Genomic DNA, 72,089 nt, shown 5'->3' with positions numbered 1-72,089 from the left:
GCAGAGATCAGTCTACTCACATGAATGATCACCTTGGCGTTTAAATTGCGAGCAAAATGAGACAAATGGATTACTTTGGCATTGGAAAACGAGCTAGTAAATATCTCAATATTTTTGGAGCATTTAAGATAAATTTAAAAAATGTCGCCTTAGCTTGGCTAAGATGAAACTTACAAGATTCGTATATGAGGTATTTGCACAACTTCATAAAGCCTGATTAAAGCGGAATATGAGATCTTAGGCAGATGCTAGATGAGTAACTATGTTAAGAAACTCAAGTTAGAGTGCCTTTGTGGTGACTAGACAAAAATTCCTACAACGTTTGAATGTGACAAGCCCAATTAAGTGGGAGTCTCATCGTAACATACATTTCATACTATATGTGTTGTAGATGACCATATGAGGGAGTGATTGGATGGATCCCTACTCTATCATTATGTGAGCCCTAATGGATCAATAAATGATCTATTCATATGCGCTTAAACATGGAACTATGCCATGAAATGAAAACTTGATATTGCTACTTTAACATGTTTTCTTAGAACCACGAATGATATGGTCTCACGGAACATGTTTAGGAAAGTAGTCAAGTCTAATTGAATTGAAATAAGTGTCTAGGACAGGAAGATTGTTTGGATTCTTACTTGTTATTTTATGTCCATAGCCCAGGTGATTATGTCGTTTTCCCTCGATTTAGTCGTTTTCCCTCGATTTAATCCTGAGCATATTATATAATATGAGGTCAAGAATTGCTTTGAGTTATAAGCTCGTGAGGGATTAAGGACACTTGATCTAATGATATCAAATAATCTGGGGAATAAATGAGATGTAATAAGTGATGTACTATGTTAGTATGATGGTGACTTAATATAGTAATCCTACTCTTTGTCTTCTCATCAGGTCGCACGCTTCATCTTCTATATAAGGGATAATTGATTGAGAGAATAAGAGGAGATTGTTAACGGACATAACACCCATAATGGACAAGTGGGAGATGTTGGTAATGGGTAAGTCCCATGACTCATGTTATGTCCACATGGGTGGGAAGTTATTAATTAACTCCCCACCTCTACCACATCTTCTGGGGAAGTTAATTAACTACACATATTGATCCTGTACAAGATGACACAAAATGATAAATCATAGTACAAACATCAAACGACACATATTTTGAGCTAATGTTTTTGTTGGACTTTTTTTAAATTTATCGCAGTCAGCTTTGCTAAAATTATCGATGCTACAAAAATGTATTGGATTGTATGCTATTTTGAACTAATGTTTTTATCTTCTCCACTATGCCTTAAATTATTAAGTGAAATCAATATTTTTTTATAAAATATATATTATATTTTACAAATAACTATTTCATAAATTAGATCTAATTGTTGGAGGGTAGGAAATGCTAATTGTTTTTTCTTTCAATATTTTCTCATATTTCAACAATTAGAGAAATGCTACTTTTTTATCTTAAATTTTAAGGACAACAATAATCCTTTGTCAGTAGATAAATCGAGATCACTCCTTACTTCATAAACACACACGTTGCATGCATTTTTTTAATAATTAATTAAAATAATCAGAAGAACATAAATAAGCGGGTCGAGTACTTGACCTTTTCTCTTAGCTAGTAGTAACTTGGTTTGTATGAGAAAGATTATTCCTCCTATCCCACCACCTTCACCTCAAGAAAAAGATGATTCCTCTCCTCGCACTTCCACTCTCTCGTAACCGAAATATATTAAAAAAATGAAGCAACCAATCACATTAATGAAGTGTCCAAAAAATATGCAAAAATAACTACACATAAAATTTTTGATACATTAATAACTAAAACAGTTTTCCAAAAAATGTGTTTGTTTTCATGAAACACAAAAATAAATGATTAAAGAGGTTTGGTAATTTGGTGTTTAATGAACATTAATTTGTGCTAATCCATAATTTAAATATGGTGCTTGTTAGGGGGAGTTTTCGTTTGGGGCCTAAAGCCCATGCGAACGGCCCCAAGCCCATTGGGCCTCATGAGTCAAGTTGTCCCACCCCAAGCCCGGGAGGGATCTGCCTAAGAACCTCAGGGTGGACCCATGACCCGTATGGGTCGGAGGCAAGTACCCGTGGTGTAATTGGACGTTGCAAGAACAGAGTGGAAAATCTCAGTCGGAGGAAAGGGAGAGAAACATGCCAAGAAGAATGGACGGAACTGAACAATAACACTAGGAGACTACGTCGTGTTTAATGAACACACCAGAAAACGACACCACATTAAATAATTGACACCAGAAGACCATGCCACATTAAAGACAATATGGCATGGCCTCCTGACTTGAGGAGTTGAGTATAAAGAGAGGCCCAGAATTACGAGGTAAGCGGATCGATTCTTAAGAGCAAATTTTTATTAGACTTCTATATCTTCTTTTGGAACATTTATGAGAGAAAAAGATTGACTTAGGCATCAGAGACTTCTCGAGTTACCAAGAGCAGGACACAGATCGAGCGAAGGCTCAAACTGCGGAGTATCCCGGCCCAAAGGCGTACGAAACACAAAGTTAACAATTGGTGCTGTCTATGAAATTCGACAAATTTAAGTAGAGCGTGTCCTTCTTATGCCTGCGAGGACCTGTTCTCAGTCGATGCGGGATTAAGACGAAGAGATGACGAACGATATGGAAGCGAGGGTGGCTATTATGGAGTAGCTCATTAAAAGGACTACTTCCGCGACTCGATGAGTCAGGAAGGCCCCAGTGCCAGCAAGCACAAGGAATCCAAAAGGGAAGAGAAGGGTGACAATGCCCTAGAAGAAAAAAAGTGCATGCAAGATGAGCTGCATAACCTCCAAAACAAATATTATGAGGTAATGAGATAAATAGGGAGCTCGTCCATAGTAGATCAGCTAGTCAGCACTAGCTTGCCGTACAGCACAAAGGTGATGGCACCCTTATTACCATTGAAGTTCTGGGTCCCACCTATAGAAATGTACGATGGGACCCTAGACCTGGCTGAGCACTTTGAGAACGTTGCATAGGCTTCCCGGAGAAATGGCATGCAGAGCCTTCCCGCTGAGGGGACCTGCAAGAACCTAGTTTGGTTCCTTAGCGCATGGTTCCATTGAGAACTTTGATGAATCGACGTGCCTATTCCTCACCCATTTCATGGCCAGCCAGAGGAGGAAAGTGGCTGGAATGAGATGCCCAGCTGCTTTCCTCCTCACCATCAAGCAAAGAGAAGATGAGAACTTGAAAGCTTATCTAGCCAGGTTTAATTAGGAGCGAATGACCACAGAGGACTAGGACGAGAAAATTATGTTGGCAAACAACTCAAAAGAGTCTGGCCCCGATCAGCATTCATGGCAGAGTTGGCAAAGAAGAACCCCGCGACTCTTCGAGAATTCATGGATCAAGCGGATAACTTCATCAATGCCGAGGATACCCTTCATGCCCTGACTGAGCCCAAACGATGGGAGATAGAGGGGGGGCAAAAGAAGGGAAAGGCCTTGACCAAAGGTCACACACAGGAGAAGATGGAGCGTAAAGAGCAAGAATCAGGGAGTGAAGAGCCCACCACAAGAGGCGTACCGCACAAGCACAGTCGGATGTTCACCGTCACAAAAGAGGAGAAGTGGCCAACCTCGGAGAACAAATTTACTGCACCCACCACCGAATGAATTCTCATAATACTAAATAGTTTCGGTCACCTCGAAAAGGCTACGCTCCACAGCAGTATCTCTCGCTTCAACGGCGAGAGCGGCTGTGGAGCGGATGCTCCCGGTAAAAAAGCCTTACCAGAGAGTATTAGCAGAGGAGCTAGGAGAGCTCGAGGTGAAGGGACGGCGAGCGTGAACTGCCACTCCCTCCCCCTCAACAGATGCCAGCAAGGAAGATTCGCACCATCACAGTAGGGTTCGTCAATGGAAGGGCAACCTCGTCCTAGAGGAAAGTCCATGCTAGAGAAGCCCAGGACCGTGAAGTCTACGCAGCCTCCTACCACCCCCCAAGAAGTACTTTCCCCCACTCCTGTGATCTCCTTTGAAGAAGTCGATGAGGAACGAGTGCTTTATTCGCATGATGGCGCACCGGTAGTCACCATGCAGATCGCCAACTTCACAACCTGAAGGATCCTCATTGGCAACGGCAATTCCATGGACATCTTGTTCTGGGAGGTGTTCACTCTTATGGGGATAAACGAGACTCAACTCTAGCCGGCCCTAATGCCGCTCAAAGGTTTCTCTTGGGAAACAGTCCAACCGACAGGGACAATCACCCTGTCAGTCTTAGTGGGCAACCCACCCTGCATCGCCTTGGTCATGGTTGACTTTCTGGTACTAAAATCTCCCTCCTCCTATAATGCCATCATCGGCCGTCCAACGCTCAACAAGTTTAAGGCCATCACCTCCACGTATCACCTGAAGGTTAAGTTCGCAACGGTCCAGGAAATCAAGGAGATCCGAGGAGAGCAAACCTCGGCACGAGAGTACTACATGCTAAAGCTAAAATCCACTGCGAGAAGAGCGACACCTAGCACAAGCATGTGCCACTTATGAAGTCGCAAAGAGCTCCCTTCGGGACGCGAGCCATCTTAACTAGGAGGGGGGAGGAGGGGCACATGCTAAGAAGAAAGAACAGCCGAGGCATACCACGTGTCTTCTTTGTTTCTGTAAATCTGGTTTTCCCTATTGGTTAATGAGAATGCTAAGGTACTGTTTGGCCACACAAAATTTTCATCTCAAAAATAAAATTATCATCTCATCATTACAACTTTCCTAAATTTCCATACAAAATATAATAAATAATTTAACTTTTTTCCTACTTTTTCAAATCCTAAAATAATAATATTTAATCTTAAAACTCAAAATTCTCATCTGAAAATTTTCAGTGGCCAAACAAAACCTAAGTCTCTTTCAGGAAGCTTGCGAAACTAGTCTCCAAATGTAGTCAATTCAAAACTCCCCTGAGGAAATACACCTCATGCTGGAAAGCTCCCCGGATGAGGGAATGACGAACCTCTCCCAAGAAAGCACACCTCACTAGGGAATGCTCTCATAAGGGAATAAGCGAATCTCCCCAGACGAAGTGCACCTCGTGTGGGAAAATTCCCCAGCGTGGGAATGCTCCCCTGAGGGAATGACGAACCTCTCCCGAGGAAATACATCTCACGTGGGTAAGCTCTCCAACATAGGAATGCTCCCATGAGGGAATGACAAACCTCCAACGTGGAAATATACCTCGTGCGGGAAATCTTCCCGATGTGAAAATGCTCCCCAAAGGGAATGACGAACCTCCCCTAAGGAAGCACACCTTTTGCAGGAATGCAACCCTAAGGGAATGAACGAACCTTCCCTAAGGAAGTGTGCCTTGCATGGAAAAACTCCCTGGCGTGGGAATACTCCCCTGAGAGAATGATGAACCTCCCCTTATAAAATACACCTCGCGCAGGTAAGCCCCCCGATGTGGGAATGCCCTCCTAAGGGAATGACAAACCTCCCCCAAGGAAATATACCTAACGCGAGAAAGCTCCTTGTTGTGGGAATACTCCCCAGTGGGAATGACGAACCTCTCTCGAGGAAATACGCCTGGCATGAGAAAGCTCCCTGGCATGGGAATGCTCCCCTGAGGAAATGATGAATCTCCCCTGAGGAAGTACACCTTGCATGGGAATGCTCTCGTAAGGAAATGACCAAACCTCATCCGAGGAAGTGCACCTCTCACGGGAAAGTTTCCTGGTTTGGGAATGCTCTTCTGAGGGAATGACGAACCTCCTTCGATGGAATACACCTTGTGCGAGAAAGCTCCTCGGCTTGGCAATGCTTCCTTGAAGGAATGATGAATCTTTCCTAAGGAAATACACCTCGCGCGAGAAAGCTTCCCTGCGTGGGAATGCTCTCCTGAGAAAATGACAAACCTCCCCCTTGGAAGCACACCTTGTGCAAGAATGCTTCCGTAAAAGAATGAACGAACCTCCCCTGAGGAAGTGCACCTCTAGCGTGAAAGCTCCCCGGCATGAGAATGCTCCCCTTAGGAAATGACAAACCTCCCCCGAAGAAATTCACCTCACGCAGGAATGCTCCCCTGAGGTAATGCTTCCCTAAGGGGATGAACGAGACAGCAAAGACCTCAGAGTCTCACTACAGTAAATCAATGAAGAAGGTTGGTAATTATCAAGTAAAGTATGCATGTCTAGGTTTTGATTTTGTAGAATGTACGTGAAGAATTTGGGCGAGTTGGCTTACACACCGCTCGACCCCTTCCATAGAGTGCCAAGATCGACTAAGCCTTGCGGGTTTTACATATCAGAAGGATTTCTATTGCGGCTTTGACTATGCGGCATGCTCAAGCAAAATGAGGGCTTTGCGTACAAGATCGCGGGCCAGTTATACTATAAGGGGTCTCCTATATCTCTAAGTGTAAAGAGTCAATCATACTCGACGGGGTGCCATCAAAAAAATTATCAATTTGCCATAGTACCAACAAGCGGCCGCGCATCGTTGCTCGTGAAAGGCATACACAATATAAGCAAGCATCGCAAAGAAAGACGACAGAATAGGAAAACATAAAAAGAAGAGTATTTTTTTCATCAACTACTAGAACAATTACAATGAAAGGGCTATAGTGTAATAGTGAGAAACCATGAAATAGATACAAAATCAAACACAATTCAAAGGTCCAAGTCGGACTAGACGGGTTACAACACCATTGGAAGTAGGGCTCAGCGGGGTACGATACCATTGGTAGAAAAACACAACGATTCCGAGGGTCCAAATAGCAACTCCAGAGAGGCACCATTCCAGAGCTACCGAAGGGAAGCATGACAGAAGTTGACTCGAATGGGGGATCTGATAAACCCAAACTCTACGGACTCCCCTGAAGAACAGGGATCGGTGAAGAGCTTGAGTTGAAGGTAAGACCCATCGCGGTCCCCATAAAGTGGCATGGGTCTCCTCTCCCACTCTTCCTCAGGCTGAAGAGGAAGTGTCTGGGCCTAAGTAGACTTAGAACGCCTGAAATCTCCTTCAATAATCTAGCTGAAGAGGGAAGCCCCACTTTCTTGAGGTGCGGAGGCAACCATGGATGTAATGAGGAACCATGAACTGCACGAGGAGTTCTAAGGTATAGAAACCCATCGAACGGCCCACCCGTGGGGCTGGGGGCAAGCATTCTTTTCAGAGCATCTCCTAGTAATGAAGAATGACACGAACAATGGCAGTAAAGGGGGTCAAAATTGGGAGGTTCTCGGCTCCTTTATAGGGTTCGAAGAACCTGTCTCGGTGGAGTTTAGCTCACGACCTAGGCCAACAAGGTGATCTTCAGGACTCCATCCCCTCAAGCCAGTGACAGCATTCCCCCTATGAGGGAGACTGGCGGGATCGTCATCTTTCGAGAGGAAAGTATCTGGAATCATCTCCAGCCCTAACTCGCCGGGGTGGTTGAGGGTTGCAGCGTCAAGCTCAAGGTCCTTGAAATCCACTGCCTACAGAAGCACCTCTAACTCCTCTGAGCTATCCTGAGGATTGAGGATGATGTAGTCGCATCCTCTCCAGACCCTCCAAGTACCCGTGAGACCACGCTTTGTCACTGATGTAGAGAGTCTTATCCAATTGCTGACTTGACCGCGTGGCCACCTCTTGCACCTGCAATAAGTCGCTGCACAAGTCCCCGATGACCACATCTTGACTGACAGTTCTCTTCTGGGCCGCCCCTAGGTCAGCCAGTACTTCCTCTTTGCTGATCCTGACAGTAGGAAACAATGCCAAACAGTCCTTTGCAATGGCTGATAGGGTGGAGTGATCCTCCTTCAGCTTCTTAATCTGGCGGGAGTGGAAGTCTCGGAGCACCCTCAACTCCTCATTCTCTGCCTAGAGAAGATCATGAGACTCTTGGAGCTTACTCAGTGACTCCTAAGCCTTCAGGGACCAATCTCTAGCCACGGTCAGCTCTGCCTTTATCTCTGCTCCTCCCTCTCCTGCTTCACCGCAAACCAAAGGCTCCATACCTCATCTTTGGCGGGCTTCCAGCCACTAGCAAACACTTGGCCAACACTCTAACTCTTTGCGAGGGTTCCGAGGTCAAAAAGAAAAGATAGCATATTAAAAAAAAAGAGTAAAAAGTGTAGAGATGAAATGCAGGATGCAAGGAAGATAAAGAAAGAGAAACCTCAGTAAGGAGCTTCTGCAGCTGCTCCAACTTGCGGTCTATAGCATGGTCCTCCTGCAAGGCCTCACCCACCCATTCGGGAGAAATAGCTTCACTCATGATCCCCAAAGGATGCCCTTCTCCTCTTGAGGGATAGGCCAACACATCCTTGTCAAGCCCACAATCGGGGGAAGCAAAGGTGTCCTCGTTCACCGATAAGATAGGGTGGGCTACGGCGGATGGGCCACCCTTGTTCTCATGTCTGCCATTGTCCTTCTCTGGGAGACTCACAACCCCCACCACCGCTTTGCCAGGGCTCTATGGGGTATGGGCTGAAGGTGCAACTGGCGTACCTTTTCTAGGACATAGCGGGGTGGAAAAGCCATGCTCATCCCTCAGCCGCCCTTCTCCAGATTTGTCAGCATCTTCAACGGCCTCCAACCTAGTCTAAATGGCAATGGGTGGACCCTCACATGCCGTGGAAACGCATCAAAAATTGGAGGCGCATTCATCAGCAGGCTTAAGATCCACCCTAAGGTGGCCCGAAACTCTTTCAGGATCATAGGCTTCCACCAGGGATTGGGCAGTGAACCACCGGGAGGGGAACATTTCTACATTCAGCTCTAGAGGAGGCTCCACAACCCGAGTTTGGAAGGGTGCCATGTCTAGAAGGGCACCCCAAAAGTGCATACTCACCGCGTTCGCCTTTCGTGAGATTCCCATGGCCTCTACTGAAGAACATGGGCCCCTGTGGCTAGGATCCCTCATGGGGACAACAAGAGGAAGGGACGTAGAGGTTTTACTTAAGCCCGACAACTCCCCAACCTCCGGCGTTGGGCTGGCATCACGGAAGAAAAAGGGCCAACCGTTTCTCCACGGTCGGGATGAGCTACACTTGTAGTCCGAGAAGCCAAGGCCTTTGGAGACATCAGGATATCCCCCATTGGCTCTGAGTGGACTCTCTTCCCCTTATCTTCTGGAGAGGAATCTACAAGCTACTTCTTCGAAGAGTATAGCAAAGAGTCGATGGCAACACCCCGGGTAGGGGGGGCAACATGACTCAGTGGAAGTAGGAAAGTGGCCAAATTGTCTACCCTAAGGAGAACCTCGAAATGGACTAGGAGTGGGTGCCTGGTTGCCCAATCCTGCACAATCATGATGTAGCTATCTCGGCTAGTGTAGTAGTGGGGCTCATTGCCTTATCACTCAGCACTGCACCCTAGGACGCTCTTATCAGGAAATCTGCCCAACCTGGAATTCCCACCCTTGACATGCCAAGAAAAAGAATTTACCAGTCCAATTTGAGACCTTATGATATCTCAACTCTAACACCACCAGCGCAAGCGCCATTTCCCTAAAACTGTAAATCTCTCTCGTGCCCCTTTTTACATGGTGAGTTAGAAGGAACTCACAATAAGTGAGGTCGGCACCCTCTGGGTCTAACTTTGACAAGGCCTGCCGCCACAATGCACAGCAGCACATCAAAATTCACCAAGCGTTTGAATGAAGCTGGGCAAGCACCAACACCAAGCGGGACATAATTTCACAGACAGGGTGAGGAAAGGGTTGGGGAAGAGGGCGACCCACGCTATAGAGACATCAGCATTCACGACCCTAACCTCCAAGATCACTAAGTCTGGAATGTAGCAGGTCAAGGCCAACGACTGAAGAAAGGCCGAACTAGCCTTAGAATGCCAGAAACGACCAGCAAACCCAGGCTCGAACGAGCCAGCCTTGGGGATTTCTGGGAAGCCATCAGGGTGATGAAGACTAAGGTACGCAACGAAAGCATAAAATTAAGGGGAGAGAACATGATGAGGACAACGAAGATACAAGGGCAGCAGGAAATACTCACACGCCGTGGATGAGAAAGGGGGTCAGATTTAAAGGCACAGTATGGTCACACAGTCACCGAAGGGAGGTAGCGTTTGACAACCTACCTTGTAGGGTATGTGAAGCGATGAGCACATCATTAACATCCTAGGAATAACAATGGTAGAATCAGCATCAAACATGTGAAATGACCAACCTGCCCACAGCGAGGAAGGTTACTGACAGTAGTGAATAAGAGACTAGAAATTCCAATTGGGTTAGTCCGATGAGAATTGGCTGGGTAATTGTTAGGAGAAATTTTCTTTAGGGGCCTAAAGCCCATGGGAATGACCCCAAGCCCATCACCTACCCTAGGCCCCATGAGTCAAGCTGTCACCGGCCAAGCCCGAGAGGGATCCCCCGCCCCCCTCAAAAAAAAAAATGGGCTTGGGGTGGACCCCTGACCCGTATAGGTTAGAGCAACCACTCGTGGTGAGATGGGATGTTGCAGGAACAGCATGAGAAATCTCAGTCAGAAGAAATGGAGAGAAACATGCCAAGAAGAAGGGACGAAATTGAGCAGTAAAACCAGAAGACCATGTTGCATCTAATGAAGACACCAGACTACCACGCCGTATTAAATGACTGACACTAGAAGATCACGCCGCATTAAAGACATCATGGTGGTGGAGTCTCCGGTGAGGCCTCCCTCTTCCCCAGAATGCAAGGCATGGCCTCCTGACTTGAGGAGCCGAGTTTAAAAAGAGGCCTAGAATTACGAGGTAAGGGGATCGATCCTTAAGAGCAAATTGTTATTAGACTTCTATATCTTCCTTTGGAGCATTTCTGAGAGAAAAAAAATTGATTTAGGCTTCGGAGGCTTCTTGGGCTACCGAGGGCCACCCCTTTCCCCATTACAGGACACCGATCGAGCAAAGGCCTGGACCACTGAGTAGCCCGGCTCAGAGGCATACGAAACACGACGTTATAATGCTAATTTTACATAATAGCCATATTTCTTTTTATTTCTTTATATATATTTAAAAAAAAAAAAAAAGAAGAAAAAGAAGAAAAGGAAGAAGAAAGAAAGGATTGGTACTCCAATAATTTGTAGCTTTTGTTGTTATATGGCCCTAATGAATTAATATCACTTTGATAATAAACATGTGATGAATGGATGTTGATATCCGTGGGGCATTATGCAAACCCTGTGATTGAAGACCGTTCAACAACCAGATCATCATAGTTGTATTATTGAAACGGATTAAGAAATGAGTTTTGCTACATACAAGTAAAGTCGCGTACTAATCTGCGTATCAATATTGATTCATTCATACTTAAATTTTAAATTAGTACTGTTTTTAATAAAATCTACTTTTTGTCTAATCACAATTGATTGGTGCACATATTAGTGCATAATTATGCTTGCAACTAGATTTTTTCTTAAGGAATATCCTACTAACCTCGCTAAAGGTAATTACTTTTTCGATTAATCTTGCTTTCCTCAAGAAGCAACAAAAGACTGATTACAAAAAAACAAAAGAAAAAGATTGATTTACAGTGGAAAGCCTTTCACGCATATAAATTGTTTCCAACTTTTCAAACGCTGGCAAAAGAAGCCATAATTTTTTTTTTTTTTATGGAAATATGCTTCATGCATTCATTCATTCAATAACGAAGTTACAACTGCGACTTATTAGTACAGAGAACTAGACTATATAAGTCAACCAATGCATATGCTCAGGAGCTTCCCCGCACATGGCAGACATCGTCTAAACTTCTAAAATGCTCACAAATACCAGAGCTAGGATGACCCCTCCAACCTCTAGGAAGGTGGATTACGGGAGAAAACATCCACTAACAGACAGACCAAAGCAAAAACGACACAAAACCAAAAAACCAACAAACCACAATAAAAACAACAACGAACTACACAACCCACAAACAGACAGCAAACCAAGCACCAGCAAGAGCTTGACGGAAACACCACCCCAGGCGACGGCATCCGGAGTCCAAGAACAGCACGAGCACCCAGCTCGCGTACAGACCACAAAACCTCCACCGCAGAGGTCGACCGTACGTCCACCAGCCGTAGCATTGTCCGCCATACCCCACTCGCACAAACCCCCGGTTGTGTCCAATCAAAAACTCAACACTCCGCTCGGTTTAAAACAAGGATAACAGAACGAGACCACAAACAAAACGGAAAACAGACGATCAAAAAACACCACGGGCAGAGCAAACCACACTAAGTGGAGGTTTGACGGGCAGTCGATGAACACCAGGAGTCGAAGGACCCAGAAAAGCCATGTTTGAACCGGCAGGTGGCTCCACGGTGGCTCGTGATATCCACGCGCTGAAGCGGGCCGAGACACCGTCCCGCGTGTTTGGGCTGCGCGCCCCTCCGTTTGGCACCGCGTTCGGTGGTCCTGAAGATCGGCGGCTGGCCAACGTCCTGGTGGAGCGCTTGTTGTAGAACGGCGACTGGATCCGACCCCATCGGATATGCCCTTTATTTGCCTGAGAACACAAAAACACACGAAAAAAAATGGAAACACAGAAAAAAGAAAAGAGGGGGGGGGGGGGGGGAGAGCCGAAGCTCCCACCCCCGTCGATCGCTCAGGGGGTTGGGGAGTTTTGAGAGAGAACGGGGTTGGAAAGTTTAGAGAGAGAGAAGCTCTAAAAGAAGCCATAATTTGATTCGACATTACCTTTCTTTTTAGTGCATATATGTTCGCACACTAATCATGTTTTTTCTTTAATCTAATTTTATGAATTCTATCTATTTATGTACTAATTTCTTATAAAATAATTTAAATTTTATTTTTTCAAAAATTTTAATATTTGAAAATTTTTTCATAATTTTAAATTTTGTAACTATTTAAATCCAGCTTAAAATCAAATATTTACTAACAAGATAAGAATGTGCATAAATATATAATTTAAAAGAAAATAACTGATATTATTCTAAATAATTTTTTAGAAAGTAATTAATATTCCATCTCAATTTAAAATTTATATTTCAAATCAATTTATTCTACATAGATGCTATGTAGTGGAAAAGCCTTTAAATAGAATTTTTTTTCAATTAATCATATGATAAGACATATATTATTCTAATTGAATAATACTAAATACAAGTCTCAAATAAACAAATCTCTTATAACTCCTTTACAAAAAAGTGGCCAGATCCTACTAATAAAGAATAAATGTTTTTACATTTTTTAAAGTAGGGATAAACTTTTTTATAAAGATTTACGCTACACTTATCTATTTGATGTTTAAACTTTTGATTGTACAAATCATTTCTCTTTTTAACTGTCCTATTTAGTTGACATTTTCAGAGGGATGAGTTATATATAATATAATTTTCATGGGTTAGTATCTTAACCCTATCGCTACTCATTTATTATTTATAAAAGATTCGAAATTTTTTTTATTTATTTATCATTCTCTTTTAAGTATTTTTTTAACATCTTTATTCATTAAAAAATATATAATTTTATCAATAATCACTTCCTTAATCATTAAATAAAAAGAAAATTTTTAAAAATAAATACAAAAAAAATAGTAAATGAGTAATAAAAGGGTTGTATCCCTATCATTTTCTTAAAGGTAATACATTTAGTCCGTTTGGATAGTGAAAGTATTTTATCTCATTTTGTCATTACAATTTTTTCAAATTCTTATACAAAATATAATAAATTATTCAACTTTTTTAAATCTCAAAACAGTAATAATTAAAAAATAATAATCTAATAATATTTTATTCAACTTTCATTTACAATTATCTCATCTTATCTCACTATTCAAAGTATACCTTACTCGTGTTCTGCATCTCTTGTCTTTATTGTATATGCATGCTATATTTAGAAACACAAATATAAAATATATCATTTGGAGTAATTACTTGTATGGGTTTAAATATACAAGTTTTGTATAGTCTTTTTGTAAAAAAAAAATAGACTCTATAGTAAAAAAATTATTTTTTAATATTATTTTTTACAAAATGTCAGCAAAACTTAAAATCATACCTACCATGATTATTGGTACAACGTAGGTGAAAACGCTTCGAGGTATATATTGTATTTAATCACAATTGGGGAATTGATATTTCGAATTTATTTTATCAATTTAACTAAATAAAACTCATAACTTATATTCAATCGCAAATGGAAGAAAAATAGAAAAGACGAGAAATTTAACCTTTTTTACAGATCACCATAACTTCATGGACATGCATGCAGCCTAAAGAACCTTCTATAACAAAGGAATGGCTTTTTCTCCTTTGGTGATTTGAAAGGTTGGTGCGTCTTGGGTTTTATGAACGAGACACAAAGAAAAAATTTAGTTGTAAGTGATTATGTATATTAATATATGCATTCATCTAATCTGATTAGTTAAAAGTAAATTTTATTGAAAATAGTATCAATTTAAATTTTGAATATGAAAACATCAATATTGATACATAAATTCGTATGTAAATCCGTTTGCATGTAATAAAATTTGGATACAAAATCATACGATGTTTTCTGCGCATACACATGAATGATCGTTGGTGGTATCTTGGAATTTTTTTTAAAACAAGTGAATCTTAAACCCGCATGTGATTGCATTGAAACACAAAGCTGGCTAGCCCATTTTATGCCCAAATTTAATTAATTAATTAATTGGCTAAAAATTTATTAAGGGGTGATACTAATTACAGCTATTAGAAACTATGCTATCGGAAATTGTACACATTTCATACTTGGATGGACATCTCTATATCCCAAGACTTGAGATCACCAAACTCGAAATAATTTAATGTTGATATAAAATTGGTTTCCCTTTAGAATAAAACAATCTACGTTTTGATGTTTAGTTAAGTTCAGTTGAACTAAGTTTATTATCAAAAGTAGTGAGTTGAGTAGGTGAAGTGAGTTATGTGAGATCCATCTAAAATAAATTTAATTGTGTTTGAATGATAATATGAGTTTCGTACAATTTATAAAAAATTAAAAAATATTATGAATCTTACGTATAAGGAGTTTTAAGTTAAGATGAGTTTAGTAATTTAAGAATTAAGTATTTAAATATTATACTCAACTTAAAATTAAACTAAACTGAATTGATTTTAACTAAATCTTGCAACCAAATAGGACACGAATGCATCCAAAAGACTAAAATAAGAAAGATTTTATTTACCATCGATTTCTTAATCATCATTCTCTCACTATCCTTTATGAGATATTAGTGATAGATAATAATCATATGACGCGAAGATGATGGGATGATGATCGGAAAAAAAAAATGATGAATACCACTTCGATCTGTTAAAACAGTACAATAATATTGTAAAACAAAAATCGTCATATTATATACAGACTAAAATCATGCACAGCTTTCTTGTACATATCAATCAATAAAGTTTTTTCATTGACATTTGTAAAATAGACATAGGCACCTATTATCTTAGGAGACTTTTAACTTGTTGGCGGCTTCTTTAGCTGCCTCTCCTTTCATAGCGCTGTGCCTTAGTTGATATGCAGAGCAATAGTAGCAAATGGAGAGACCATCAACAAATTTAAAAATAAAAAAGGGTAATAATTTTGGAAAACAAGTTTTCTTCCAAATTAGATTAGGGAAAGTTTCATTGGATTCATTTATAAATATCATAAACGTCCATTAAACATATCATAAGCACATTTTAAAAGTTTTATTAAAAATGTTGACATGTGTCTATTCATTAAAATTAAAAAGAAATATTCTAGACATAAAATGATTACAAAAAGTAATCAAACAAACTGATTTGACTTGATATATTTTGTTAAATTATAAAATTAGTTTTATTATAAAGCAGATATGATGGATCTCATGAAACCATGTGCTATATTATGTTTTTGCTATTGTTGACTTAAAAGGAAATATTCAAAATAGAGAAATGGTATTTGCAGTCATGAAATGCGCAAACGTCACACAATTTCTTTAAAAAAAGTGAGTAAATATGAGACTCATATGAAAAAAGAACTAACTTTTTAATAGTGAAATCCACTTTTTTTCAAAAGAATTGCGTGGCCCTTGCATACTCCACGACTGTATCAAGTATTACTAATTAAAATAATAATCTAGAGCTAGCTTTGTAGGGAAAAAATAATGGCAACAACAATTGAAAGCTGCAGAACAATTTGTTACCATGCTGGAGAAGTGATAAATCACCTTTTTTCTTCATTTTTATTTTATTATATATTGTCTATGTAATTAAGAATAATGTTATATATAATTATGATTTATGTAAATATCGTAAAATTAGTTTACAAAATAGTGAGTCCATCATTAAGTATTAACGTTTTCACGTGAATCACATGTCTATTAACTTTTTTCAAAAAGAACATATAGAAGGCGCACTCTATATATGATTGTGTAACATAAAAAAGTGGGAGGATCATCATGATCAATACAATTCGCTACAAAAATCATGCATATACTCTCTCTGTTCTTTGGGCACAATCATGGCTTATCCCAAATCATGACTCACTCAATGAGGAAAAAGTGCACAAACTTTGTGGCCTAAAGCAAGCATGCAATCGAAGTGGAAGGAGCATTTGGCATTTGCAATCTACGCTTTGATTTTTCAAGTACCACTTCCCTGGTTCCCTCGCTCCCACTACGAGACAAATAGATGGTAAAAACACAAATAATTGGGCTGCATGTGACTCACGTTTAATTGAAATGTAATCTCATATACAGTTTTTTAAGTATGTATGTCTCGTATACATTTTTTTTTTAAAAGTAGAATATATTATTAAAAAATTAATTAATTAATTATTTATTTTTTTGTTTTATTTTTATGTAGAACTCATATTTACACATTTTTTTTTAAAAAAATATGTAAGATTTGCACTCTCTTAAACTATAAATATTATTTCTCAACAATCAATAAAACACTATACACACCATTTATTGAGATCTATATATATGTTAAGAGTTATATCTCGTTATATATTATGAGTCATCTTTATGGTAAGATATCAGTAGAGGGGAGCCGACTCCAAGGGTGTATAGGACATTAAGGCAGTTGTCATAGGCACCTAAAGAGCAAGGCCCTAAACATATAAGAGCATTGCTACTCATAAGCCCTATACACCACACACCTCATATTTTTTATTTTTTAAAATTTAAAAAAAAAAAATTAGATTTTTTTTAAACTAATTTAATTTTTCTATTCATTATTCATATAACAAAATTTGATAAAATAAAAAAATAAAAAAATTTTAAAAAATGGATGGTATGTGGTGTATAGGCTTATGTTTAGAATTTTTCAACATATAAATGCCTTGATATATTTTGAAAATAAAATAAAATATACATGGTATAAATCTTCTACAACAATTGGTGATAGATAATAGTATTGGTGAATAATGGAAAATGGATATTCAACCAATTCATGCGCTTAATAAAATAGAAAATATGGGATGGTTGTCACTTAATTACTCCATTGCTTGAGATATAAATTGTAATCTGTCCCATATTCTTCGACCAATATTTGTGAGAATAAAGTGTAATTTTTTATTTAAAATATATTTCGGACCCATATATTTGTACAAGATTTTTTATTTTTTATTTATTTATTTATTTTCTGTAGTAGAACAAACAAAAAGAGTCATGCTACACTCACCGAGGTATGGCCCGACAAATTATCCTGAGTAGGTTAAATGCTTTTTTTGATACAATATATTCTTAATTTTTTTTTTCAAAAAATTAAAATATTATTAAAAAATACTTCTTTAATTGCTAAATTTAAAAAAAAAAAAAATCAAGACCCATGTCGAGACCAATCATGGGGAGAAGTAGCATTACTCAAAAAGGACATCACCAAAATCTTGGATTTTTCTTAAAAGAAAAGAAGACTCGAACTGGACCTAGAACATGCAATTAAAACACAGAAATTGATGACACTATTTTTTTTTTAAAAAAAAATTCAAAATGTATTTGAAGCTCCCATAAGTACAAGTACGTAAGGATTCCCCAAAGTGCTTTATTAAATTATTAAAAAAAAAAAACTTCTAACTTCTTTTTAATAAAAAAGTTTATCCTTTATGTGTGTGTAAGAAAGGTATTTAAGACTGTTCATCCGGACCGGATTTTACCTGGTCTGGACCGGAACCCGGATAACCGGATTTCCAATTATGGTTTTCGGCCCGGATCAAAATCCGGGCCAAAACCTGAATGTCTAAACCTAGGTGTACCCGGGCTGAGTACCGATTTTTAAACTCGGAACCCGGGTTTAAAACCCGGTACCCGTGTTTCCTCCTCTTTGAAGTCGACGACGTTTTCAGCCCTAGAGCCTTCTTCACCCGGCTGGCCGCGGACAAAGTCAGCAACCTCTGCAGCGAAGCCGATTGCGAGATCGCAGGAGCCCGTTCGGTTTTCTCCGACTGCGGGATGTAGGTCAACGGCCGCGTACCGGTGCTCCGACACGCGGCGACGAGGATCTCATAAGCAGTTTCTCGTAGCTCGGAGTCAGAAAGATTCGAGCCCAGGTCGTCAAATGGGGAGGGCAGGCCTTCGACTGGGTATACGGGCTGCTGCTGCGGCATGGGGCACTGATACTGGCTATGTCTTTTGGAGGATCCCAAAGCCATGTCCCTGAAAATACTGGACATTGTTGGCACGCCCCGTGGGTCTCACTCTTGTGCGCAGAGGGTGGAGACTGGAATTTTACATAAAGGGAACAAAAGGGTGACAACCATATTCGTGTTTGCACTTTTGCTTTGAGATTTGAGAAGAGAAGGAATTTCTGTGCGAGAGAGAGAGAGAGAGAGAGAGAGAGAGAGAGAGATAAGAGAGCGGGGGGGCCCGGGGGGAACTTGGGATTGAAAGAAAAAGTCGGTTGGGTACTGAAGATGCAGTGAGAGAGAGAGAGAGAGAGAGAGAGAGAGAGAGAGAGAGAGAGAGAGAGAGAGAGAAGTTGAAGTTTGTAGAAACCGGGTTCAACCCAGAATCAGGAATCCGATTTTTTCAAAACCCGGATATATCCGGGTTCTGAACCGGGTCTGATTCGAATTAACCCGGGCTAGGTTTCGGTCCGGGTTTGAGACCCGGTTCCCGGCCCTGGTGTACCCAGGGTTCCCGGGTTGGAACCCGGTTGAACAGGCCTAGAGGTATCTATCTCAGCCACTAATTTTAAATAATTCGGATTTTATCATCTCAGTGTTTACTACATTTAGAAAGTACGAAAATTTTCTTAATTGGAAAAAATCTGAGCAATTATACTTAAAAACAAAAGTTCATATTTTATTTTAAACGATACATGCAAAGCTTATAAATTATAGGTCTACAAAGATCCATATCCAAAAAGGAAATTGGATATTAGATTACTACTATTAAATGTTGTCTCTAAAGTGAAGGAAGAGACCCTGATAAGAAATAATGAGTAACAATCTCATTGTAATGTTTTTAAGTTCACTTACAAACACTCTAGCCATAAATTGATGTAGTTTAAATTGGGTGTCAAATTATGTTGACAGATCGTGCTCATGTCGTATTAAAACATGTATATTATATTATTTAGGTCAATCATAACCCGATCCATTAAACTTATCATGTCAAAATCTCAAATCCTAACACGATTCGTTAACATAACGGGTCGTGTCGTGTCAATCCATTTTGATACATTAATAAATATTAAGAAATAGGTTAACATGACACAATATATATATCTTATTAAAAAGGATCAAGGATTTCCTATATGATGCGGATGATATGTCAACTTAAATTTTAAAACAAAATGTGAGTATTCAAAATAGTGAAATTCATGTAGTAAAAAAATGTACCATGGCACTTCCAAGATCATCCCAAAGCTGAAGAATCGTTGCTGGAAAAGATATAATGCCTGGCATGTTCTCAACAAGATCTTCAGTTTCCTCAGTTATTCGTTGACCCAAAAGGAAGAAAGTGTGAACTAGTACCACGTGTATTACAATTGCATTCTCCAAATTAGGGCTGTTCATCCGGGTTCCGACCCGGGAATCCGGATATATCCGGACCGGAACCCGGGTGTTAAATCCGGGCCGGAACCCGGCCCGGGTTAAGCCAGATCAGATCCGGTCCGAAACCCGGATGTATCCGGGTTTTGAAAAACCCGGATTCCGGTTTCCGGGTTGAGCCCGGTTTTTTTTTTTTTTTATTACAAAAACCTATATTTACCTACATTATTAAATTTCTTTTAAAAGCAGTTTTTTTTACCTTAAAGCCTATATTCTATTACAAATTTTTCAAGAAAAAAATGGTTGAAAAGGATATTCTTTTATATATAAAACTAATTATTATTTTTAACTAAATGCATCTGAAAAAAATAAATTTAATATCAATCATGTAAATGCATGCAAAAAAATAAAAATGCAATCACTACATATTATATTATTTGATATTTATACATATTACATTACAAATGATATTGACACTTCTTCTCCCAAGCAAATGATGAACCACATTGACTAAGTACTATTGTTTACTTTCTTTCTTTCTTTCTTTTTTGTTCCCTAGACATATTGACAAAGAAGTCTATACTATATAGCATCACTGGCTCATAAATCGACCAAACAGGACCAAAATCTAGTGCCAATGCCAAAATATCTAAATAGCAAAGAGACAGACGTGTCTTTGGCAGCCAAAGACAATGGCTCTTTCCTGTCCTAAACCCATACATAAACCTCCACTCAAAAAAATAAAAACAGTCTTACTATTAATACCATTTATTAATAGTAAATTGTAGGTAGGCAGGGCTTCCACGATCATGCTTGTTGAACTCGTACACGTGAAGTTACTGGACTTTAGCTGCAAAAGAGAGACAAAAAACCAAAAGGGTCAGATAGAATCCAACCAAAATTTCTGGACAAGTGAGTGCGTTGGTGGGCGAAGAGGTGTTCTGTGATCTTAGATTGGCTAGTTTGGCCGATGAAGAGATTGCCATGCAGTAAACAAAACACTATATTATATGCTCAAACAGGGCAATGCAGAAAGTCATTGAATTAATATTAAGAACATTGACAATTAGAAATTAACTGCTGCTACAAATCCTATATATATATGTTCATCACAATCCTAATGCAAATTCTATGAATGTGCACAATCATGAGGAACACAACTGCTGCTACAATGTTTTACAACTTCCTATCTAGAAATATTAATTATTAATCATAACCACCAAACCCAAATGACAGTCACTAGCAAAAATAGAACAAATAAATAAAGAATTCAATGTTAGTTCCAGCAAAAAAATTGAACAAAAAAGAGCTTTGACAAAACATAAAAATATTTTATGGGAAGATGCCCTGTGAAGAGAGATTCACTGAGTTCTGACTCATCTAGTCAATCTGAGTGGGATTAGTAATGAATTTAAATACAATACATTAATTCTTCGCTTTTCTATTGCTTTATTTAGTTTCTTCTTTTTATATCTCATAGAATAATAGTGGGTTTAGTCGGTATGGGCTTACTCTTTGTACAAGTGATTGTAGTTGGTAATGGTAGTTGGGCTGAACTTTATAGGGCTCTGTGTTATTCGTGCTCTACCATTTTAATCTTGACCAGTTTTTATGGAAAACATGCAGAATTTATGACATTTGAGAAGTTTTTCCCCAAGTTAATTATAAAAGGAGTTGAAAAATGTCTGGAGAATTCGTATTTCAAGCCTTAAAATATGGACTGACTTCAAATTATAATGTTTTAGAGCATAAAAAAAGAACCAAGCAGCTACCATGGACACTTCTCCATGTCCCCCGAAGGACCATTTTCTTTCAAACCAAACAGGCAGAATAATGCTAACAACACAGACAAATCGTGGGAGCACATCACTAATCAGGTACTTAAACCGAAAAAAAAAACCAACCGAGAGAGAGGCAGAGACAAATCAAACACAAACCCAAAAAGAAGGAAAAATCAAACACAAACCCAGATCTATCAAACTAACAGCATATACTTTATACCCATGTTTAACAAAATAACCTAGATCTAGCACAAAATGTCGTAGCCGTAGCACAGATCTTACCTGAATGTCGTAGCACAGATCTTACCTGAACAAAACCTACACAAGTCGTACCATTTCATCATCTCATTCCAAGGTATCTAACGATGCAAGATAGAGAGGGTGAGAAGAGAGAGAGATCGAGGGTGAGAAAAAATGAACGAGATGAGCAGCGGCTAGGGTTTCTGAATTTTGACTCTGAGATGAACGAGAGAAAGAGAGAGAGAGGGGGGGGGATATTTAGCCGGGGCTCGGGGGGGGGGGGGGGGGGGGGGGGGGGGGGGAAGCGATACCCGGATTTTAAACCCGTATCCGGACCGCTTGAGTCCGGATTTTACAATCCGGATTTCGGCCCGGAAAACCCGGAACTGGAATCCGGTAAAACCGGATTCCGGACCGGGCCGGATAAAATCCGGCCCGTATGAACAGTCCTACTCCAAATAGTCTCTCGACTTTGGTGATTGCCCTAAAGCAAACCATTGTGCCTCAACTAGAAAAGCATTGCACAAACTAGCCCACTGCAAAGATTATATATAGAGTTGTCATTTTTATCATTTTCACCGAGATGTTGCGAGTGTAGAGAAGGAACATGTGGGAATTAGCAAAGTATTGTCATGATTCATGGACATTTACCATTTTTCTTAGAGAGTCTAGTGGGTTCGAGCCATGATTTTGATCTATCTTTTGGCTAATTTCCTCAGTGATATCATACAGAGCCTTGAAGCATATCTTCATGTATTTGGGTAACTGATCGAGAGCGCCAAAATCCCATCTGTGTGCAACAATTTATTTTGCAATGAATAATCGTTATATGGAAAGGAAACATTAGTTCTGTAAAAAGTAATGCTCTTCATTTTTATTTTATCATTTTCAATCACACTTTTTATGTGGCACATTTTAAGTGATTGTCATTTTAAGTGGTTGATAAAAGAAACTAATGTGTCACACAAATAATTGTCATTTGATGTCCAAGATGATAACCATCATGTTCTACATATATATGATAAGCACTGCTATTTATTGTTGTGCAATTTATGTAATTGGATTACATGTTAATATGTCAAGTTTTTGTCTATAACAAGGCATACGCTTCAGAAATTTGCCGTAAAGAATATCAAGCTTTGGGAATGTCAATTGTAAGGAATTTTCCCCCTCCTTTGTAGGGTTTTGGACTATGAAGCATAATAGTGAAGGAGTTTTCTTTTTCCTTTTAACAGATTAGCACATCATGGGGCATTGGATTAGTCCTCGGTCCAGCCGTTGGAGGTTTTCTTGCTCAGGTACTTTATTTCATTATTTATTTATTTTATTGATCATCCTTTTGATTATCATCATTTTATTATCACGTGATATGACATCAAATGATTGGCAGGTAATAAAATATAACCAATAGTATTTTCTAATCATTTGATGCCACGTCAAGGAACGATAATAGGGTGATTACTAAAAGGATGTTCAATTGCATTTCTCATCAGGTATTGCCATAGTTATGACTAACAGCAAATAAGTTTCCAGAATTTGTGCTGTAGCAAGAAACTAACAAAAATTATATGTTGAGTTGAAGGACAAATTGCATTAAATGGTCAGGGATTGATTTAAAATTTCAGAATTATATATGTGTGTCCTGGTAAAATTGCCCAGCCATTTGGAGTGTTTTGTCCTATCAATGAATCCTGGTGGATGCAATTATGCCCAGCCATTTGGATCTATATCATTACAGTTCAAAGCACTGGAAAGTGAGGCATATCTTATAAGCTGTTGTCCTTCAGCTGTTCTCATTTTGTCTTGGCAAGTTATTCGAAAAGCATATGCTGGTTAAAAACATAGAAGTTTGTCATTAATACATTTTTTATGGAAATTGGGATTCATAGATCTAGTATTTGATATTTTTTTGGGTAACTAAAATGGAATCCATATAATAATTTGAAAATTTAAATTCAAAAGTAGTTTAACTTCTGGTTATGTAGAGGTGGGGATAAAGAAATGAGTTGGGCAGGTATGATCAGTTAGGGGAATGCCATGGTGCATTGCAGGAGATTTCAACATTACCCATTTTTCAGCAAAAGCCCATTGCTCTTTCTTTTGCCCTGGGTACCTATTCATGGTCTATAACCAAAATGTGCCTTCTTTTGTCCCCAGTCGATAGAATCCTCCTTTCCCCTGGCTGGGAGGCGAAGTCCGCTGAAGTGGCCTAATGCAGACTTCCAAAACTTTGTGTGGATCACTTTCCCGTTCTCCATGGTTGCAAGCATTTTCAAAAGATTAAAAGGTACTTTAAGTTAGAGAACATATGGCTGAAATCCAAGGGCTTCATGGAAAGGGTGAAAGGGTGGTGGGCTTCATAATGCTTTTAAGGTTGACCAAGTTGTGTCCTGGATTGCAAACTCAAAACTCTGAAAGCCAATATTGAAAGATTAGAACGAGCAAGTGTTTGGCCATTTGGGGAGACAAAAGGAAGATCCTTATGAATTCATTGAGCACTTTTGAATCTATTGAGGAGAGAAATGCATTAGATGTTGAAAAACTTAGAATGGCTTCACTAGTAGTGAGATGAAGAGGCTTACACTTGCAGAAGAGATTAGCTGGGGACAAAAATTAAGGGCCTTATGGTTAAATGAGGGTGATAGGTGCACAAAGATTTTCTACCAGGTGGCTAATTTGCATTGATGAAGCAATTTTATTGAGTTCTTGAGTGGAAATGACGTAGAACTATCCAACCATCATCAGATAATTGATCACATAGTGCAGTTTACTAGAGATTATATACTTAACAGTTCAACTGGAGACCCAAGTTGGATGGCTTGGATTTTAAGGAACTAGAAGCAGAGGCGGCGGTTTAATAGAAAATGCCATTTGAGGAAAAAAAATTCATGAGGTAGTAAAAGAACTGAATTAAGATAAAGCCCCAGAACCGATGTATATTCTATAGCTTTTTTCCAAGATTGTTGGGAGGTGGTGAAAGAAGACTTTATGAGAGTTTTCCATGATTTGCATTCTAAGGGACGATTTTCTAAAAAGCATGATGCAATATTTATAATCCCATATCCCAAAGAAGGCAGGGGCAGTTTATATTAAATACTTAAGACATGCAAGTCTTAATGCGCGGGGCTCTACAAAATCATCAGTAAAGTCCTTGCTAATTGGTTGAAACTGATGGTGGAAAAGATTATCTCCCTATCTCATAATGATTTCATTAGGGTGAGGCAAATTTTAGACTCATCTCTTATTGCAAAGAAAGCTTGGATAGCAGAATAAGATCAGGGGAATTGGGTGTTCTCTGTAAGTTGAACATATGAAAGGTGTATTATCAAGCCAATTGTGAGTTTCTGTTGTATTATTTGGCTTTGAGAGAAGTGGTGCGGTGGGATCGTTTGATGCATCTCCACAATTTGCATTTTTTGGACAGCCGTCCAAACCCTATAGAGTACTTTCATCACCTTTTTTATGACACAGCTTTGTCACTTTTTTGGTTTCAAGAGGGACATTGACGAAAATTGTTGGAATTCTTATTCAAGGGTGCAGCAAATCTGAAGAAGAAAACTCCTTTCTTGGAATTTGGGTTTTCAGAAACAATAACGAGTCTGGGCAGATTGATACGGAAGATATTCTGCTCTGTTTTTTAAGGAATTTAGAAGAGAAAATTGACGAAATTCCTTCGGAATTCTGCTTAGGGTTTGAGAGCAACAGAGGGGCAGCAGATCTAGGCATAGGCTAGGGTTTAATTTTATCACAAAACCTGACTGAAGAAATGCCTAGGCTAGTAGCAGTTTTTGGGATTTCTTTTTGGCTCTATGAACCATTCAATAAATGGCAGAACTTACAAAAATAAGGATCTGTCTGCTGGATTATGTGTTTATGTCTTCTACAGCTCCCAACTGTTCTTCATAGATCTGAATATTTTTGGAAATATTTACGTCCTTTTTTAACTTCTCCACAATCCAAGGCAGGCCAAATCTCTCCCATAATTATCTCCCTCCTTTGTAATTATTCAAACACATCCGTAATAAATAAATCAGCAAATAACTAATGAGAAGATAAAAAATTCAGACATACGCGCATATCACAAAAGGTTCTTACTTAAGGTAGCACATAACCTAATTCTACAAGCCAGAAAGGAAACCCTAATTTTCTGGGCGTGATACCCTCCAAAAATCCCTTCTCTTCTATATCCCTGTACTTTTATACCTAAATCTAGTCGCTTATATAGTTTGGATTGCCATTTATTATTTGTTTATTTCTATTTGCAAAGTATTATCTTCAAGTTGCTTTTTTAATGTGTTATTTTATGCCCAAGATTCAATAATATGTTTTTAACTTTTCAAATAGTAGCAAGTTTATAAAAGAGTGTATATGTAGGTGGAGAGATAAGGATGGGGACAAGGACCTTGGGGGAGGGGCGCAGATTAGATATCCCTGTAAATTCCTAACTTGGGGGATGGGGGAAATTTTGCTTTGTTGGGAAAGGGTTGGGGGAAATTTTGTGGCGAAAATTTCATTGCCTTCTTTTATTTATTTTTCGCCACGAAATCAAACGTACTGAATTTTTTGTGGATCATTGATGTTTCAGCCTGCTGAGAAATTTCCAGAGATATTTTCTGAAGAATCTCTGATTAAATTTAATCTATTATGACCTGATTAAATTTAACAAAATTTTATATAAATATTAAAATCACAATATCTACAAAAATTATAAAACTAACTACAAATCTAAAATTACGATCTAGATAATAAAAATATCGAAATTGAAATTCTAACAATTTTACTTTTAGGTATAAGGGTATAATTGTAACTTTAACTTTCTTAATGTGTCATAACAGATTATAATGTGTCAAATTGGATTGACTTATTATCAACCCGTTAAGCAATCGTGTCTTAACGGGTCAACCCTTTTGACCCGAACCCGTTAAAACCAAACCTTAACCTACTATTATCGTGTCATGTTCGTGTTAGGTTAACAGGTCGTGTAACATATTGCCACCCCCTAAATTTAATATAGTTTGTCAGATTATAAAATTACTTTTATTATAAAGTGTTATGTTTTTGCTAACATTGACATAAGAAACATTCAAAATAAAGAAATGATATTTGCAGTCGTGGAGTGAGCAAGTGTCGTACAATCCCTTTGAAAAAAGTGAGTAAATACGAAATTTATATGAAAAAGAACTAACTTTTTAATAATGGGTATCACTCTTTTTCAAAAAAAAATGCATAGCGTTTGCGCATTATATGACTGTATCTAACATTATTCTATAAAATAATAATCTAGAGCTAACTTGGTAGGAAAAATGTAATGATGACAACAGTTAGAAAGCTGTAGAATAATTTGTTAAATATAATTATGAGTTGTGTAAATACCGTACAATTATTTTAAAAAATAATAGATCCATTATTAAGAATTAATTTTTCCATATAAATTTTATATCTACTAACTTTTTTTCCAAAAAAAAAATATGACAAACGCAATTTATGACTATAAATATCTATCCCGTAATATAAAAAGTGACAGGATCATCATGAACACAGTTCGCTACAAAAATCATATATTTTCTCTGATCTTTTGGCATAATCATGCCTTATCCCAAATCACTCACGCAATGGGGGAAAAAACGCACAAACTTTGTGGCCAAAAGCAGGAGCGAGGTGGAAAGGAGCATTTGGCATTTGCAATCTACGCTTTCGTTCATTATTAATGCTGCTGGTTCATGTTTGGGTTTTGGGTCCCAATTAAAATTATAATAATAGAATGAGATATAATATTTTTACTGTCAAAACCATATGTAATTACTTGCAGATTAAAAATATTCGACCAAATTCGTACAAACACATCGAGAAAAACCATCTAATTATAATTTTACACATTGTGACCTTAATTTTACGAGACAACAAACATTAACATGATTAGATTAATAGTTAATTAGTACGTGCATGCCAGCGTACGGCTCACATTTTTTCAAAAAGCCAAGAATTAATTCTCGTCTAGTGTAGGAAACTTGTTCACCCACTCTAAACCAGTACATGATCCTAATTCAGTAAGTTCAACGGCGGCCTTCCAATTTTCTTTGGCATGACCTGCTGTCTCGATGCCCCCTCATCAATGCTGGCACGAGATTCTTAAAGCATAGTTATTTTAGTACGATCTCGTACTGTTGAAACCTCCAACGTCTGCTTCACTTGATTTTCTTTAGAATTCCAATAAATTTTTTATCTCATTGTCGGTTCTTCCCGGAAGTCTCCCAGCAATCAAAGACCATTGCATGTATGTATCTATTATATATATATATATAAATAATATTTACAATCATAGTTATATAAACACGTGTAGTTATTTTAAAAAATAAATAAATTAATATAAGACCCACATGAAAAAAAGATTAACTTTTTAATTGTAGACTCTATTCTTTTTCAAAGCGATTGTGCGTCATTTGCAATTCTACGACTGTATGTAACATTTCTGATATATATATAATGTAGTTATCTAATAAAATTTTATTAATTTTATGATTTTTATTATGTTATCATTAAAATTAATACCATTAATTGCATGAATCATAATAAAGTTAATTATATTTCTGCGTAATTTCGATAATCACTGATCCACCCATCTCTTTTTCTCTCTTCTTAAAAGTTTTTATTTGTTTAATCTCTCTTCCCAATCACTTCTAAATAAATTCATAATTATTAAATATCATGGAGCGTGCATCAATCTTATAATTCATGAATTGGTAATCATCTATTTATGAGATATATTAAATACGTATATATATATATATGTATGTATATATATTCTATATTCTATTATATATATATATATATATGATATTTTATATAAATTATGATTTATATAAATTCATATATGTGATTTAAAATTTCTATTCATTCTTTATATAAATAAAGAGAAATGTAAAATAATTAAATTTAAATTTTTTTTACCAACTATATTTATGAATATAATTATTCTGATAAAATTATTTATTTATCAATTTAAATTCATTATAAAACCTTATATTTTATAAAAATCTTAATATGTTATTTCTTTATAAAAATTATATCACTTTTTAAAAATAATCGTTTTATTAAATTAAGAAAACGTACTTTATATGTTACTTTACTGTTAACGGTTTGTTTTCTGCACTGCATAGTTTTGGTTCAAGGTTTTTATTTTTTATTTTTTTTATTTCACATATTTGTTGTTTCTAGCCGACTTAGGAGTATATGCAGTAGTAAATAATAAGATTTTAATTCTAAATATTTTAAAATCTATTGAAATTTATCTTACTAATTGATGATAGAAATTATATTTTTTTTTTCTTAAAACATTATATTACTAATCAAAATTTTTTGCTTGATAAAAATAATATTAATTTTTAAAAGGACGTTGTCCAATTACGTGTATATATATATATATATGTTGCTATAATTAATTCTAGCAGTGGTATTGAACGCGAAAACAATCATGTTTAACTTCTTCCAGCAGCTTTAAGCTGTTAATCCAGAAATAATTACCCGTTCCCTAGTAGTTTATGAAGCCTAAGTATCAAGTCCTCTTCTGCATCTGAAATGTTGCCTCTTTCGATGTTGGGCCTCAGATAATTTGGCCATCTCAGTCTGCAACTCTTCCCGCATCGAATCAAACCTGCAACAAAGCATGGAAACCCTTTAGGCGTACGTACGATCGATCAAATAAGGCACTGAAAAATGTAGAAATGGAGCAGCTAGCACTCCAGGTTTAAGCTTTAATTTCTTTCTTTGCCCCTTAACCTTACTTTCTTTTTTTTGTTCCTTTCTTGTGGACTGATCAGATTATGTATTATCTCAAGAGATATGACGTTATTATAACCTGCTGCAGCGGCAACTGTTTCCCACCTCTTGGCTCCATGGATTTCAATGTACTGAGACAGTTTTTGATCTTCCTCTGCTGTCCATGCTCCTTTGTTCCTTACTTTCTTTGCCGATGATCCATCACTCTTTGGTGCCATTTGAGAGACCACACTCGTTATCATGTCTGCTGATGATCAAGCTAGAGAGAGATCACAGAGAGAGATCAGAAGTTAGAATTTAAAAACATGGAAGCTGATTTCTTAATTAATACTGTTGAGTGTTGACTGAGAAATTAAATAGTCAATTAATCCTTCCAGCTACCCTTCCTAGGGAGGGAAAGAAAACTAGAGAAACCCCGCATCCCCAACTACCAGTTACAGTATACAATGATCTTTCGGTGTTATAATAAAGGTGTCTCGATCGGACCACATACCGAGGATTAATATGCATGCATTATGTCATGAGTAATGAGTATTACACAGGACACATTTTCACAACATATTTTACAATAATATTATAAGATAGAATATTTTTATAAAATAATATTATTTTCTAAGGTATTTTATAAAAATACTTCTCATTTAACACATTATTGTAAAATATTTTATATAAAATATTGAGTAAATCATTTTCCTTATGTCATTAACATGATTCATATCTATTTTATTAGAGAAATACTATTTCCACATAATCTTTTTACCGAAATGGATATTATTTTTTTTTAATTTTTTTACTTAACGGTAAGGAAGGAAAATGCTATGTCCATCGCTTAATGCTTCCGTTGCCTGCAACTGCTTGATGTGGCACCCCCGTGGCATCAATTTTAAATATTAAAAATAAAATTTTCAACCAGCATCTTCCTTTCTTTTGTTCTCTCCCTCCCAAAAACACTCTCCACTTCGTAGCTTATTCCACTGCCCTTCCATCCCCAAGTCTTCCATCCCAACTCAAAATTTTATTTTGGTCAGTCGGCTTCCTTTTCTTTTGTTATTCTCTCCCAAAAAATAAACCCTAACTCCATTCTCCACTTCGTAGCATTTTCCCCTGCATTGGGCGAACACCAGCTTCGAGCTTTCCATCCCCGAATCTTCCATTCCAACTCAAATAATCAATCTCGGCCGTGTATTCCAACTCAAATGCCCAGGTTCTCAACTTGACAACCAAGAGCAACAAAACTCAGGAACAACAAATATTAGAAGTTCATAACATTGCAACGTAAAACCCAAAAAACAAAATTAAAAATAATAATAATAGAGAAAGAAAGAATAGAAGCAAAAAAATATTAAAAAGAAAAAAGAAAACTCACTGAGGAGCAAGAGGCGCTATGATTGGAGGCTTTATGGATGAAGGAGATCTGACCGGAGAGGAAGAACTACAAATGTATATGGATATATATTTTAGAAGGAAAGAATCTAACTTTACGTTCTTTTCCAATATTTTTCATCAGACCTTTTCTAAAATATGTTTCGTATATTTTGATTATTTATCTGATTTTTTTACGATCTTCTCTGGTTGAGTTCCGTCTTAGAGGTTATTGAAGCCCTGTCTGCGACTGGCAGTCTGCGGATACAAAGAGATGGCGAATGAGTAGCTGGACGGATGAGAAAAAGTTTGATTGTTCGGATCAAGCGGAAGGAAAAACAATATATTTGAGCGGTAATTATAGCATTACCATTTTCAAATAGAGAAATGCTACATATCATTCTACATCATATATTTTATATATTAAAATAATATTTTTTATTTTTTTTATTTTTTATTTTATTTTATTCTTATTAAATTAATTAAATTATTCTATTTATCATCTATATATTATATATTTATTATAAAAAAAATAAAAAAAATTAAAATAAATATAATTCATGAAATTTAAAGATAATAAAAAAAGTTTTCCTTTCAAATATTCTGCCTGTCTATTCCGGCCACTGCAGCAAATAAATAATAAACTATTGTCCTTCTGTGCACGGTTCGTGCATGTGTTTATTTTTTATCCTTTTACTTTATTCTTGTGTCAAAGTGTGTTGTCCTTTGTCTCAGCCGCCCGTTGTGTTAGTAATGAGTCTTGCTAGGAGTGTGTCAGTGGCTTTGTGGCTACCGCCGGTCGTGTCAGTGTAAAGGTACGAGTCTTTTGTCCTCTTTCTCCATTTTTAAGTATCTATGAAAAAATCTGAAAAGAAATAAAAAAATGACAAAAACGTTAAAATAATATTTTTAATCAGTGGATAAAAAACATCCGTACCCATTATTGAAGAAAAAAATATTAAAAATAAAATATAAGAATTTATAAAATAAATTCAAAGAAATTATAAAAATTTAGATTTATTTTATATAATAAGCTTTTTTCTTTCTTTTTTTAATTTGTAACTTTGTCAATTTATATCATAAATAAGTATACAACAGCTTTTTTTTCTTTAACTTTTTACCTTTAAATTTTTTTTTTAAACTCTGGTTTTAGGGTCCTGTGGACAGCATGTTAGTAGCTTTTTTTTAATTTTTAATATTTTTTTCTTTAGTAATATTAAAATTAATTACTGTCAATTGTTAGTAGCAAAACTTTTTTTTAATAGAACAAAATGATAAAAATGCTAACTATGGTAAAAATTAAATACTTTCGCCGGTTGTGTCAGTCGGTTTCACTACAAAAGTCTGATGAGTTCGTACTGTTCAGGCGGTTTATCTAAATTTAAATTATTTCATCTGATTTTTAAATTTTTGTATAAAATATTATTAATTAATTAAATTTTTTTAATTTTAAGATAAAATTAATATTAAAATATTATATTATAATAATATTTTATTTAATTTTTAATAAAATATTCCATTTCACCTTATTATAATCAAACAAAAACGTGCAACACGTTGTCTCAGTGATACGTGTAGATATAAATGTCTTTTTAAGTTTTGTTTTCACGCGTCAGTCTGTTTATTTTTTATCATTATTATCACTGATCCGTCAAAATCTTATCCGATTTAGTTTGATTTCTTCTGCAGTGTGATCGGTGATGGGACGGTGCAGGAGGACGAAGCACTTAAAAGGTCTTCACGAGTTATTTTCCTTTCAGAGCATTCACATTGATTTAAGCATATGCATATGTAAAATTATATTTTTTAGAGATTCAATTTATCACACAAACAAAATTTTTACATTGATTTATACAAATTTAAGATAAAATAATAATAAAATATTATCATTTTATTTTTTTTTTGCTTTTTTTTTAATAGGATTTGATATTCAAATATGTAAAATATTTAAGTAAAATATTTTTTAGGGAGTGAATGAATAAAATATGTAGTAAAATATTTAAAGATAAAATATGTAGAAAGAGAGTGGGAGGAGAGAAAAAGAATGAATAAAATATGTTTTGGAGAGTGAATAGTAGATCTTTAAACATGTAAAGGTACTGTTCATAGTTATGCAAATATTTAAAGATGCATAATCCAATGTAGATAAATTTAGGCTCATATTATGCAAATATGACTTTGCATATGCATATGCATAGATCAATGTGAATGCTCTCAGTACTACTAGCTTCATGGGTTATTTTCTTTCAGACCTGCGTTTTTTATTTTTATGTTTGTAAGTATTTTGTTATCTCGTTGGTGATATTCTTTTTATGAAAAATTTTAATTATAAATATAATTATGTATTAATATATACATCTATTTAATATAATTAATCAAAAAATTAATTTTATTTAAAATAGTAATAATTTAAATTTTAAATATAAAAAAATTAATATTAATATATAAATTAATACGCAATTTTACTTGTACGTAACAAAATTTTTCTTTCATTTACTTTGTTAAGAATATTTATACTGTTTTCTAATTGATGTTGTATTTTTAAGGACACTACTGTGTTCAAATAGACTACAATAAAAGAATGTACAATATATTCAAAGATTTAAAATAAAAAGATTAAAATTAAGATATTGAAGCATTAACACAATTTACCACATAATACTGTTTATGCAACTGTAGCAGGTAAATGATACGGTTATGCATGAAGCCACGCCACGTAGAAGCATGAGGGCTACTAAACCGAACGTACAGCTGGCCGACTACGTAGCATGAATTGGCAAGCTGACTTTCCAATATTTCTTTCCATGCAGAGCTGTTATTTTATTTCTCTTCCTTACGTTAAGGTCGTTTACTTTCTTTGTTGGTATTGTTTCTTTATTCAACCATTGTTTCCTTTTGATGTAATTGGTTTATAACCAACGCTGGGAATAGGCAATGGTTTTTATGCCAAAAGTTATCAATAAAATGTGGTCTTCTCAATACCGTGAATTGAGTATTGGTCTCTCTGCACCGTGAGCAGAGAACTTTGGTGTTTGTACCTATCAATTGGTATCAAGAGCTGGTCGATTTTTTTTTTTCCTTCCCACTGTCCATGACTGATCCCACAAAGACGAATAAGGTTCGCTTTGAGCACCTCGAAGAAGCTGTGTTGGAATTGTGCCGCAGCATGCAAGCTATGCAGGAGACGAGTGTGACCACCCAAACTCTTCTTCAAGAGTTGGCCTCCCGCTCTTCTAGTCGGGATTCGGATCGTCGCTGCAAGGCTTCGAAACAACATCCGCCCAAGGATAGTCCACCATCATCACCACATTCTACTAGTTCCAGGAGTTCCGACATGGATGCATCTGCTGAAAGCGAGAACGATGGCTCTCGTTCCTCTCAAGCGTCTGATACGGAAACCAATGAGGGTCGCACCACAGCTACAGACAAGACTTTACGCATGCATTCTCGCGTAAAGCTCGACTTCCCTCGTTTTGTAGGTGAAGATCCAACTGTTTGGCTTGACCATGTTAAACAATATTTTGCTACTCAGGAAATTCAAGGGAAAAAGAAAGTGACGCTTGCTGCCTACCATCTTGAGGGCGAAACCAACCAATTGTGGCAATGGTACAACCGTTCCCATGACGGAAAGACCATCTCCTGGCACAAATTTGAGAAGGGAATCTTGCGCCATTTTGGACCGACAGATTTCGAAGACTATGACAAGGCGCTTAGTAAGATTAAACAGATGGGCACTTTTCGGGAGTATCAACATGAATTTGAGAAGCTGGCTAACCGAGTGACTGGTTGGCCAAAGAAAGCATTATTAGGTGCTTTTATGGGAGGATTAAAGGAAGATATTGCAATTGAGGTTTGTATGTTTCGGCCTAAGGGACTGAAGAATGCTATAGACCTGGCCAAACGCCAGGATGAGAAGCTACAAAGGGGTCGCAAGCCGTCTGGCAGTGTTTCTTCCAACACTCGCCGTATGGGCAATGCTATTCCCACCAACACCACTACTCCGCTACTCACTACCAAGCTTGCACCCGTGAATGCAATGAAACGTTTATCATTTGACGAGATGTGACTTCGATGTGACAAAAATCTCTGTTTTAACTGTGACGAGAAATTTGTTCCAGGACATCGTTGTCAAGCTCAGTCATGTTTCATTGAAGCTGAAAAGTCCATTTGATGAAAAAAAGGATGATAAAGAAGAATTGTCGCCTACGGATATACCAACAGACCCACTTATTTCACTCCATGCATTGTCGGGGAGTATTGGTAATCATACTATGCTGGTACGTGCTTTGGTCAACCGGCAAGAAATTAATGCACTGATCGACGGAGGATCCAGCCATAATTGTATTAACCAAATGATGGTTAATCAATTGAATCTCGCAGTTACACCTATCACTCCATTTTACGTTCGAGTTGCTAGTGGGGAGAAATTCGCCTGTCAAGTTAAGTATGAGAAGGTACCTATTTGCATCCAAGGATTTTTCTTTGAGACGACGCTATTTGCCTTACCAATTCGGGGCCTGGACCTTGTTCTGGGCTATCAGTGGCTTGAAGGATTGGGTTGTGTGGTACATGATTATGCTCGTCGCTCTATGGAATTTGTTATTGGCAATCAAAAATTTATAATTCAGGCCAAACCCGTGGGTCCCTCTATGGATGTAGACGTTAATGCACTGCTGTTGGAATGGAAGCACGGCACTGAGCTGTTTTGCTTGGCTGCGATTGAGAGTGAGCCAGCACTTCCAGTGGATTCCACTCCAAATTTGAATCCAAAAATTCAGGCTATTTTATTGGAGCACCAGCAGGTATTGAACACTCCACAGTAATTGCCACCCTCGCGAATGTTTGACCATCGCATCTTGCTTAAAAATGAAGCCGCGCCCGTCAATGTAGCACCATATCGGTATGCCCACTTTCAGAAAAATGAAATTGAATGCCAAGTGGAAGAGATGCTATCTACGGGCTTGATCCGTCCCAATACTAGCCCCTTTTTGTCCCCCGTCCTGTTGGTTAAAAAAAAAGATGGAACTTGGCGCTTTTGCACTGACTACCGAGCCTTGAATAAGGCGACTATCAAAGACCGTTTCCCAATTTCCACTATTGAGGATATGCTAGATGAGTTATTTGGCGCGACTTATTTTTCTAAACTAGATCTCCGAGCGGGCTACCATCAAATTCGGGTTCAACCGGACGATGTCCATAAAACAACTTTTTTGTAATATCCGCTCCTTCTTTCTTCTTCTTTACGTACGAGCCTTGATCCACATGTCAAACTTTGGTGTATGTGCTGAGCCTTGCTCTACGTGTCGAGAGTCAGTCTATCTGACTAGCCTCGATCTACATGTTGAATCTTATCCTACGTGTTGTATCTCGATGGCGTGTTCTGAAAGTTATTATGCGGATTTCAAAGTAAGATAGATATTTTAATGCTTATGAATATTTTAAATATTATGAAAATATCTATAGAAAATATCTATGGAAGATATCTATAGAAAATATCTATGGAAGATATTTTCAGAAAATATCTATAGAAGATATTTTCAGTATTATTAGATAAACTTGCTTTTAATGTAGCACAATTATAATATTTTAATGAGCTCTGAAAATATTATAATTGTGGATAATATCTTATATTAGATATTTTAGTTGTTTTAAAATATTAAGAGGTTTAACTTTACGTTGAAAACTCTTATTTAAATTAAATGGTTTTATCCTCTTTGAGTGATTAATGATACATTATCAATTTAGATAATGATAAAGAAATATTATTTTATAAACTTCAGTTTATAAGATAATATTCTATCTTAATTCCTCTCAGTGTTTTGTTTAAGTGTTTTATGCACTTTGATTAATTAATGATACTTTATCATTTTATATAATGATGAAGAAAATCTTATTTTATAAACCTTAGTTTATAAAATAATATTCTTTCTTAATTTCTCTCAGTGTTTTATCTAAGTGTTTTATTTTAAATAAAACACTTACGCGTTTTCAAATCAGTATTTTAAACTCATCGTTAGATCCTTTTGAGGATCCCGAAGCGTAGAACTGAGATTAAATACCCAAACCTCTATCTTTTCTTCCTCACTTTTTCTCTTTTTCTTTTTTTTTTCTTTCTCTCTTTTCTCTCTCCCTCGTGCACGTCCAGCCGTTCCTCTTCATCACTGTGCATGCATTTCATCTTCACGGTTTGAAGCTCCCAGCCGGCGCCACCTTCGGCCACCGTGCCCCACCTCCCACACCGGCATGACCCTCCATCACCGGCAACCACAACCTCACCGGTGGTGAGTTAAATCGGCAACCCGATCTCTCTCTTTTCTCTTTCAAAGAAATGGGTCTTCAACCATTTTTCACCTCTTTGGACCACCATACACGGTTGAAACGGCCACCAAGCACCACCAACAGATTCACCACATCAAGAGCTTCCTCCCCATGTCTTTCTTTTCCCCTAACTCTCACTCTTTCTCCGATGGGTCTTCACACACACACGTTCGGTTGCACCACCGTGCACCACCGTACACGGCCACCCATGGTGTTTCACCACCACCACCTTGTTCCTCTCATCACCACGAACTTCCCCAAGAAATTCCATGGCCAACGGAGCTATGTAGAGCTCTCACTGTCCCTCACTCTCCAAGGCCGAAAATGGCTTCAAACGGCCGATCCGCCGTCGTGAGCCACCGTATGGCCACCACCTCGCCACCACAGCTCTACCACATGTTCCTCTACCTTTCCCTAGCTTGCCATGAAGTTCTATGGTCTTCCACCACCTCAAGCAAACACCCACCATTCGGATTCACTGTTCACGGCATGATGCCTCCGTGCTCCGCCACCCTTGACCACCACGAGGCCACCATGAGCCTTCCAAGGCCACGCCTAGCTTTTCTCAAGCTCAAACTACCACTTTATGTGGTGGACAGCCACCGTACGCGGTGTTACCGCCACGTACGCTCCTCCGACGCTTAATCATGACGCGCAGCGAGCGACGCACGGGTTAGCCCGTCGATGGTATAATCTTCTATCTCTAGTTATTTATGTTTAAAGTAGTTGATTGGTTGGATTGTAGACTGCGTAATTAGTAATTGTGGAGTTCGCTGCGTAGTTGTGAAGCGAAGTGTAGTTGTGAAGTGTTGGGCTTGATTGTGTAGCATTGTGGACTATGTTGTGAAGTATGGGCGTGAGATGGATGCCACAGATGTGATACGGCGTGTAGTGTGAAGAGAGTACGCGTGAAGCGTACTCTGTGTAATGCAGCGACGCGTCGTGTGACGTGTGCTGTAGTGATGTGTGGCGTAGAAGAAAGGGAGTGCACGTGGAGTGTACTCCGTGTTGTATGACGATGCACCGTATGATGTGCATCGTGATGATGAGTGTTGTAACGAAAGGAGTACGCGTGGCGCATACTCCGTGTCGCGTAGCGATGCACCGTGAGGCGTGTATCGTAGTGATGTTGTCATAGTGTGGATGGAAGAGAGTTCACGTAAGTGTACTCTATACGAGGTCGTGATACACTGGATGGCGTGTCACGAAGGGTTGGATGACGTAGCAGAGAAGTGTGGAGTGTATGGTCTAGTGTCGGGAACTGTGTAACAGTATCCCGAAACAATGGTGACATAGCCTGTAGTCCAGGGTGACGAGATTTACCTTGTGGTTGACTATGGCTAAAGGTATATGGAAGTGGTGAAAAGGTATCAGAGAGTGCAACAGAAGCACAATGGGCCCCGTATTGTAACTCGAGATTCTGTCTTGAGCTGCATAATGTGACAGAGGCACATTTGTGGATGCAGTCCTCTTGTCAAGTGGCGGGAACTGTGTAACAGTGTCCCGAAGCAGTAGTGATGTGTCCTGTAGTCCAAGGTAACGGGTATTGCCTTGAGACTGACTTGTGACTAAGAGTATAAGGAAGTGATGGAGAAGTATCAGAGCGTACAGCGGAAGCATGATGGGTATCGTGATGTGACTCAGGATTTATCTCGAATTACGTAACGTGACAGAGGTACATTTATGGATGCAATTCTCTCCCATTAAGTGTTGGGATGAACTTATAAAGAGCCGGGAAGTAGGAAAAGTCCTATCGACCGGGTCTTAATAAGTTGGTATTGGAGTTTGGAGCTTGTTTATACAAGCAGGCGTTTATTGGAATTATAAGTTGCTCTTAGGTGATAAAAGGGGATGAGATACATGTGTCTCTAGCAAGACAAGTGTATCAGACAGATTTATCATATGTAATGAGTAATTTGTCCTGATCATGGTTACATGGTATTTTAGCCAGAGAATTGGCTGACTTCATGTAGCTTGAATGGATGGAAATAAGGATGTAGCGTGGGCTAGGATACATGAAAGTAGTGAAGAGTATATAGTTTAAGGTTGGGACGCATGGCTCTGTATGTCAGAATCATGCGTTGGATTGTGTAAATAGAAGAACGAGACAGAGATCTTAGTGTCTTAACCTAAGGTGAATCACAGAGATTCACTTTAAGGAATAAGACCCCGAAAGTTTTAGCATAGTAAATAGTACGTAAGAGCCCAGGGATGGATAGAGAATGTTTCAAGCAAAGCATAGTTCTATTTTCTAGAATAGTTACTTATGCATTAGATAGATGATGACATAAAGTTATGTGTATGCATGTAGGTTGCCATCTGACACGCACATGAATGGACTGCATGAATTGAGTATGGCATGAAGTCCAGGTAAGTGTTACGTTCATACTCTTCTAGAGTTTTCTCTATAAAAATGAAGAATAAGACGAAAGCTTTTCTGTAAAAAGGAAAATAAAACGTAAGTTTTCAAGTATAAGTACGTAGCAGCCTTCCTTGGCAGCCCCTTTTTATGCACCCAAAGTATGTACGTGTATGCATGTGAATGGATGCTATAAGTAGTACGTATTGTATGTATATTGATGAAAAGAAACGAAATGAAGCTTTAAAAGACGTTATAACTGTTAAGGATTGTAAGGATTGATAAAGAGAGAAAACTATCTTTTCTAAAATAAAATAACTCTTTTTAAAACAACTTTAATGGAAAAGAAAGAAAATCAGTTTCCTCTTAAAGAAACTTTTAGGAAAAATAAAGAAAATTATGCTTTAAACGATACGAATAAAAAGGAAAGGACTGTAAAGAAATGAACGGATTGAATGTATGATGTATGAAAATACGTAATGGCCACATGGACTGGACTGGAAATGATATCAAAGAAATGGGCAGATTGCAATGCCGGGTAAGTAGAATTGGTAGTGCACCCAGTGCTGCACCCTGACTGAATGGATTCCCAACCCGCGGCCACGGGCGGAATCAGGTCCAAAAGACCGCTAACCCCAGCGCACGGGGCGTAACAGTGTGCAACGGCCATATGAAAGTGATAAGAATGAACGAATGCATGTTAAGAATGGATGCATGTATGTATGTATGAATGAATGGACCGAATGCATGAATGTACGTAAGTAAAAAAAGATGATTTAATGAACGTATGTATGCATGAATGTATGTAGAAATATAAATACATGAAAAGATTCTTTAAGTAACGAAGGCAGCGATGCGTGGGGAACTGTTTTAAAGAAGAAATCATGTTTTAAATAAAAACCCCACCTCGAAACGTTTTCAAACGAAAAGAAAGACGTATGCATGCTACGTAAGATATGTATGTATGGAATGATAACTGCATGACTGAAAAACTATGTTATTATATTATGACTGTATGAAGTAATGCTTACGAGTCATCAACTCATTTTAGTTTTTATGTGTGCCCTCCCAGGCATAAGATGAGCATGACAGGTCAGAACAGGCACATCCCAAGGGGAAGAGCACGAAGGCCTAGGCAAGATGTTTCACATTAAAAGCTTTAATTATGTAATGTAATGTTTTCCGCTGAAAGTTTTAATCAAGAAAAAAATGAGATTTTATTTATAACATGGAGTCTTTTGTATCTTGGTATGTATGGAAAAGAGATTGAAAAGGAATCGTAATTCCCGTCGGTTTTTATCAAAATCGATATGAAAAAGGACCCACCACAAGGACGGGCGTTACATTTTCGCACCCATCATGGTCACTTTGAATATTTGGTGATGCCATTTGGGCTTTGCAATGCGCATTCGATGTTTCAAGCCGCCATGAATTCAATTTTTAAGGTTCATTTACGACATTTTATTCTTGTATTTTTTGATGATATTTTGATTTACAGTAAAACTTGGCCAGATCATTTACGTCATCTTCGGACTACTCTTGGAATATTGGTCGAGCATTTCTTTTACATCAAACCTTCCAAGTGTATTTTCGGCCAACAGGAGGTAGAATACCTCGGTCACATTATTACACCAGCAGGTGTAACGGTGGATTCTCGCAAGATTGATGCTATGCTCTGCTGGCCTTAGCCCAAAAATATTACTGCACTATGGGGATTTCTCGGTCTCACCGGATACTACCGAAAATTTGTGCGAAACTATGGTCTCCTCGCAAGACCATTGACCCAGTTATTACGGAAAGGGCAGTTCGCATGGAGTGAAGAGGCTAACCTTGCCTTTGCTTCCTTGAAGACCGCCATGACAACTACCCCTGTTTTGGCACTTCCTAATTTCTCGAAAGACTTCATGATTGAAATGGATGCTTCTGGTTTAGGCGTGGGTGCAGTACTTTCCCAAAACGGTCGACCAATTGCTTTCCTTGGTAAGGCCATTGGACCGGCAAAGAAGTCTTGGTCCACCTATGAAAAGGAGATGCTTGCAGTATTGGAGGATATAAAATCTTGGCGACCTTACTTACTGGGCAGACGGTTCAAAATCTGTACAGACCAAAAAAGTCTTCGTCATCTCCTAGAACAGCGTATCACCACCCCAGAGCAACAAAAGTGGGTTGCTAAACTCTTAGGATTTGATTATGAGATCGTTTACAAACCTAGGAGGGAAAACGGCGTAGCCGATGTGCTTTCACGAAGTGGTTTAAATTATGAGTTGGTTGCCATCTCTGGACCGATATGGGAGATTTGGGATGACTTACGGAAGGCTACAAAAGAGGATGCCATTTTGGGCCCTTTGGAACGTCAACTACAGGCAGACCCCCTCTCTGTTGCGGGTCATAATATGAAAAATTGGTGCATCATGCGAGAAGGTCGTATCCTTGTTCTTGAGGTTCCGGCCATTAAAGAAGCTCTTTTACATGAATTTCATGACAGTGCAGTGGGTGGGCACTCAGGCATTCTTCATACGTACAAGTGGCTTTCTTTGCTTTTTCACTGGCGAGGCATGAAAAAAGATGTTCGGCTCCACATCCAGCAGTGCGACACTTGCCAACGGAACAAGTATGATACACGACAACCAGCCGGCTTGCTTGAGCCATTACAAATTCCATCTGGGGTATGGACCGATGTGTCCATGGATTTTATCGGTGGTCTTCCGAAATCAGCCGGTAAAAATTCCATTTTTGTGGTCGTCGATCGGCTTACTAAATTTGCCCACTTTATTGCATTGGCCCAACCATATACAGCTCGAGATGTTGCGGATGCATTCGTTCGGAATGTGGTCAAACTTCATGGACTTCCATCGTCCATCGTCAGTGACCGGGATTGCATTTTCATGAGCCATTTCTGGCGTGAGCTCTTCCGTTTACAGGGCACTACGATGCGCACTAGTTCCGCATATCATTCGGAAACTGACGGACAAACCGAAGTCGTAAACCGTTGCTTGGAGCAGTACCTTCGCTGCTTTGTACACACGACGCCAAAACGATGGGAAGCTTTTCTCAGCTGGGCCAAATTCTCCTATAACACCTCCTTTCACAGCTCCATACAGATGACCCCATTTGAAGCGCTTTATGGTCGCCCTCCTCCAGTTCTAAATGCTTACATACCGGGGTCCACAGCAGTCTCATAAGTCGAGAGTGCTCTTGTTGCTCGCGACGACATTTTATGCCAACTCAAGACTAATTTAGCGATCGCATGAAACAACAAGCTGACAAAGACCGTCGGGATGAAGTTTTTGCTATAGGTGACTAGGTCTATTTAAAGTTACAGCCCTATCGACAACACTCTGTTCTTAAGCGTCCATATCAGAAATTGGCAAGCAAATTTTTTGGGCCCTATCAAGTTTTGGAGCGCATCGGCAACGTGGCTTATCGCCTCCAGTTACCTCCTGATGCTAAAATCCACTCTAACTTTCATGTGTCCCTCTTGAAGTGACGCCTTGGGACTTCCACAGTTGTACAACCCACTCTACCCCCTTATACTGATGATGGATTGCCCCTGCTATAGCCTAAAGAAATCTTGGGGTCACGTTGGGTCCAGAGTGCGAGTGGTCGTGTGAAGGAAATTATGGTTCGCTGGAATATTTTACCCGCCGAAGATGCCACCTGGGAACCACTTTCGACTATTAAGGAGCAGTTTCCTACTTTCAACCTTGAGGACATGTTCGTCTCGTAGGGGGGGTGAATGATACGGTTACGCATGAAGCCACGCCACGTAGAAGCATGAGGGCTACTAAACCGAACGTACAGCTGGCCGACTACGTAGCTTGAATTGGCAAGCTTACTTTCCAATATTTCTTTCATTGCAGAGCTGTTATTTTGTTTCTCTTCCTTACGTTAAGGTCGTTTACTTTCTTTGTTGGTATTGTTTCTTTATTCAACCATTGTTTCCTTTTGATGTAATTGGTTTATAACCAACACTGCGAATGGGCAATGGTTTTTATGCCAGAAGTTATCAATAAAACGTGCTCTTCTCAATACTGTGAATTGAGTATTGGTCTCTCTGCACCATGAGCAGAGAACTTTGGTGCTTGTACCTATCAATAAAACCCTTCATGTTTTTATAGGTTTTTTATTCGAACTTCTAAAGCACATTACTAATGAAGAGAAGGTATTCTAGATTTTAAAAAAAGAAAAATTCTTCTTGCAACGGCTAGAGAAATCTCCGAGTAACCGCATCCACGTGGAAAAATAAAACTGTACATTTCATATATAGTGTTCCATCATATTTTTGGTTCAATCTCAGCTTATAGGTAGTTTCTCATTTCTTTTGGTAAATTCCTTTCGCTTTCTCATTCTTGAACATTTTTTTGTTTTTAATTTTTTGGAACATGTTTCTGTGCCATTTTCTTGTCATTTCCAAATTTTCAATCACTCGAAAGCATTGGTTTAAGCATTTTTCAGTCACTCGTACTAATTTGAAAAATTTTCAGTCACTCGAAATACTCTATAGAAATGGGTTTGGCCAACAAAAATAGGGACTTCTCAGTGTCTTCGTTCTTCTTTCTTCCTTCTACGTTTCACTCATTCTCTTTTGTTTCTTTCACTCTAGTTTTCAGTCACTGGGTGAAGTGTTGTTAGGTTCAATCCGCTTTTTTCTTCTCTCCGTTTTCATTTCATTTTTTTTTTTAGTCAAATGATAACGTGACAACTTACCACATCATCCGGTTATACGACAATTCCGCAAGCCGGTCGTACGTAGCGGTTCTATTGAAAAAAAGGATCCGTTGCTTGCTCCTGGCTAATTCCTCAGCTCATCTTATTACCACTCAAAATAAAATGGCAGTACGGCTTTATACGGAGTTTAGCCAAAAATTCTAACATAAATGCTTGGTTTTCATTGATTTGAATCGCTTTAAGTGACCACACAGTAGATACCACCATATTAAATATTTAATTTTCAAGCACCATGTTACGTTCACCGCTCTCAGCTATTGTTGACAGCTATCGTTAGGTACAAGTGAGGATTTTTTTGGTATTTTTTACATGTATTTTTTTAACATTTTTAACTATATTTTTTTAAAAAAATTCATAAAATCATTAAAAAATACTTTTTTAATCACAAAATAAATAAATAATTAATTAATTAATTCAAAAATGTGAGCACTAGCTACCATTTTCCAATTTTCATACATGCGTACACAAACAAGATACCTAAACACACAATAACACAATCCAGATTAGCAACATCCCCCGAACCCATAAATTTGTTTTTTCTTAAAAACAAAACACATAACAAATAATAGCCAAGAAAAAAGACCCAACCCACCCCAAATCACAATATCACCCAAAACAAAATAGTCATCGACGAGTTCTTAGTTCTTAGAACAAACCATAACCGTGGGAATTACAAAAATGCAAAACCAACAATTCAAGCAAAAATATAAATGCACAACCTCTTCTACTATGTCCTACCCTTCTTCAACACCACTTAAATTCCATGATGGGCTTTATACACTTTATAACACTTTTATATATAAGGCTTGTCCCTAACATATGAACCATACACTTTTTTAATTACCTATCAAAAAAACAAATATATGAACCATACACTAAAACCAATAGTTTTGTGACCTTCTAATAGGAGAAGTATATCAGAGACAAAATGTGTTGATCTCTCCTACCCCTCCTATAGACTATTTCTACTTTTTCTGAAGAAAAAAATTATCTTTCCTCCAAGGTGCTTAAACCATTCTCACAAATCCACAAATCACATAATTAAAAAAATGCTAAAACTTGAAAAAAAAAAATCAACTTCAACTAAAAGAAAGGAAAAAAAAAACAAACTAAGTAAACAAATAGGGTTTCTTGTGCTCCTACATTATTAATCTAACCACATGAACAAATAACAGTCAAACTAGATGAACTAATCAGAGTCAAACTAAATGGCAAATTTAATGTATAATTGTTATCAATTATAACTTAAAATGATATTTTCATCGCATTTATAGTGTTCAAGCATATGTTGAACTTGATGATGATCCTGGAAAACTAACTGATGTTATGTTTGGTGAATTTGCAGAAGAAGCATTAGGTTGTTCAGTAGTTAAACTTATGAATCGTGTTAGTGAGGTATGTTTTTTTTTTTTTTTTTAAATTAGTAAATTGACTTTCAGTATATAAGTTGTTTGGGTTTTTATTAATCATGCAAACCCATTCAAAATTTATTTTGTAGGTAGCTAGTGAAGAAGCAAAATCATGTTGAAGCCAAGAGGCTGGCTAGCTAGCTAGTACTTCACATGATGCATGTATTATATAATTAACAAGGCTAACTAGCTAGCTTAAGCTTTTGCGTCGACTCCACATGCAGAAACCAATTAGCATGCATATAATTTACTGGTTAAAATTAAGGAACTTATATATACACGTACATACGTACTTATGTGTAGGGGTGGACAGTAAGGCCCTGCTACCCGTTTCTGTTCAAGACTATTTGTTAATTTTTATTTATAAACTTATAATCTAATTTCACATTATGTGATGATGAAAAAATAAATAATGAATAGATTTTTTCATTTTAATCCATTAAGCTTAAAGGATCTAATCTTTTGCTAGCTAGCTTTTGGCTCGATCACTTTGATCGTTTTTAGCCTGTTTAATTTCCTTGATGAAAGTGATCGAATGGCACACATATAAATTAAGTAAGCTGCTTTTGGCTTTAGATGATCATCCCCACCAATGATGATGAGTACTTTTAACCAGACCACAAAATATTTGACCAAATTTCATAACACGCTGAGGAGAAAAGTTTAAAATCATACGTTTTTTCACAAGAGAAACCACATTTTATTTGAATAATGGAGTTTCTTTTCAAGGAGAAAAACATTAATTTATTACATAAACTGCTCAACTTTTCTCAGTGAGCCACGAATCCTCATCGAGTTCAAGGAACTTGTTCACCCATTCCAATTTATAGGATCCTAAATCAGTGGTGAAGTCAAAGAACTCGTTGACATCAAAATTGTCTTCAGAATTTCCAGTACTTCCTTTAACACCTTCCACGTTTATATGAGGGATGACACATGGTTCCTTAGACACAATCTCTTGTTTCGTTGAAGTTTCTAATTTTTTCTCCTTATTGATTTTCTTGCTCAAATGAGAATTCCAATAATTCTTTATCTCGTTGTCCGTTCGTCCCGGAAGTCTACCAGCAATGAGAGACCACCTGCAAAAATAAATATGAAAATTAATATCACGTTGTTTGTTGTGCTGATTCTCTCATTAATGCAATAGCATTAATCTTTTGATGATCTATATTTAAATTAATAAGAGAACTGGCCTGTTTCCCAGTAGCTTATGCAGCCTAAGTATCAAGTCCTCTTCTGCATCCGAGATGTTGCCTCTTTTGATGTTGGGCCTCAGATAATTCAGCCATCTCAGTCTGCAACTCTTCCCGCATCGATTCAAACCTACAAAAGAACATCATGAAAACCCTTTAGGCGTACGATCGAATAAAGCAATGGAAAATTTAGAGATGGCGAAGTACTGGGTTTAACCTTTTTATTTCTCTCTCTTCAATATATATATATATATATATAATACTACTTCCTTTAATTTGTTGTTCTTTTTCCTTCGTTCTTGCAGAGTACTAATTAATAGTGTTTAAGACACATAGGTAATAACCTGCTTTGAATGCCACTGTTTTCCACCTCTTTGCACCATGGATTTCAATGTACTGTGACAGTTTTTGATCTTCCTCTGCCGTCCATGCTCCTTTGTTCATTACTACTTTCTTGGCTGATCCATCATTTTTTGGTGCCATTTGAGAGAGAGAGATGGCCGTACTCTTGCTAGCTGCTAGGGAGAGTGAGCAATTAGTACGTTTGGCGCTGATGACGAGAGCGAGAGATCATGAGAGAGATCGTCAGAAGTGATGGGGATTTAAAAAGATGGAAGATCGGTGATTGTTGGCTAAGGAATTTGGGAGTCAAAGAGCCTTCTAATCTCCCTAGCTACCCTTCCTGCTGGGGAGGGAAAGAAAACTAGAGTATTGAACTTCCCCCAACTACCAGTTAAAACAGTTGGTGTCCGTACGTATGAATGGGAGGTAAAAAAATATTATTTTTTTAATACCTTTTTACTTATGTTTTCATTGACAAATTAAATATATAATTGCCTTCAATAATTTAATTATAAGCCGTACGTAAAGTCATAGAAAATGATGTAACTTTTCCAGCTTTCCCCTTCGTTTTTCCTTTTCAGATTAAGAATATTAATAGCAACTTCAACAAATTTTAATTAAAATTTAATTAAAAAATTTATTTTTATAAATTTTAATTAGTCATTTTTTATAACATCAAATAATATATTTAATAAATTTTTCATTATTCTATTAAAATATTAGTTTTAAATTTTGATTAGTCTCTTTCACTCAATAAATTTAGTTAATCATATAGTCAAACATTCAAAGGTTAAATTTACTATTTATTTGTTGAGCCTATTGTAGCATTTTATTTTACATTTTAGTTATTCTTTAACTAAAATTTAATTTTGTTGAGCTCACTATTAGTGCTCTAATGCATGCCATTTGTTTCTGATCAACACGATCATGAGTCCTTATTAATTTATGTAATAATATTATATTTTTTATTTTTTAACATTTTCTATGCAAGATTTTCAATACAAATTATTTTTCTACAGTATACTTCCTTAGAAAAGGGAAATCCAATTGGGAATTGTACAATGTAAATAAAGGTAATACACAGCTTAGTCCCGTATAGTAAAAGTGTTTCTCCTCGTCTTTTCATTACAATTGTTTTAAATTTTTATATAAAATATAATAAATAGTTTAATTTTTTTAAATATCAAAACAATAATAATATTAAAAAATAATATTCTAACAATATTTTATTTAATTTTTAACTTTCATTTAAAATCATCTCATATCATCTTACTATCCAAACTACACCTTACTCATGTCAATCTGCATCTCTTGTCTCTATCGTATATGCATGTGCTATATTCAGAAACACAAGAAATTTAACCTTTTTGACAGATCACCATGACTTCATGGACATGCATGCAGCCTAAAGAACTTTCTATGACAAAGGAATGGTTTTTTCCTCTTCGGCTATTTGAAAGGTTGGTAGGTGTTGGGGGGCGATGAATGGGGCACAAAATCGTACGTTGTTTTCTGAGCAAACATATGGATGGTCGTTGGTGGTACCTTGGAATTTTTTAAAACAAGTGACGCTTAAACACCCGCATGTGATTGCATTGAAAGGCAAAGGTGGCTGGCCAATTTTATGCCCAAATTTAATTAATTAATTAATTGGCTAAGAATTTATTAAGTGGTGATACCAATGACAGCTATTAGAAACTATGCTATCGAAAATTGTCCACATAATATTATACATTTCGTATTTGGATGGACATCTCTATATCCCAAGGATTGAGACCAAACTCAAAATAATTTAATCTTGATATATATAAAGTTGATTTCCCTTTGGAATAAGTCCTGCCCTTGGATATTAAGTTAAGTTGAACTGATCTGAATTCATTATGAATAATAGTCAATTGAGTATGTGAAGTAAGTTATGTAAAGTCCATCTAAAATAAATTTAAATGTATTTAGATATTAAGATGAGTTTAATATTATTTATAAAAAATTAAAAAATATTATAGGTATCATGTATAAGAAAATTTTGAATTAAGATGAATTTAGTAATTTAATAGTTAGATATTTAAATATTAAACTCAATTTAAAATTAAATTAAACTAAATTAATTAATTGAGTACTCTTACAACCAAACATAGCACGAATTAATCCAGAAGACTAAAACAAGAAATATTTTATTTATCAAAGATTTTTTAATCATCATTCTCTCACTATCTTTTATGAGATTTTAATGAAAAATAATAATCATTAGACGCAAAAATGATGAGATGATAATAAAAAAAAAAATGATGAAAATCAATTCGATCTGTTAAAACTATACAATTTTGTAAAACAAAAATCCTCATATTAAATACAAACTAAAATCATTCTCAGCTTTCTTGTACGTATCAATCAATAAAGTTTTTGCATTGACATTTGTAAAATAGACATAGGCACCTATTATCTTAGGAGACTTTTAACTTGTAGGCGGCTTCTTTAACTGCCTCTCCTTTCATGGCGCTGTGCCTTAGTTGAAACGCAGAGCAACAGTAGCAAGTGGGAGATCATCAAGAAATTTAAAAATGAAAAAGGGTAATAAATTTGGAAAACAAGTTTTCTTCAAAATTAGATTAGGGAAAGTTTCATTGGATTCATTTATAAATATCATAAACGTCCATTAAACATATCATAAGCACATTTAAAAAAGTTTTATTTAAAATGTTGACATGTGTCTATTCATTAAAAATAAAAAGAAATACTCTAAACATAAAGTAAGTAATCAAACAAATTGATTTGACTTGACGTAGTTTGTTAAATTATAAAATTACTTTTATTATAAAGCAGATTTGACAGATTACATAAAGCCACGTGCTATGTTGTGTTTTTGCTATTGTTAACTTAAAAAAATATATTTAAAATAGAGAAATAGTATTTATAGTCGTGAAATGCGCAAACGTCACTCAATTCTTTTGAAAAAAATGAGTAAACATGAGATTTACATAAAAAAAGAACTAACTTTTTAATAGTAAACTTCATCCTTTTTCAAAAAGATTGTTCGACCCTTGCACGCTCCACAACTGTATCAAGTATTACTCTTCAAAATAATAATCTAGAGCTAGCTTTGTAAGAAACGAGTAATGATAACAACATTTAGAAAGCTACATAACAATTTGTTATTGTGCTGGAGAAGTGATAAATCACCTTTTTTATACATTGTTATTTTATTATATATATTGTCCATATAATTATGAATTGTATAAGTATCGTGTAATCTTTTTTAAAAATAGTGAATTTATTATTAAAAATTATTATTATTTTAATGAAAATCACATATCTACTAATTTTTTTCAAAAAAAATGTATAGTAGACGCACTTAATATTGTGCAACATAAAAAAGTGGGAGGATCATCATGATCAATATAGTTCGCTACAAAAATCATATGTTCCGTCTGTTCTTTGGGCACAATCATGGTCCCAAATCACTTACTCAATGGGGAAAAAGCTCAAAAACTTTGTGGCTAAAAGCAAGCTAGGTGGAAAGGAGAATTTAAATGCAATCCACGCTTTCGTTCATTAATGCTGCTGGTTCATGTTTGGGTTTTGGGTCCCCACGAGGGAGCCTTTGATTTTTCAAGTACCACTTCCCCTTCGCTCCCACTACGAGACAAATAGATGGTAAAAACACAAATAATTGGGCTGCATGTGACTCACGTTTAATTGAAATGTAATCTTATATACAGTTTTTAATGTATGTATGTCTCGTACACATATTTTAAAAAATATATATATATATTATTAAAAAATTATTATTATTATTATTATTATTATTTTACGTAGAACTCATATTTACATTTTTTTTTATTTTTAAAAATACGTGAAGTTTGCACACTCTCAACTTATGAATATTATTTCTCAACAAGTAATAAAACACTATACACACCATGTATTGAGATCTATATATATGTTAAGAGTTATATCTCGTCATCTATTATGAGTCATCTTTATGGTAAGATATCAATAGAGGGGAGCCGACTCCAAGGGTATATAAGACATTAAGGTAGTTGTCATAGGTACCCAAAGAGCAAGGCCCTAAACATATAAATGCCTTGGTATATTTTGAAAATAAAATAACATAAAATAAAATATAGATGGTATAAATCTTCTACAACAATTGGTGATAGATAATAGTATTGGTGAAGAATAGAAAATGGATATTCAACCAATTCATGCTCTTAATAAAATAGAAAATATGGGAGGGTTGTCACTTAACTACTCCATTGCTTGAGATATAAATTGTAATCTGTCCCATATTCTTGGACCAATATTTGTGAGAATAAAATGTAATTTTTGATATAAAATATATTTCTGACCCATATTTTTGTACAAGATGTTTTATTTTATTTATTTATTTTATGTATTAAAATAAACAAAAATAAAATAAAAAGAATTGTGCTACACTTACCGGGGTGTGGCCCGACAAATTATCCCGAGTAGGTCAAATATTTTTTTTTGATACAATTTTTTCTATTTTTTAAAAAAATTATAATATTATTAAAAAATACTTCTTTAATTACTAAATTAAAAAATAAATAAATAAAGATCCAGGTCGAGACCCATCGTGGGAGAAGTGGCATTACCAAAAAGGACATCACCAAAATCTTGGATTTTTCTTAAAAGAAAAGAAGACTCGTAGATGACCCAGAACATGCAATTAAAACACAGAGATTGATGCCACTATATATATATATATATATATTTTTTTTTAAGTCAAAAAGTATTTGAAGCTCCCATAAAGTACAAGTACATAAGGATTCCCCAAAGTGCTTTATTAAATTATTAAAAAAAGAAAAACTTCTAACTTCTTTTTAATAAAAACAGTTTATCCTTTATGTGTGTGTGAGAGAGGTATCTATCTCAGCCACTAATTTTAAATAATTCGGATTTTATCATCTCAGTGTTTACTACATTTAAAAAGTACAAAAATTTTCTTAATTGGAAAAAATCTGAACAATTATACTTAAAAACAATAGTTCATATTTTATTTTAAAAGATACATGCAAAGCTTATAAATTATAGGTCTAAAAAGATCCATATCCAAATACGAAATTGGATATTCAATAACTACTATTAAATACTGTCTGAAGGAAGAGGCCCCTGATAAGAAATAATAAGTAACAATCTGATGGTAATGTTTACAAGTTCATTTATAACCACTCTAGTCACAAATTGATATAGTTTGTCGGATTATAAAATTATTTTTATTATAAAGTATATCTGATGGATCACATCAAATTAGATGATATATTATATTTTTGTTATTATTAATTTAAAAAGAAACATTCAAAATAGATAAATGATATTTGTAGTTATGAAATGCGTAAATGTTGTACAATTTTTTTTAAAAAAAGTGAATAAATATTTAACTTTCATGAAAAAGACCTAATTTTTTAATAGTGAATCTCACTATTTTTCAAAATGATTGCACGATATTTACGTACTCCATGACTGTATCTAATATTACTATGCAAAATAATAATCTAGAGCTAGCTTGGTAGGAAAAAAGTAACGACAAGAACGATTAAAAAGCTGCAGAATAATTTATTAGATACAATTATGGGTTGTTTAAGCTCCGTGTAATTCTTTTAAAAAATAGTGGATTTATTATTAAGAATTAATTTTTTCATAGAAATTCCATATCTACTAACTTCTTTTCAAAAAAAAAAAAAAAAAATGGAGTTTGGCAAACACGCTCTATCTATTACTATAAACATCATTTCCGTAGAGTAAAAAGTGGTAGGATCATCGTGAATACAGCTCGCTACAAAAATCATATATTATCTCTGTTCTTTGGGCACAATCATGGCTTATCCCAAATCACTCACTGATCAATGGGGAAAAAGCGCACAAACTTTGTGGCCAAAAGCAAGCAAGCAAGCGAGGTGGAAAGGAGCATTTGGCATTTACAATCTACGCTTTCGTTCATTAATGCTGCCGGTTCATGTTCGGGTTTTGGTTCCCCATCAGAGAGCCTTTGATTTTTCAAATACCACTTCCCTTCTTTACCTCGCTGCCCATGCGAGACAAATAGAGGTAAAAACACAAGTAATTGGGCTGCATGTGACTCACGTTCAATTGAAATGCAAAGTTGAAAAAATTCATGGATCTAACTTATTTTATAAAATTGGTTCAACATAATAAGATTGTTCATTACTTATAAGTATGTCCAAAACCTTGTCTACAGGTAATATAAGATTTATTTCTCAACATTCTCACTCACGTGCAAGCTAATATTTTTTATAATCTTTGTCACAGAGTAAGTAGTGTGGGCCCTTATTCGCCCTGTGGCAAGTCCTGATACTATGAAAAAATTTACGAGCCTGACTCTTCTCATAAAATTTTCAACAAAAAAGACTTGCACATTGCTTATAAATATGTCCAAGTTTTTGTCTATAGACAATATGTAATTTATTTCTCAATACTATCTCTCACGTGCAGGCCAATATTTTTCTTGGTTTTTGTCACGGGATAAGTAGTGTAGACTCTCATTCGTTCTGTGGCAGCTTTTGATATCATTAAGAAATTCATGGGTCTAACTCATTTTATAAAACCGGTTTAATAAGAGATGATTGCGAGTTACTTATAAACATACTCAAGACCTTGTCTACAGGTAATATGAAATTTATTCCTCAATACATAAAGTTTTAAGGTATGCAAATTCTATATATTTTTTTTTAAAAAAATAGAATATATTATTAAAAAATTAATTTTTTAAGTAGATTTCATATTTATCAATTTTTAAAAAAAATACATAAAGATTATACACTTTAAAACTATAAATATTATTTCTCAGCAATCAATAATTTATAACCATACACCATTTATATGTTGAGAGTTATATCTCGTCATCTATTACGAGTCATCTTTATGGTAAGATATCAATAGAGGAGAGCCGACTCAAGGGTATGTACGACATTGAGGCAGTTGTCATAGACACCTAAAGAGCAAGGCCCTAAACATATAAATGCCTTGATATATTTTGAAAATAAAATATAGATGGTATAAATCTTCTACAACAATTGGTGATAGATAATAGTATTGGTGAAGAATGGAAAATGGATATTCAATCAATTCATGCGCTTAATAAAATAGAAAATATGGGAGACTTAACTACTCCATTGCTTTAGACATAAATTGTAATCTGCCCCACATTCTTGGACCAATATTTGTGACAATAAAGTGTAATTTTCGATATAAAATGTATCTCTGACCCATATTTTTGTACAAGTATTTCTTATTTTTTTTAATTTTTTTTTATGTATTAGAACAAACAAAAATAAAGACTCGTGCTACACATACCAAAATATTCCTAGACAAATTGTTCCAAGAAGGTTAAATGTTTTTTTCCATACATTTTTTTTATATTCTGAAAATTTTTTTAATAAAAAATTAAAATATTATTAAAAATTACATCATTAATTACTAAATAAAAAAAATTTACTATATATAAATAAAATCGCATACTAATCTACATATAAATATTGATTCATTTATACTTAAAATTTAAATTAATATTATTTTTAATAAAATTTATTTTTTAACTAATTATATTATATTAATATATAAATTAATATATAATTATATTTGTAATTATATTTTTTTATAAAAAAAAATTGTCAGTACCATATAGATATCCAATGGGAGAAGTAGCAGTCAATTGCAACCTGTCAAAATCAATGAATCACTCTGATGATGTCGGAGGAAAAGACAGAATAAAGACCAAGAGAAGGGTCCACACATCAACAGAACTTTTAAGAGACATGTCTCGGGTTTAGATTTGAGGGTTTTTTTTTTTCCCCGGCAGATTTGATGGTATTAAGTAGGAGAGAGAGTGATACGTAAAATGGGTTTTGTAATATTTATTATTAATTTATCATTAACATATATCATTCTGTCTCCCACGTAGAGCCTTCAAATTTGAACAAAAAGACCTTTATTCCACGAGAATGATACATGAACATTGCTAATTTTTTGCCTCCCTTTCTTTCCTTTTATCATGGTACTTACACATAATAACAACTTCAGATTGAATCATTGAATCAAGTACTTCTACAATTAGCATTTTTACCAAAATATCACCAATATTACCAAGAAAAATGATAAACATAGAATACTTTTCACTATACATTACACAATCATATTTTAAAATAAGGGTATTATTGTAAAATACTTTATTAAAATAATATTTTTTTATAAAAGTATCGTCATTTTATAATGATATATTGTAAAAAATATTGTAAAGAATTTGTGTGGATATCATTACTCTATTACCGAACACGTTTTTTATGTATCCATACACAAAGGATTATACATTCATGCGAGTTGGTAAGTTGAAAAGAACGAATGATTCAAAATGGTACCAAACCGCAGCTAAAGTTTTGGAGTCAAATGAACGTCATGATGAGGGTACAAGCATGAATTGGTGAATGTTAGTTGGCATGCATTATGTGATCTCTCCGGCGCTAATTCTCAGCTTTTCTATTAACTTCCATTGATGTGGCTGATCACCATTATAAAAACTTGGAAAACTCTATTAAGCAGCTGGTCTAATTAGTTTCCTAGTCACGGTTTGAAGGGAAACCATTTCCTTCTGAATTTCAGTATTGATATATTCGAAAGAATCAGTTGCTTGATTACAGTAGTGATTTTGGAATCTGAAAACCATCAATTTAATATAATTCTAGTAAGCTAAATTTTAAGAAGTTGAAAACCATCATTTGATTTTAAAAAGAGTGATGCTAGATATGTGTGTGTATATATATATATATATAGTTATGAAATGGGTAAGTATTGCGCATTCTTTTTTAAAATAAATAGGGTCTACCCTTAAAAATTATTTTTTTACGTGGATTTTATATTTACTAAACTTCTTTCAAAATGAATATGTGTCACTTACACATTCTATGATTTTAGATATTATTTCTGTTTAAAAAAACTCCACATTTCATATTCCTAACCTTTTTAAGCAGCCAAACACACACATGCATACACACAAAAAAGGAGAGTTAAACCACGTATGTTCTTAATATTTCATCTACGTCACTTTACAGAAAAGCTATGAGCATGATTAGGTGATAGAGAAGAAGTTGATATCAAGGGTTTTGAGTTTGAGAAGCTCTGTGCAAAATCGCAGAAGCAGAGGAGAATGTGGGGAAGAGGAGGTTTTTGGTTAGGATTTTAACAGAAAAATCGAAAAGTGAGTTATTTTCTTTCAAAATTCTAGTGGCAGCGGTGGACGAGATCTATGGCCAGAAAACGATCTCCTCCTCTAGAGAAACTTGATGGAAAGATTAATCATTGTTCTGGGTCAGCAAAAGATGAGAAGGAGAAGCCAAATAGATCTTGTAATCATCTTGATTCTGCTAATCAAGCACACTCAAAACAGGAAGCTGGGCCATAGATCTTGGTAACACTCAGATGATGACCTTGCAATGAAAGGGAGTCGGGACAACACTCTCACAAGACCCAAGAAAAGAGCCAAGAACATTGAGAAATACGGGCTGCTGTTTCAAAACGAGCGGTTAGGAAAAAATAAATTAAAACTGACACGGCAGAGGTGTGTGATGTCGGTAGTTGAGTAGAACAACTCTCAAAACATATACATACCACTAATTCCTTCTCCCGAATTTACATAAAAAGACATAAAAATCTCACGATCCATAGATATTTTCTAAAAATTAAAAAAAAAAAAAAAAAGGACATACCGCTAAAAATTTAAGGGTGACTCTACACCTACCGCTGGGACTTCAGATGGTACATTTTATTTATATTTATATATTTTAAAAAAATTAACAACATCATTAAAAATCACATCTTTAACTCTTAAAAAAACGTGGGGGAAATAATTGAGTTGACGATGGCACGGTACAAAAAGACTCGTAGGGCTGCACGCATATCCAAATGAAATCACATGCATGCTTTTTAGTTGGGAAAAGGAATCGGAGATGGTGCAGATGACTATTAGCTTCGATGCATCCAAGTTTGAAATATGGTTCGTAATGCATTACGACCTTTAGTTTAGAGAGGGGGCCAATATATTTAATGCAACCTCCTTTGATTCTTTCGAGAATCGCACCAAACAAAGATTTTGTGTTTTCCGTCCTAGTGGTGGGAGAATCCACCGAATAACGTAAAAATAAAAAAATAAATTCTTTTTTATAATTTTAAATATTTTTTAAAAATAAAAAATATAATATTATTAAAAAATACTTCTTTAATCACTAAATAAATAAATAAAACATTCAGAACACAAATTCGAAACCTAAATTCAGTTCCACAGCATTTCTGTTTCCTTTAAGAACTGCGTCGCCGCAGCAGCAGGCCTGTAAGTTGTAACCCATTCAAGTTGTAACCCATTCCTTCAATTAGTAAGGTTAAAACGTGCCCTTGGAGGTATTCAGCCCAAAAGCCGAAACAATTATATATTTAAGACAAATACTATTCATCATACCATTTTTTTTTCTAATCACGTTTTAAGTAATTATACTCCTATAAAATTATTTAAAATATATCACATAAAAGTCCAAAAAAAAAATGTATATATATATATATTACATAAGATTCTGAACCAAAAAAAAAAACCTAAATTAAAAAATAACTTATACCACGTACCAATAAAAAACTATCATGTGACCTCCATTAAAAGAAAATACAGCTCTTTTGGATTCCTAACGCTTTTCACCTTATATAATCTCATCATTATAATTTTTTTTTTAAATTTTTACATAAAATATGATAAATAATATAATTTTTTCAAATTTCAAAATAATAATAATATTAAAAAATAATATTCTAACAATATTTTATTTATCTTTCATCTAAAAATATCTTATCTTATTTCTGAATCTAAACCAATCCCAGCTAGTAGGCCTGCACACTGACCTGTCCAAACCAGAATTTGGACCCGATCCGACCCAACCGATACGCCAGCACACAACAACTCGACTTGACTTGACCCCTAACGTTCGGATTGGGAACGGACCTGTTCTCCTTATTTTGCTTTCGATCCTCCCCTCCCCCTTCAGTAAGCTTCGAGTTCTAATAAATCGCAAGCATAATCCAACTAATATGACAACCAAGGTGGATGCTATAACACAAAACAGAACAACTTTACCTACAAATATCCCTCTTTGACTATGATTTACAGTATAGATATCTATCCTATAACTTATGAGCATTGTAGGTTCTTGGTCAACACAGAGTCCCTTGTTTCCAAGAAATGCTTTTTCTCCAACCATGGTCAAAAGATCAGATGGAACTCTTCCTGACAGCTGGTTTTGAGACAAATCGATGGAGCTTAGCTTCAACTTCCCTAAATTTTCCGAAATCAAACCCGTAAGTTTATTACTAGCGAGAATCAGAGAGTTCAACGAGGTCATCGAAGAAAATGTTTGTGGGATGTTACCGATCAGAGAATTCAAGGCGAGATTCAAGTCGACTAGACTCACACAGTTACCTAGTTCAGGTGGCATTGATCCTGCCAAAGAATTCTTTTCCAGGTGCAAAGAAGACAGTTTCAGAGCACCAATTTCAGAAGGTATTTCAACAACAACAACTCTATGGCTGTCGTAATTGCCATGATGCTCCAGCAGGAGCTCTTGATCATGTCCAGTGGTGTGGCCAGAGCAAGAGATTTTGGGCTGATTTCGAGAGATGTTAGGGATTTTGAGGATGAGACAGAAATGGAGAATAGTGAGGCGTTAATTCTTTTTCTTCATGACCTCATGTCACGGGTTCAACGGTTTCAAAGTGTATTAACCCGGTAAAGGGTTGGATCCGCTGAACTTGACTAAAGTTGGGTGGGCCCATGTCGGGCCTTTTGAATTGATCGGGCTAGGCCCTTTTATGCACAGCCCTACCAGATAGCTCATTGACAATGTGCAAGTAACTTGACCTAGTTAATATTTTCCATTTATAATTTAAGTCATCTTACCCACTTGAAAAGTTATAAGTAGTGGTACGGTACACATATTCCTTAAAGTAAAATGCTAGTGGAGCCACTTAACGTTACCGCTCATGAATTTTAATTAATTAAATAATTTATTTATTTTCATAGTTAAGGAAGTGATTATTAGTGAAATTCTATAATTTGTTATTTTTTTTCTTAATAATTAAGGATGTTAAAAAAATGATAACAAAATTAATCCCTACATTTATGCTAGCGGTACGTCTAGTGGTAAGTGCTGAGTGGGCTGCTAGCACCATTCCTTTATTTTTTACTTCCCTAGAAACCCAACAAAGTAACTATAAGATACACCAGAAACTTGCACTCAAAACTGTTGATTTCCTTAATCTTCATAGACATTACAACAATTTGCCACTTTAGAACTTCCTTTCAAAGTACCCTTTTCCCTTTATCAGAGGTAGAAACAAGTTGTAACTTTACAACCACCTACTCAAGCAACAATCAAAATAACACATAATTGGCATAGAATCAATTCCAATTATTCTCATTTGGGGAGAAAATAAAAGAAAACCACTAGTTCTAAAAATTAAATACAAATTAATATGGTAAGTAAAATAAATGTTTTGCTTCCTTAAGAATTTTGGGGGATCTCGATCTTCACACAGTGCTTTCCAATCCTCTTCAAGAAAGCACTTTAGACTGCAAAGCTAATTCCTAATAGTAGAAGTATTTTGCAAATTAAGATGCACATCTTGTGATAGTTTGAAGCACAAGAAACTATAGAACACGGAAAGTCTAATGCATAAATAAACTTATTAACAATGTTTAAATAATTTCTTTGTTGCCCTCGACTTCTTGCTAGAATCTCTGGTGATAGAGTTTATGGGGCTTAATCCTATTGACCCTGTTTCCTTTGGCAAATAATTGGGCCTTTTGGTGGTTCTTTTGCTTCTCTTTTCTTCGTTGGTCTTTTAACTTTTTTTCTTCTCACCACCTATTCGTTTTAGGAGTTTCTCTCCAATTTACTCTGAAGATTCAACCTGTGAGCTAGATATGATGGTAGTTGGATTAGTTGATATGGGTTTAGTGGTTATGTCACGCCCTTAAATCAAACATCAATGACCTCTTCCTTGAAGAACTTAAAATCAATTTTATGGGTTGATTTTTCTTCCCTAAATTTCTTGTAGGCAGTGCATTTAGTATGTGCATTTATGTTAGTTAAATATTAAACCTTGATTTTCAATTCTATGTGAGAAAGGGTTTTGAGAAGTCAGTACAAGATTCTTGATTAAAAAAAATTAGTTGCATGCAGCATGGTCACGTTTCTGATTATTGATTATTCTAATTAATTAATAAGTTCATATTAATACTTTATAGTTAATATTTGCTTTCTTATGTTACAGGCTTTGCAGCAGCTTAGGAAAAGAGTTTTGAAGCATGCTAAGTTTACAGAATACCAAGGAGTATGAAAAAACAGACGACCAAGCTTTGCAATTTATTGTTATGTATTGGAGTTTGATTAAATCAATGTACGTGTTTTGTAACGATCTTAACAAATTAGGTCAAATAATGTAATATGTAGTGGATTGCATTGTGTATGTTGTATGCATTTTACATGATGAATATTGTTTTTTTTTTTTTTTTGTTTTACATGCATTTAGTTGTTTATATTTTTAATTTTCTATATTTAGCTATTTTTTACATAAATTTAATTTTCCATTTTAATATATTTTAGGCTTTTTGATTAAAAAAAATGCTTCTCAATAATATTTTTTCTTGAAAAAAAATAACATATAAGTTTTTTAAAAGAAAAAAAAAATCCGAGTACAGCACAAAATTACCCGGATTTCAGGGTTTCAAAAACCCACTCATCCGGGTTCTAGCCCGGGTTTGCAACCCAGATTCCGGGCTGGGTATATCCAGGTATGTGGTCCGAAATCTGGTTGATCAACAGTTCTAGACTGGTACCAACCTGGAACTAGCGATGGGCATAGTTCAGCGTCCCTTTATTTCAGCCATTGGAAGTTTATGGGAGGGGCAGAAGAACCATTTCTGCTGCACAACAAAAACTGATAGTATATGATCTACACCAATGACCGCACAATAGAAAGAAAATTAACCGCAGCATCAGAAAGAAAATAAAAAATAAATAAAGAAATATAAGTTTAGAAATAAAAGCAAGGCATTGATGGTTACTATAGGCCAAGAACACAGGTAACAAAGCCTGTGGAATTTGTCACTCTGCACATCTCATACAAAATTACAAAGGGATGAGAGAGAAGTACCTTGCGAGAAAAAGAAACTGTACAATTTTCATTCCATATATTTTTATACCTTTTCCATTCTGCATTTTTGCTGTTTTGTTCTCATCTACACTATACCCTATGCGACAGTCCAAAACTTTCTTCAGTGTGCTAAATACAGCACACAAAAGCAAAACCATCATAATCTGTTTTGAAGCTAACATCCTAAGGTTCACCCTCAGACCATGTTTCCTCATTAGACTCCCCACCGACGAACCCAAAACGAGAAGCCTAGACCCAATAGCACACACCACAGTTTTCATCGTATCTGTAGGCCCGCACACATTGCCCACATCGCTTGACACCTCCACATAAGACCACACGGTGCTCTCCTGGCTGCTTACTGCTTGGTTCATTCCAAGACTGACATTTAGCCAAGCAGAAAACCTGACTAGCAGTTTTGCTAGCCATGCAACCTCATCGTCAGAGATTGGGCGCTTCATCCAGTCACCCTTGTATTTGATTTATGAGAATGCATGGTTTCCCACTCTTCTGGGCTTGAATTTGTCATCACGGGAATTTGAATAACGATTCGCTTCTGGAGAAAATGACAGCGTCCTAATAGCATGCCCACCAAACAAGCAGCTCATCCGTTCCTTCGATGAATCTATGCACTTCAGGCTGTCAACCAGGTTATCACGGGAAATTGCTTGTAACTCAGCTTCTGCTCTCAGTATAAACAGTTACAAATAAAATCATGAAAAATTCAATGAGATCTTCTAGTGCAGATAGTTAATGATTATTGTAGTGATTACTAGGCTTAAACACACATGGCAATAATAAACTGTAGAACCTGAAGTAGGTGTTTGTTGAGGTCCACCCATGTGTTGATGTCCACCCATGTATTAAAAACCACCCATATGCACTGGAAGGCATTTAGCATCTCCAGCATGTCTCTAGCGCATGTTATGTGAAGAGAGGAGCTCAACCTCTCCTATAAATAGAAGAGGATAGCTAAAGCAAAGATAATCCAATAAAGGAGTTCTGAGAGTGTGAGTTTGTAGTGCCATTTGAGATAGAGAGTTGTTTTGAGAGAGTGTTTGTAATCGTGTACAAACACATTCAATAGCAAGTTTCCGCTCCAGTAGACGTTAGCAAATTGCCAAACCACTTAAATACTGTCTCTATCTATTTTGTGTTTGTTTTCAAGGCGACATTGGGCACAATAATTGGTATAGAGATTCGGTTTGTGCTACCCAAAAAATTCGAGTTGATCGAAATCAACTTTTGATCACACCACAACGTTCCTCTCGTCAAGATGGATCCGTTGCCGCAAACGGCATCGAAAACGACCACCAGAGGAGACCGTACGCGCCTCTAGAATTTGGAGAGTGTGATTCACCTGCCTCAGTCGCAGCTAGAGGAAGAAGACAACTGAACCCGATGTGCCCACATGCCCCCACGCGCATCGGAGGCTGAAGACGCATGCTCATCACTCTCCCATGCGCTCCAATGCGCCCTGCGGAGTTTCTGCTCGTGTACAACGCGTGCCTAATGCGCTCCCCACGTGGATCAGTAGCTGTAGCGCATGTATTACACACGCCCACGCGCCACCAGACGCCCTACTCTAGTGCGTGTATCTCACGGGCTAGGTGATCTACGCCGTCCATTTTTCAGAACCTTGTTGGGCTTGATCTAAGCCATTAGGAGTCCGATTTCAATGATCAAATAATGATTTCCAACTATTTGGATCATTTCGGACTTATCTGTATGGTTAGAATTTTGAAATTTTTGTCAAAATTTTTCTAAATTCATATGGAAGGTTCTTGAAGAGATATGAACTCTGGAAATCCCAGTAGTTCTGGGCGTAGGTCCAGAGTTTCAAATGCCAAGTTTGAAGTTGAAAAGTTTGATGAAATTAGCAACTTTAGCATGTGGCAGTGTGAAGTTATGGACGTTTTGATCCAACAAGAGTTGGATATTGCGTTAGAAGAAAGACCAGATGATATGACTGAAAAGGATTGGACGAAGGTTAATACTCAAGCTTGTAGTATAATCCGGTTATGTCTTACCAAAGAACATGAGTATTTTGTCATGAGAGAGACAAATGTTAGGAAACTTTGGCAGAAATTGGAAGGTAAATTCATGAAGAAGAGCATTGAGAGCCGTTTGCACTTAAAGAAAAAGCTCTTCAGATTCCAGTTTCATGAAGGTATATCCATGTCTGAACATCTAAATAGTTACAATCAAATTCTTGCTGATTTATTAAACTTGGATGTTGAAATCCAAGATGAAGATAAAACTTTACTTTTGTTAAATTCCTTACCTGATACATATGAACATTTAATTACTACACCACTATATGAGAAGGAAAAGATTAGTTTTGATGATGTATCTAGTTCTTTAATTAACAATGAGTACCTCAGAAAAGATAAGCAGGTACAGCTAGATACATCAAGTGAAGCGTTAACAGCAAGAGGGAGACCATAGTCAATATATCTTGGAAAGAAGAAAGGTTTTCAATTGAAAACCCGGGCCACATCATGTGGTTCATCAATCGGCAGAAAACTCGTCAGAGACGAGTGTTCCTTTTGTCACAACAAAGGACACTGGAAGAAGGATTGTCCCAAGCTGAATGGACAACAGCAGAATCAACCCACCACAGCTAATTTCGTGGACAAAGAGGACGATTCAGATTTTTCCTTGACAAGTTCATCATTCATTTGTCATTCCGATGAATGGATTATAGATTCTGGATGTACCTGTCACATGTGTCCCAATCGAGACTGGTTTACTGACTTCACAAAGATCGAGAGTGGAACAGTACTTATAGGCAATGACAGTGCCTGTAAGACTCAGGGAATAGGTAGCATTCGGTTAAAACTGCACGATGGCAGCGTCAAGACTCTGACAGAAGTTCGATACATTTTGGACTTGCAAAAAAATCTCATCTCATTGGGATCTCTAGATTCAAAGGGATTTAGAATCACCCTTGAAGACGGAACTCTCATAGTACTAATGGGAGTTCAGGTGGCTATGAAGGATTTGAGGCGAGGAAACTTGTACTTCTTGCAAGGAATTACTATCGATGGAAGAGCTTCCACATGCTGTGAGAAGCTAGATGATACTGATGCCGATACCACCAGTCTTTGGCATATGCATATAGGACACGCTGGAGAAAAAGTTTTTGCAAACACTAGTGAAGTAAGGCTTACTCAAAGGTGTCAAGACTGGTAAACTGTCTTTCTGTGAGTACTGTGTATTGGAGAGGTAGAGGCAGATCAAGTTTGGAACCACTGTACACAATACACAGAGAATACTTGACTATGTACACTCCGATGTTTGGGGACCTGCCCAAAATGCATCTTTGGGAGGTAAGCATTGGTTTGTAACTTTTGTAGATGATTATTCTCATCATATGTAGGTGTATACGATGAAGAATAAAGATGAAGTGCTAAAAATATTCCTTAATTGGAAGAAAATGATTGAGACTCAGACCGGCAGAAAGATCAAGCGGCATTGGGCTCAACAATTGGTATATTGCCGAGGTGACTGTTTCAAGCCATAGAGAGACTTCTTCAGACTGCAGACCCAATTTTCTTTTCCAGCTTCCTTAAAACCTTCTAGTTGAGACAGATAAATCTCCTCTTCCAGATCACCATGTAAGAAAGCTGTTTTCACATCTAGCTGTGCTAACTAAATATCATATTGTGCAACCAACGCTAACAATATCCGAATGGATGAATGATTCACAACAGGAGAGAATACTTCACTGTAGTCAATTCCCTTTGTCTAAGCGTAGCCCTTGGCTACCAACCTACCTTCGTATCGCACTCAATTTTTAGCAACTTGATCATCTTTCTGATTAAAGATCCACTTATAGCCAATTGTCTTCTTTCCTTTTGGAAGCGGCACTGGCTCCCAAGTTTGGTTCTGGTGAAGAGCCTGCATCTCTTCATTCATAGCCTTTGTCCATTCGACTTGTTAACTGGACTGTGTGGCTTCTCTGTAAGTGGTTGGGATCTCACCCCCTTCAGCTGGTAGTGCATATGTGACGTAGTCTGTAAAACGTGTCGATACACGTTTCTCTCATCTCGGCCTGTTAGTTGCTATTGATTCAGGTTGTATTGGAGGCACTATGACTGGACTATCAACCTCATCTTGTCCCTGCTCTCCATTTGTTTCTCTTGAACCATTTTGAGTGGAAAACTCCACCTTTTGCGAATCACCAGGTTTTTCGCTATCATGGTTGACTTCATTGGAATCTTGATGCTTATGTGACTTATGCTTATGGTACACCGTTCTGCTGTGGTGTACCTCGTACCATGAACTGTTTGAAAATTTTCTTTGTCTGACATACTTCTATGAAGGGGTCTGAAGTGTACTCACCTTCATTATTAGATCTGAGTCAATAGCAACTAACAGGCTGAGACGAGAGAAACGTGTACCGACAAGTTTTGCAGACTACATGACATATGCACTACCAACTGAAAGGGGTGAGATCCCAACCACTTACAAAGAAGCCACACAATCCAGTGAACAAGTCGAATGGACAAAAGCTATGAATGAAGAGATGCAGTCTCTTCATCAGAACCAAACTTGGGAGTTAGTACCGCTTCCAAAAGGAAAGAAGACAGTTGGCTGTAAGTGGATTTTTAATTAGAAAGATGATCAAGCTACTAAAAATGGACTGCGATACAAAGCTAGGTTGGTAGCCAAGGACTACGCTCAGACAAAGGGAATTGACTATAGTGAAGTATTCTCTCATGTTGTGAAGCATTCATCCATTCAGATATTGCTAGCTTTGGTTGCATAATATAATCTTGAGTTAGCACAATTTGATGAGAAAACAGCTTTCTTACATAATGATATGGAAAAGGAGATTTATTTGTCTCAACCAGAAGGTTTTAAGAAAGCTGAAAAAAAAAAATTGGGTCTGCAGTATGAAGAAGTCTCTCTATGACTTGAAACAGTCACCTCGGTAATGGTACAAGCGTTTCGATCGCTTTATGATGGATCTGAAATACACTCATTGCCAATGCGATTACTGTGTGTATTTCAAAAAACTTACAAATGGATCTTTTATTTATTTGCTTTTATATGCAGATGATATATTAATTGCATGTAAAAGCAATGGGGAGATAAATCGTTTAAAAACTTAGTTAAGTCATGAGTTTGAAATGAAATATCTGAGAGAAGCACGGAGAATATTGGGGATGGAGATCCGCAGAGATAGGGTGAAAGGTACAGTTCACCTTACTCAGAAGTACTATCTGAAGAGAATACTACAACGCTTCAACATCGATTCGAAGATGAAGCCGGTGAGTACTCCTATGGCCCCAAATTTCAAGCTCAGTGCATTGCAGTCTCATAAAGATGATGAAGAGCGGGACTACATGAGGAATGTTCCATATGCAAGTATTGTTGGAAGCGTAATGTATGTCATGGTGTGTAAACGACCTGATATCTCCTAGGTCGTTAGCTTAGTTAGTCGCTACATGCATAATCCTGAAAAGGCTTATTGGCATGCGACTAAGTGGATTCTATGGTATATTTTAGGGACCATAGATATTGGTTTGAAGTTCGAGAAGAGTGAAGATAGTTTAGTAACTGGATATGTTGACTCAGACTATGCAGTTGATCTTGACAAACGCCGATCGGCAACTGGAAATGTGTTCATTATGGCTAGAGGACCAATTAGTTGGAGATCAACTTTGCAGTCTACAATTGCATTATCATCCACTGAGGCTGAATACATGGCTGTAACAGAAGTCGTGAAAGAAGCCATTTGGTTACAAGGATTGGTAACAGACTTGGGCTTTAAGCAGCAAGAGGTTACCATTTACTGTGATAGTCAAAGTGCAATTCATTTGGCCAAGAATCAAGTATATCACTCTCAAACAAAACATATAGATGTCCGTTTCTACTTCGTACGTGAGATATTGGAAGAATGATACATTCTACTTCAGAAGATTGACACTTAAGATAATCTAGCAGATTTGTTGATGAAAGTCGTCACTGGGATTAAGTTTCAACACTGCTTGGACTTGATTAATATCTCACACTGCTAAGCACCTATGGGTGCATTGGCGCCTTAGGGCACATTTGATAGCGGAAATCTTTCATGGCAAACAAACATTTCGATAAGGGGGTGCAATCATTGGAAGGATGCAAAATGTAGTATCCTAGTATGGCACACTTGGGTGAAGGGGGTGATTGTTGACATCCACCCAAGTGTTGAGAACCACCCATGTGCATTGGAAAGTATTTAGCATCTCCAGCATGTCTCTAGCGCATGTTATGTGAAGGGAGGAGCTCAACCTCTCCTATAAATAGGAGAGGATAGCTGAAGCAAAGATAATCCAACAGAGGAGTTCTGAGAGTGAGTTTGTAGTGCCATTTGAGATAGAGAGTTGTTTTGAGAGAGTGCTTGTAATCGTGTATAAACACATTGAATAGCAACTTTCCGCTCCAGTGGACGTAGGCAAATTGCTGAACCACTTAAATATTGTCTCTATCTATTTTGTGTTTGTTTTCTAAGTGGCATTGGGCACAACACTGTTGGCCACCATCTTCCCCATCACAAAAGAGACATAAATCTTTATTCCAGTTCTCATGCAAGAAAGATCCATCAGCATCACTCTCACACAAGGCATCCTCCTAGTCCTAGTGTAATTATTAGATTACACCAAAATTAATAATTAGGGTAAGATAGAATGGTACACAATGAAATATTGTTGCAAATACATAGGTGATGAAGGATAGACCATTTCCCCTCCGCAGACTCATCATGGTTCATAGAAGACATCAAACATCATCACATGACGAACAATGACTTTTTATTGGTTTTCAGAGGGATGAAGATTTCCATTTGAAGTTAGATCAACTTTCAGTTACAAGAATGGTGGCGGTATGAATACTTAAACAAAAGAATGGTGGCAGTATAAATGTTTGAGAGCTCTTTTGTTTACTTGAAATGCTAATCAAAATGGCATAGCAAAGGCATTAGCATAAAGGAGGGAGAAGTGAATCTACCTGCAACTGTTCACTAATTGAAGGAACAAATCTGTATAAGCTATTAAGCACTGATTTGCCTAATCCAGCTTGTTTTAAATGGAAAACAGTATCCATATTCTTTATGAGGTGATCAGCTAGCTCTTTTGATGATGCCAATATATTTATAACCTCTTAAAAAGGCAGATAATAAAGAAAACTGTAGAAGCAAATATTATCCAAAGATATAACTAAAAAAGTGTCCACCATTTAATCAAGGTTAACTACTGGTCCTCGAGTTTTTACTAGGGGTGTCAAATCGTGTTAACAGGTCGTGTTCGTATCGTGTCAAATCGTGTTAACGGGTCATATAGGTCAACCCTAACCCGACCCGTTAAGTTTATCGTGTCAAAATCTCAAACCCTAACACGACCCATTAATATAACGGGTCGTGTCGTGTCAACCCGTTTTGACCCATTAATAAATATTACGAAATATGTTTTTTTTATAAGTAAACAAATAAATTAAAAAAATATTACGAAATAGGTTAATACGACTCAATACAACTCATTTTAAACTATTTATGTAAATGGGTTGAATAGGCCCGAAATTAACCTTTTTAACCTGATTAAATTTAGCATAATTTTATATAAATGTTAAAATTACAATATCTATAAAAATTATAAAACTAATTATAAGTCCAAAACTACAATCCAAATAAGAAAAATATTGAAATTGAAATTCTAACAATTTTATTTTTAGATATAAGGGTATAATTGTAACTTTAACTTTCTTAACGTGTCATAACGGGTTATAACGGGTCAAAATGGGTTAACCCGTTATCAACCCGTTAAGCAATCGTGTCTTAACGGGTCAACCAATTTTGACCCAAACCCATTAAGGCTAAACCCTAACCCGCTATTATCGTGTCGTGTTCGTGTTGGGTTAACGGGTCGTATGACATATTGCCATCCCTAGTTTTTACCCTTCGTAAAAAAACTCCCGAGTTTTCGAAAATGCAGACAGTGACTAATTGAGTTTTTCAATTTTTCAAAACAATCCTTCCATCTATTTGCCATTAAAAATAATTAGCAAAGCTTGCAACAAAAGCGGAAAGCCATAGAGGGCTTAAAGATGGACACATGTATCGTTATAGCCATGTCAGTAGATATTTAACAATATTCAAAAAGGACCAATTTAGCAATCAACCCTTTGAATAATTAAAAAACCAGGCAGTGATTTCACATTAATGCAAAAAGGATTATACATTGGAGTTAGTGCAAAATTGCTTAGTTCTAATATGATACTTTACTGAAAGGGATTTAATATACTTTTAGAAACAAATGTATATGAACACTGAGTTGTCTTGACAAGCAGGCCTTTGTGGTAATGTTCACATTGCCGCTGTGTAAAATGACCACTCATTGTATTAGTGGTGTTTGAGGATGGAGAGAAATGGTAGGTGCTTTGGAGATAGGAAGCGTTCCTTGGATGAGTTGAAGAGATTATTTATTTACACAATTTTCCTGGGCTTGGTCATGGTTTGTAATGGGGACAGTTTTCATAATTTGCTTGTATCAGTCACTAGTGCTTGGTGGTTATTGGACGTATTCTGTGTATGCTTCATGTGTACTTAGGCTATGCCTTTTATTATCAATAAAGTTTTACTTATCGAAAAACAAAGTTTGGGCAGTATCTTCCAGCATTAACATCACGAACAACATAGCAACCTTCGTTGAGGACTAAAAGCACCCCCTTCTCGTCTCTACTCTTTGTCCCCCAACCACTCTCTTGCTTCTCTTGGCTTAATGCCCATCTTTTGATGAAGGAACTACTAGTTCTGATATTCCTTGCCCACCAACTGCCGAGCACCTACCTAATCGGACATTAAAACATAATTTCTACATAGCGGTTCTAATTCAATCAATGCCGGCCTGCTATTGCAATGGGCATCTCTCCAAGTAGCACATATACATGGAAAAACCTATCGATTCCGGTGACCATGCATTTTCTTCAACTTCAGACAAGAAAATCATTGAACTGAACCAAGTTTAAATTTCATTTCATTTTTTCTTTGTTCTTTTTTTTTTTTTTTTTATCTTTTTTTAGATACTGTATTGACCCCGCACCATCTCCTTTTGCAATTTGTTTGTTTTTAATACAATTTCATCTTCTCCCCAAACCAAATAAAATAAACCATCATCATTTCTCTTTTGGTTAAGTAAATAAAATAAACCATCATTAACAACGCCGACAAAACATGCATATCGTATGGTTAAAACCAAACTATTTAAGGCCATAAACATCATTTTCAAGCCATGCCTATATGCATTTGTGTCTTTAAATGTTTTACTCATGAAACTGTTTGCCACCACCCAAACTCTGAAGCAAGGATCTGGGAACTCAGTATTGCACCTTCTTAGATAGGGAACAGACATGGTAGACAGCGTATACTTTCAGGTCATAAAAAGCATGTTCTTCTCAAGTAATTGTGAAGACATAACACTACAATGGATTTGGATAGTGAGAAGAATTGAGAAGAGTTGTGAATAGTAATAAAAAATTAACGAAAAATAATAATATAATATTAAATAGTAGTAAAAAGTAATGAATGGTAGTAAAAAATATGTAAGTGAAAAATAATAATAACGTAATGAATAGTAGTGGAGTATTCTAATAATACCTTAGATACTCTCAGTAACCAAACCAAACTTATATGATAGGAAAGAGGAAACTCTTTTACAAAAAGAGGGTTTCGATAAGTCTTACAAGAACCCTCAAGACTCGAAAGTATTGGTGCACAATAAACCATGGTCAATAAATCATTTGTTAAAAAATCAAGTGTAGTAATGAATAGACTTTAATTCTCCCTTTCTTGCCAATTAACAAGTAACAGAAGCAAAAGTAATTAACAATCCTTTTGCCCGAGAATTTTCAAATGCATCTTGCTAGGTTATGTTCAGCACTCTGACTCTGTACAAAATTGGATTTAGGCAAGTTAATCTAAACTCCTTTTGTTCTAAAACACCAAGGTCCAATACTAACCAAATTCAAGTTTCAGATAATCCTTAATCATGGAAAGATGTTGGTCGGTCAAGGCTGGACTAAACCAATAACTAGTTGGGGTTTAAAAAATGTTAACATAGATGGAATGGGTTTCTAAGCATTCTCTTAGGAGTGAACAGGAACCGAGTGAGCTATATGTTCAGTTTAGTTTACTTTTTAGAATGAAAAAAATTAGAAATTAGATTATTGTCCATTCAATATGTTGTTGTGAATGTAAATTGTGGAAAGTTGAGTGAGTTAGAATTTACATTTTAGAGTCTTAAACTCGTCGTATTTGCCATGTTGCAAACTAGTTGTTGTGTAATTGTGATTTCCTATTTTGCATGGAAAAATTTAGAAATTAGATTATTGTTCATTGAATGAAGTTGTTATGACATTGTTTTGATGTAAAATATTGTATAAAGATAAGTGAACTAAAATCTAGATTTTAAAGTTGGGACG

The 72,089-nt window shown here is 36.3% G+C and overlaps 3 protein-coding genes and 2 long non-coding RNA genes across 7 annotated transcripts; 2 read left to right on the top strand and 3 right to left on the bottom strand.

Moving 5' to 3' along the window:
• Positions 1-20,307: 20,307 nt before the first annotated feature.
• LOC122289596 lies at positions 20,308-22,186 on the bottom strand. The gene is made up of 2 exons (XR_006236196.1): positions 21,964-22,186; positions 20,308-20,750 (listed from the first exon to the last, which is right to left on the bottom strand). It is a non-coding gene; the product is annotated as an uncharacterized LOC122289596 (long non-coding RNA).
• Positions 22,187-22,934: 748 nt separating this feature from the next.
• On the top strand, positions 22,935-26,550 carry LOC122289594. Of its 2 annotated transcripts, none has more exons than XR_006236195.1 (3): positions 22,935-23,075; positions 23,157-23,219; positions 26,507-26,550. It is a non-coding gene; the product is annotated as an uncharacterized LOC122289594 (long non-coding RNA). The 2 variants fall into 2 exon arrangements; XR_006236194.1 differs by lacking the exon at positions 26,507-26,550 and adding an exon at positions 23,312-23,410.
• Positions 26,551-29,369: 2,819 nt separating this feature from the next.
• LOC122289593 (transcription factor MYB3-like) lies at positions 29,370-30,110 on the bottom strand. Of its 2 annotated transcripts, none has more exons than XR_006236193.1 (2): positions 29,703-30,110; positions 29,370-29,572 (listed from the first exon to the last, which is right to left on the bottom strand). XR_006236193.1 is itself a non-coding variant. In XM_043096742.1 (2 exons), exons 1-2 carry the CDS (start codon positions 29,937-29,939, stop codon positions 29,439-29,441), a joined length of 297 nt encoding a protein of 98 aa, XP_042952676.1. In that variant the 5' UTR covers positions 29,940-30,107; the 3' UTR covers positions 29,370-29,438. The 2 variants fall into 2 exon arrangements, 1 of the variants encoding a protein (XP_042952676.1); XM_043096742.1 differs by having other exon boundaries at positions 29,777-30,107.
• Positions 30,111-34,150: 4,040 nt separating this feature from the next.
• LOC122289342 lies at positions 34,151-45,992 on the top strand. Its single transcript, XM_043096323.1, has 6 exons — positions 34,151-35,086; positions 35,178-35,861; positions 41,425-42,909; positions 43,296-43,450; positions 45,739-45,859; positions 45,963-45,992. Exons 1-6 carry the CDS (start codon positions 34,151-34,153, stop codon positions 45,990-45,992), a joined length of 3,411 nt encoding a protein of 1,136 aa, XP_042952257.1.
• A 531-nt stretch (positions 45,993-46,523) lies between these two features.
• On the bottom strand, positions 46,524-47,660 carry LOC122289592 (transcription factor MYB3-like). The gene is made up of 3 exons (XM_043096741.1): positions 47,411-47,660; positions 47,067-47,196; positions 46,524-46,952 (listed from the first exon to the last, which is right to left on the bottom strand). The coding sequence occupies exons 1-3, from the start codon at positions 47,547-47,549 to the stop codon at positions 46,634-46,636; spliced, it is 588 nt and encodes a 195-aa protein (XP_042952675.1). The 5' UTR covers positions 47,550-47,660; the 3' UTR covers positions 46,524-46,633.
• Positions 47,661-72,089: the final 24,429 nt, after the last annotated feature.

The sequence above is a fragment of the Carya illinoinensis genome, chromosome 12 (assembly GCF_018687715.1).
Source record: "Carya illinoinensis cultivar Pawnee chromosome 12, C.illinoinensisPawnee_v1, whole genome shotgun sequence".
Taxonomy (NCBI): Eukaryota; Viridiplantae; Streptophyta; class Magnoliopsida; order Fagales; family Juglandaceae; genus Carya; species Carya illinoinensis.
Note: the sequence above shows the minus strand (reverse complement) of the source record. Positions and strands in the feature narration are given on the sequence as shown.

Bases quoted from the DNA above. Each gene is read 5' to 3' on its own strand.
- LOC122289342 (XM_043096323.1), top strand. From the start codon at position 34,151: ATGACTGATCCCACAAAGACGAATAAGGTTCGCTTTGAGCACCTCGAA. The intron at 35,087-35,177 runs GTGAATGCAATG...AATTTGTTCCAG, and splicing joins TCACTACCAAGCTTGCACCC to GACATCGTTGTCAAGCTCAG. The intron at 42,910-43,295 runs GTCTCATAAGTC...CCCCTGCTATAG, and splicing joins ACATACCGGGGTCCACAGCA to CCTAAAGAAATCTTGGGGTC.
- LOC122289593 (XM_043096742.1), bottom strand. From the start codon at position 29,939: ATGATAACGAGTGTGGTCTCTCAAATGGCACCAAAGAGTGATGGATCA. The intron at 29,573-29,776 runs GTTATAATAACG...GCTTTGTTGCAG, and splicing joins AACAGTTGCCGCTGCAGCAG to GTTTGATTCGATGCGGGAAG.
- LOC122289592 (XM_043096741.1), bottom strand. From the start codon at position 47,549: ATGGCACCAAAAAATGATGGATCAGCCAAGAAAGTAGTAATGAACAAA. The intron at 47,197-47,410 runs GTTATTACCTAT...GTTCTTTTGTAG, and splicing joins AACAGTGGCATTCAAAGCAG to GTTTGAATCGATGCGGGAAG. The intron at 46,953-47,066 runs GCCAGTTCTCTT...TTATTTTTGCAG, and splicing joins CATAAGCTACTGGGAAACAG to GTGGTCTCTCATTGCTGGTA.